Below are 71169 nucleotides of genomic sequence, written 5' to 3'. Positions count from 1 at the left end.
CACATATGTCGGACAGACAAAAAGACAGTTAGGAACGAGACTTAAAGAACATAAAAATAATATTAAATTAGACTCTGCTAGACATTCGGTTGTCACAGAACACATTCTAAACGAACAACATACATTTGACTGGGACAATATTAAAATTATGAATCACGAAAAGAACTACCATAAAAGACTAATATCTGAAATGATCCACATTAAAGAACAGAAAAATGGAATTAATTTAAATACAGACACCGAATTGTTAGACAGTAGTTATTTTGACATACTTAAAAAATTTGCTGAATCATAATTTAGAAAAAACATTGGTAATAAATAAATACATCACGCTCTCTATTTTGACATTTGGTATTCAGACTTCGCAACACACACTTGAAATATCGGGGAAAAGGACTTGTTAAAACGATAATGTAAGTTGAAAGATTTTTTAATTTTCTCTGACATTGATTTAATTCGCGTATTATATCCGTAGCATGCTCAAATGTCGCATAACTTGGCATCTCAGACCAATCGCCTTGCATATCTATTGGTCAACAGCGAAGAATCGTTTCAATTTTATATTTTAATATTTAACTAACTTTGTATTTTTAACATATAACTTTGTATTTTAATATTTAACTTTTATGTATTGATAAAGACTGTAGTGCAGTCGAAACGTTTACAATTTATATCGATTCTGTAACGGAATGTTAATTTAATTATTTAACTATTAATAAAAATTTTTACACCTTATTTATTTGCTCGTTCAGTTGGCCTACTATATATGATTTGTTTAATCTAAATAATATTATTTTTTTTACAATTTATTTTACATTAATTTTTTGCATCTAGCCAAATGACTTTTATGCATATATTAGCTACATACAAGGTGTGATAAAAAAATAAAATGACTTTTCATTTTTATAAAAAAATATTCATTTATTCATCAAAAATTATGTTATCCCCTTCAAAATAATCCCCCTCTGATACAATGCACTTGTGCCAGCGCTTTTTCCAGTCGTCAAAACATTTCTGAAATGCACTTTTGGGTATTGCCTTGAGCTCCTCCAGCGATGCAGCCTTAATCTCCTCAATCGTCGCAAATCGTTGTTCTTTCATAGGCCTTTTCAATTGGGGGAAGTGGAAAAAGGGGGCCAAGTCTGATGAATACGGTGGCTGAGGCATGATGATAGTATTGTTTTTGGCCAAAAAACTACTCACTAGTAACGACAAATTTTGCTGACACACGCGTCATACCCAAAACATCCGTTAAAATTGATTGGCATGAGCCAAACAATATGTTAAGATAATCAGCTATTTCTCTAATCGTGATTCAACGATTTTTCAACACAATTTCTTTCACTTCCTGAACATTTTCGTTGGTTTTTGACGTGCTGGGGCGTCCAGAGCGAGGTTCATCGTTAACATTTTCTCGGCCCTCTTGGAATAACTTATACCATTTATAAACATTTTTTTTGCTCAAAGTTGACTCACCGTACGCCACTGTCAACATTTCAAGAGTTTTTGAACACTTAATACCATTTTTTACACAAAAATTAATACAAACTCTCTGCTCCATTATTTTTAACAGCAAAAAATCGCCGAGCACGCAAACACGAGTCTAACCTTTATGCCTCTCACATAAAAACAACACATGCTATATAATCAACACTGTGAACATATGATCGTGACGAGTGTACCAACACAACCAAACAAACATTTTGACATTAAAGTGTACAGAGCGCGCGATATTCAAAAAGTCACCTTACTTTTTGATCACACCTCGTATTATTATAATGTTAAAATTTCATATAATTTATTATTATAGCAGGATATTATATTATATATATCATTAAATATATCTATGATAATATAAGTACCTGAAAATATTATACATATTATTTTTTTATTAATGATTTTAATTTAAGAAAAAATGTGCAATTTTTTTCTAATTATAATAAGTACTGTGCAATTTTATTTTTTATAATTATTGAATACTGTGCATTATTATATCGGTTTTTATAAGTTAACGGTTTTTATAAGAAAAATTACTTTATAATTTAATTTAAGATAAAATGTAATATTTATAATTTTATAATTAATAATTATAACTTTTGTTTATTTCAATTCTTATTATAATTTATTAATTGTATTATTGTTAATGAATACTGGTAAGGTTTTTGGCAGTTTTCCTTACCCTTGCAATAAATGTTGGTATTCTTTGAAATTTCTGCCAAATTAAAGATTTTTATTTTATTTATGTAAAAAGTGTTTTATGATATCATCCTTTTCCTCTTCCTTTTTATCCTTTATTATAATTTATATATATTAAATAAATAAATTTTAAATATTTTTAAAAATATATAAGTATACATTTAATTTTTTTTAATATGTTAAAAAATTTTTTTAAATATTTTTGATGTAACCGGGTAACGGTGCCTCTTTTCTCTAGTACGATATACTTCACTGTGGCCGCGTGCTCGCGCATGCGCGTACAGCCGGTCCCTATGTTGTGTGCCTCGGGAGAGACACCAGGAGGTCGCGCCAAATTGGGATGGGAATCCGGGGCGTCAGGACTTGTCGGGTGTTTGTAGAAAATGCACTGCACTTTTCTTATTAAAAATCTTTATTCAACTTTAACCACTTGGCCTTTATTTATTTCACCAATATTACACTGAAGCTTTGCCGGGAGTGTGGCATTGACTTTCTATCACTCCGCGTATCGCGCACAACTGCGAGTCAATGCTAAGTGCGCGCGCGGTTAGCGAGATCGTGGTTAGAGCAATTGTTTGTGTCTGCGACTCAGCGAGTTGTCGCGTCTCTACTCTCTTTTTATATCGTTGTTTTTTTTGGAGTTTTCCCCGATCGGAAGGGGTGCCTGGCAACAGGTTTCCCCGGTCGAGAATCTAGGTGCAAGCGAAGCAGATTCAAAGTCCTTCTGCTTTGCTTGCACGTTGACCAATTTCTGTTCCGCGTATATCTCGCATTGTATGCGTTTTTTAACGCGGTCATTATCTGTCGTAATTCTGATTTCGCGTATACCTCGCATCGTATGCGTTTTTTAACGCGGTCATTATCTGTCGTAATTGCGGATGTAATACGAATACTCATTTCTTAATATTAGTTACCTTTTAATAGTTATATCTATATCTTTGGGGGATATAACACCTAATCGGAACACTGCTTTAGTGGTGTTTGAGCTTGTGCTCCACAGCCAAAATAGAAGACTAGTGTGACATCCCACCTATTTTAAAATTTCTCTCTCAGTATAATTATTGCACGCTATTCATATTCTCATAGGAATAAGACTATTAACAATCATTATATCTTATTAATTGCTCTAATCTGACTATTTTAGTATTAATAGTTACAATCGCCAGATCTGGGGTTCTCCGCCTAGGAACCAAACATCTCTATCTAGTCCTAACCACGCGACCAATCAGGCACCATCTAGGGACAGCACGTAACTAGCGGAACTAACCAGATATTCCTTTACAGGAGCACTTATTGATACATCTATCACAATAACGTTAAACAATAAATAATAGGTATGATAAATATTAATATAATCAGGCACAAGGTATAAGGATTAAAAATGTTAATCCACTCTCTCCTAAAGTAAATTACAATACAACGCGATGTATTATTAATTCCAAAACAACCTATTCTTTAGTCAGATTTACAGAATCCTACTCACATCAAATTTATATAACTAAAAGAGAAATACTAATTCTTTCAGAATTCATACCTAAAACGAAACACGATTCTGTAAGTACGACTAAGAATTATCCGAGTACACATTTGAATATGTAAGCCTTTCAATATTGCATTAATGAATTATGGATCCATAAATAATTATAGACCTTTTTATTAACTATAAATATCATATATTATAAATAAAGTATGCCATAATTGATTGATCAATATGCGTAAAAAGACCAAACAAGGAGCAATAAATGCACCACTAAATATAAGTATTCGTAGAGATCGACTTGGCGACACGATGGCTTGTAATTTGACCTTTTTTTTTTTTTTTTTTTTTTTTATAGTGAGGAAATTTGCTTTAACCAACAAACCGTACCGACTGGGTCCTGAGGGAGGACCCAGAAGGCGTGTGGGGGATTCTCCACCTCTGAAGGAGGTGGCCTGACCCAAACCTAAAACCTCACTGAAACCCTTGCCTTGACGGGTATTGTCCACCGGGAACCGCTTTCGCATAAACTTCCAGTGGACACCCTCGGCCATGACCCCTTTCGGGGCTCTTCCCCCTGGAAGAAGGTGGTGTCTCTTCCAGGAAACACTCTTCCCGTGCCACTCTCCCTACCTGGGAGAGGGCAGCAAGAGGGAGCCGGGTTCCAAACCCCCTCTCATCGTCCCAGGGACAGCGTGCAATGAGATTGGAGCCCTCACTCCTCACTCGTGCCGTCCCCGACGGAAGCGGTGAAAACCGCCCGACATTAAACACAAGACGTCACATGGACATCACCAGACTGAGACGTCACAAGGACATCACAAAACTAGAACACGGTGCACAAAACATGTACACAACTACAAGCGTGACCAGACTGAGTAAGGGCCACAGGCCCAGCCCACAATGGGCTAACATATAAAGCACAGAGGCTGAACCACATAGAGTGGATGAAGAGATGGTAATTCACCCACAACAAAAGACAACAGGGTTGACTAGCAACAACATTAAAAACCACAGACAGAGAGCGTAACCGAACCTGCCAGTTCCGATTAAGGAACAAATTGCAGGCCGCAGCTCCCATAATCCACAGTGTGCGAGGACAAAGACTAAGACAGAGAGCGTAACCGGACCTGCTTGCCTCCCGCAAAGAAGGACGAGTGCAGGCCGCAGCTCCCATAACCACACTAGACGTAACTAACGTATAGACATTGAGGAGGTCGAGGGAACCGCGGGGTCACCTAGCGGCGCCCCCGGCGATCCCTCGCCCTCCGAAACACGCATCGCCTCCGGGGACCCACCCACAGGGGAGGGCTCCTCGGGGCGCCGACGACCCTGGGGGGAGGAACGCACACCAGTCCTCCATAACCCCTTGGGGGGAACAATCCTCCTCGCACAAGCGCCAGAGCCGGCTCTGTGCTGCGAGGGCCTACCAGCCCCTTCACATGCGAGACAGAGGGGCGGCGCCACGCATTTGGCAGCCAAATGCCCCCTCTGACCGCAGCGATAACAACAGTCGCTGTGATCAGCCTCAGACCCGCACCTATTCGCCGTGTGGCCAAAGGCATGACACCTAAAGCACTGCAAGGGGCGGCGGGCAAGTGACGTAACCGTCAGCTCCCACCACCCCCCACCCAACGCGATGCTCCCGGCCTTAATTAGCCTGCGCGCGGCCCCGGCCGGACAACGGACCCACAGTGTCCCAACGTCAGAATTGGGGAACAATCGGATGTCCCCCATCTGTATCTCACCCGCGCTGCATCCAGTCACAGACACGACTTCCGCCAGAATGTCCTCCTTTGATATGAAGGCCATCAACCCTCTCAGCCGGACTTCTTCCATACGGGAGGGGCGGCCCACCTTGACTCCGTCCTGAGTGGGAAAGTCCACTCCCCGGAGCTTGGACGCTAACTCGTCTGCCAGCCTTGAAGAGTCCCCTCCACGGATGGACAGAAGGATGCTCCCCGTCGCCCCCCGGCGAAGACGCATCGAGTGAATGCCCAATTTGGGCAACTCCACCCGCTGCCTCGCTTCACGAAGAACCGAGGCGTAGGTCTTCTCGCGATCCTCCTCCCTCGACCCAACCGTCAGCGAAACAACCGACGACAAAGGGAGAGAGGGAGGCACATGTTTCTTCCTCCCTCCGCGAGCCGGAGTGTGCGCCGCACCACCACCTGAAGCAGGCCCTGAACGACGACGACGACGCCGACGACCGCCACCACCAGCCACAGCCCCACGCCCGGAGGCATCCGCCGAAACCTCCGCAGAAGCGGAAGCAGCAGAGCCCCCAGGAGCGGGAAACCGTATCGGAGCAACCGCACCACCAACACCTCGCTGCACGGGCGCACGCATGGGCGTCGCTCCAAAGGGAGCGGGCCCAGCCCGCCCCGCAAGCTCTGACCTCAACGAGGCCACGACAATTGACGCAATGTCGCCCCTCAAGTCGTTAATACGACGATCAATAAGGGACGACACCGCCGCCACCGTAACCGGACAATCATCGTGCTGCTCGTCAGCAGCCAGCAATGGGGATCCGCCAGCCTGGTCCGGAGAGGGACGGTCCCGCCGCGTCCTCTTCCTCTTCTTCCCGGTATCCGGGAAGTATCGGGCCTCCACTTCGGGCAATACAGCCCGAAGAGAAGCCAGTTCTTGTCTCGTGCTCTCAAGTTGCCTCTCAAGAGCCGAGATCCTGGTCCTCAGACCCTGGTTTGCGCTACGAAGCGCGTCCATACCAGGGTCGGCATCTGTAGAGGCCCTTACCGCCAACTCCTCGAGCACACCACCCAGCTTCATCGAGGAAGTCCGAAGCTCCCTGGCAAAGAGATCCTCAATGCCATGGACCCCGGCCAACCTCTCCACTTGGGCAGTGAAGACCCCCGCAAGCTTCTCCAGCTCAGGAGCGGTCTTACCCCTGAGCCCCGTCCTGAATGCCTCGTCCGAAGGCGCATTCTCTCGCCCGACCGCAGTGAGCACTGGATCCAAAGATGGATCCAAGACCCTCCGCAGATCCGCGAGGAGGAGCTCCCTACGCGTAGCCTCGTTCAGCCGTTCTTTGGCTTCCGCGAGACCAGCATAGTCGCCCGTAGTCTTAGGGCGACCCCTACCGCGCGCGCCGCGCTTACCTGCTTGATCAGCAGCACTCTCCTTAGGAGGGTACTGCTTTCTGCCTGTGAGGATCCTTACGTCATGGACCCTCCACGTCGGATCCCTCTCCTCTGCCTCGTCCTCCGAAAACGGCGAAGGGAGCGACACGAAGGTGAGGTCTCCCCCAGCTTCCTCGTCGTCGCTTGCCCCACGCATCTTCTCCGGAGACGGGAACGGTCTCTCACCGCTGTCCTCAGGCTCGTCCGAGCATTCCTCACTCCCGATGACCGGAGACGGAGAATCCACGGTTCCGCACGCGGGACACTTTTGGACAAAGTCCCAGCGTACCCGCGAACACCAACACTTAACGGTGTGCTTCTCGCTGTGTTCGAGGAGCACACGGTACTCCTCCAACACATGACACCTGGAATCGACCCGTGCAAGTAGTCTCCTGACATACTTGGGATCGATTCCATCGTCCCGAACCATAAGGCCCTCATGAGCCCTACGGATCCTCCTAGTGTCCTTCGGCACTGTCGCTTCCTTATCTGTAGCCCCAGCCGGCAAAGCCACAGACGACCTGTCGTGTGATGACGACATGAGGGGAGCCAGGCCTACACCCCCCCCACGCCGGTTCCCAGTATCCGACCCTGGGAAGTCGTCTCTTTTCTTCGATGTCATCCCATCTGAAAAAGAAAAAGTGGTTTTTTCTGTCGGGGGTTTTCCTTCCCCTTAGGAGGTTGCCTTACTCAGCTAACGAGGCCTCCCCCCCGGGTGTTATCTTCGGTGTTTTCCTTCACCTAGTGCAGTGGACAAGTCCTTTTTAGGGCCTGCACGCCCATCACTCCCCGTTCATCCATCACCATACACTCCAGCTCGGGTACCTCGGGATTGCGACACCCGTACACTGCAGGGATGAGTCCGCAGTGCCCCTGAGGGATTGTAATTTGACCTCAGTATGACCCCCCCCCCTTTTTTTTTTTTTTTTTTTTTTTTTTTACTCTGGGGAAACCTCATGGTACCATTCACCTCCGGGTAGAGGTGAGGGTTATGTGGGACTCCCTGCCCCGCCTGGCCGGCCCGCGCCTCCGCCTGGCCGGTCCGCCGTAGCGGGCCGGAGAGTCGGGATCGGCGAGCCGGAGAGCCGGGACAGGACCTACCGCACTAAAACCCCAGAGAATGTCCTTCACGGGCGTTATACAGGGGACGGCCAGGATGCTGGTATCCCATGCCGACTGGCCGCCCCCCCCGCCTTATCCCTCCTTGGGAGGATGCCGCGGAAGGCGACACCCTCTCCCCGTCATTGTACGGGTACCTCGCGGTTGCGGCGCAGGGCGACATCGACCCCACGCCGCGCCCTCTCAAAGAGTTTGAGGGGCGAAGCCATGGCTCGAGAACTCCCGCTCGAGCCATCGCCCCTCGCCCCCCCCCCCAGTGTCGCAACTCCCGGACTCCCAAAAGGGTAGTCCGATTCGGCGGTTCACTGAGGGGGCCCTCATCAGGAGGTTCCTCTCAGAAGGAGAGAAACCCCCTTCCGTGGACGGTGTTGCCCTCCCACCGGTGCCTTATGGCTCCCGGTGAGAGGGCCCCACACGTCACGTCTCCGTCCTTGAAAGGGGCCCAGGCGCCCCGGACGGGAGGGCAATGCCCGCCCGCCAAGGACACGTGGCCCCCCCTCATTCTTGGCCCCCACGGTTGCGACCTTCCTCCGCCCCGTTAAGGGTCAGAGTTCACCCGCGACCGGTGAGGCCCCTCCTTCACGGAGGGCGTGGGGGGGGGGAGCGCCTAAGCGCTCCCATGTCCCCCCCCGACACCCTCATCCGGCGTCAATTATCGACGCCGGTATGTGGCGGGCCCCCCCACACCCACCGCCGCGACCAGCCGCACCCGTGGGCGCGACAGCCAACGACGGAGGGGGGCGGGACGGCACGCCCCCTTCTTTCGACCTTGCCGGAGGTGCCGTAAGGCACCTCGGCAGTATGACCCCCCTGCCGCATTCCTGAACTTTAGGAAAGAAACCAATGCCCTACGCCGAACCAAAGATTTAGAAAGCGAAATATTATCTTTATCATTATAAGCTACAACTCAAACTATCAAAAGCTAGCCCTTGAATCCTTTACAGAATAACGTTGCACGCTTTTTTAACAATAAAACCTCTCAATTATTATCATAATGAATACCTAAGGAATTACAATCTCCACATTTTGTAATGGCTTCTAGGGCACGCAATTTAAACCTTTAGTACAAATTATAATGATAAATATTAACATTTTATAAATAAGCAATGCAGAAACTATTGTAAAGATTCCCATTCGACTATTAAGAATTATAATTGTACTGCGCCAACGAATCATCTTCGCTGATGGACCATCCTCTTCGCCCCCTCTTCGATGACGCAAACCGAATTCCTACGAAACCATAAACCTGTCAAAATCTAAGCACGCCTGGTCCTCCGAAGTGTATATAAACCGCGGATTTTGCGTCCTGCGGGCACTTCGTGTCAACTTCTAGAATAGAAAAGAGGAACAATAATTGGATTGGTTGACAAAGCATTTTTATTATCGCACCCAATTTTCCATACCAAGAACATAAACCTGATAATTGATATATTAATTAATAATGGCTACTCTACTAAATTAATTTTTCAAACCATAAACCATCGTTTAAAATTACTGATCAATAAAAACAACAACACTAACAATAGTATTTCTACTCTAAAATCACCTAATTCATATTTTACCATTCCATATCTACCAACTATATCTGAACAATTTAAAAATATCACAAAGAATCTTAATACAAAAATCTCTTACTTCAGTTTAAATAAGTTAAGCAAACACATTAAAGTGCATAAAGATAAAGTTCCAATTTTTTCCAATACCAATGTTGTTTATAGAATTGAATGTGCTGACTGTAATGCATCATATGTGGGCCAAACGGGACGTAAATTAAGTACTAGGATTTCGGAACATAAACTTGACATTAATAAAAATACAATAAATAAATCTGTTATAACTAACCATAGGCTCGATTTCAACTACGAATTTAAATGGAATGAAGTAAAAATTTTTGATAAAGAAAGTTTCCTCGGAAAAAGATTAATCTCCGAGATGATTTACATTAAAAGACAAACAAATAGTTTGAACTTGCAAACGGACACAGAATGTTTACCTGACACATATTTAGACAGTATTGACAAACTACCGAAACTCTGAAAATAGATACACAAATATAATAAGTTAACACCGCTCATTTTTCACCTTTCGATCACTTTGTCTGTGACATTATAAGTGTGCGGACCTCAAGAATCGATGTTCCTCCTACACTACTGCTTTTACGGTGCAATCTAATCATATGTAAGTCTACAAACTTCTTAATTTTCGTACAACCTATTAAGCTTAAATAAATCAATAAATATCGAATAATATTATAGAATTCAAATCATTATGTGTCTATAATCAAATCATTATGGGTCTAATAACCGGAGTAGAAACACAATTTAAGATTTTTAACCATCACATTATTACTATGTTGGAGGACTATCGCTTTTCTGCATTTTTACATCATGTTCTCTTTTTTTCTTACGATAATAATTGTTAATCATTATTGTATATAAATGCGTTACATACTTTATGACGTTTTTTACTATACTTGATTTATATATTACCGTTATGACACTGTTTATTATTTGTTAAATTCAGAATTTAATCAGCGTTAATAATGGTCAAAATATTGACCGAAACGTTCGCTTTATATTTGTATTTAAAGAGTACTAATATATAATTCTTTTTTGTCACCTTTTATTGTAATTTATTAGTAAACATTATATTAAAGAATACTATTTTTATATATGACTTTCTGTTTAACATAATTTGAATTTTTTTATTTTTACTGCTCTTAACAGCCTTTTATCAAATTTATTAGAATTTAATAAGAGCCTTGACTTACTACGATTTAATTCTAGAATAGAGCATTTCGTATTACTATTTTCCAAAGTCTACACTTAGCCGATTACAGTTAATCTAGTTTTCGTGTCAACTTGTACTTAGATCCTTCTACGATTCCTATGTTAGTTATCATTCTAGTTAACTCATCTCATAGTCTAAATTCGTAAACTCTAATTGTACGATTATAAGTCACAGACTTAGAAATTGTTCATAAATAAAGGAATAAAGAACTAAGAATAACATAAAATCAGTGCACGTCTGTTCTTCCAACTCCATCCTGAGACCGAGGTCCCCAGGAGAACTACAGCCTAGGCATAGTCACCAGGAACAATGGAGTAGATTTTCATCTCCGTGTGGAATCAAGTGAGAACTAATCTTTTTTAACCCTCAATCCAACTTTATAATTTTCTAATAACTAATTAATTAATACAATAAGGATGAACATACCCTTGTAGATGGCCAATCGGAAACGCAACCTTGTACGTAAGAAAAAGCGTACACGCCCTTCATTAATTAAGAAATATAGATCAATCGCGACTACTTTAATTCAAATTCTCAAGAGAGATTATTCGGAGATAAACAATTACCCGAGTCTCAAGAGGTAATCTCTCCTGACCTACCTCAAAGTTCCGGATCAATTGACAATTTTCAATATAAAATAGAATCTTTATTACTAATCACCTTTGAGGAGATTTATAACATAATTAACGAATTAGTAGAATCGACTAAGAATTCCTATCAAGACTTTACACCTTTCAAAGAATATAATTTTCCTGCTGTCTCCCTACCAGAATTAGTAAGCTCAGGACCGCTAGAGTCTCACTTTGAAATCGACGACTATCCGACGTATCTAAATCTTTAGTAATCTCAACTTGTAATTATTTACCGGTTATTCTAAATGTTCAAATCCTTGATAATAGAATATTACTTTATTTTAGTAACAATATATTTTAATTTCCTATCTTATAGCTTAAGGGTCGACAGGTCGACCGGCCAAACTCCGAATTGATGTTGGAGACCTCGCGCGGTGACAACGCGAAACTCCGATTTTAGTGTTGCCAACGCCGAGAAACCAATTCTCGGGTTTTATGTAGTGGTGCATGTCTGTACACGTATATACACCATTGCATTGCTCACGCGGACGCATCGTAGAGAGACAAGAACCGATAATCACGTGTTCTCCTTGTTCCTCTACCGTGCCGGTATACGCAAGATGCCGCCTGAAAATGTTTTCTAGCCTTCCAGTAGCAGAAGGCAGTAGCATAGCAAGGCTAATAAGTACCTACATTTTATAAATTTTATATATGCTTATGCACATATGTGCGTATATATATATATATATATATATATATATATACATAATATAAGGGATATGTTGATTATTCTTGATTTCTTTTTGATTATTGATGCTATATTGTATCATTTGCTCCAAATACTTATAACGTGAAAGAACGTTGAGTAATGTATAATCAATGCATAAGGATGTTCAGTATATCATCCAGTAAATTAGAGTTCAAATATATCAATATCAATTTTTTTATAATATATATATATATATATATATATTAGAATATAGAAAAATGATAAAAAAATATATTTCGACAATTGAAAAATTTTTTAATATATTGAAAATATTTTTACTACATACACTATATATAAGTGTAAAATAATTCAGAAAATAAATTTAAAAATAAATTTAATAAAAATCTACATACCAGCTGTGTGCATGTGTGCAATTGATTTATTACTTGAAATTTATTTACGGAATTATTTTGCATTTATATATTTATAGTGTGTGTAGTTGTAAAATGATTAAAATATTTTCAATATCAAATTAAGTTTATCGCCTATATAAAAAATATATTTCTATGATTTTCTATATTCTAATATATTATAAAAAAATTGATATTGATATATTTGAACTCAAGTTTTTTACGTGATTAAATATTCTTGCATTGAGCCATCATACGTTACTCGTAAGTTCTTTCACGTCATAAGTGCTTATGTAGCAGAGAGAAAGAAATGAGAGTTATACAATTACATTTTGAATTATATAATTACATTTTGAAATTTATATATATATATATATATATATATATATATATTAATTTCAATATACATATATATATATATTATTATTTATCTATTACATACGATACGCCTTTTATTCAAATAATAGAAAAAATAATAGAAAAAAACAAAGAATGAATAAAATTTATTTATTTTATTTTTATTTGTTTTTATAAAATTTTGTTGTGTACTCGTATATTTGAATATATAGATATAGATATATGAGAAAGGAAGAACCGGAAACAAAAGATTTAATCACGGTTAGCCGCAGAACTTATTTATTTGCGAATACACGATCGGAGTAATAGGAGCTTATAAACGGAGCATCCGCTCGCTACGCGCCTGTCCTGGTCTCTGCGACAGCGGGAAACGGTGATTCGGCAAAAGCCAGGCTTTCGCCGATATTCGGGATAAGCTAAACGATAACGCCGAGAGGTGTCACGATTAGGCTCATTTACCTCGCGGCGCGCAACTCTCCATATGCATCTTAAATACATATCAGCTCTTCCCCCTGTGAAATTGAACTGAGTGTGTTAACAATTTTATCGTAACTTCGCAGCACAATTTTACTTAAAACTAGCATAGAATTTTCCTTGCATACACTTTAAATTTGCGATAAATATATGCCGTATCTATCAGGCGGTTTTCTATATCGTTGAGTTTGGTCCTCATTGTTTTCGTTTGTATTTTATTCCAAACTTATTTTTGATTTACGCGTGCGTGTGTCGTCGGCTCGTGCAGCTTTCCCTTCCTCGGATTCCGTTGTCTCGGGATTTTCGGAGTAGCAACTCGAGCTGGCAGGGTCAGAGTTTTCGTGCACAGTTCTCGCTTGCTCGCTATCGCTTGGAGTTAGAACATCCCGTGCTACCTCAACTGGACCATAATGGTCAGCCTCACCAAGGTTATTCGCCTCATCCATCGGGGCACTAATTTGCTCTCCTATTTTCCTTATTTGCTCTGAGTGACGTTTCCAAATTTTTCCGTTGTCTAGTTTAATTGAGTAATGTAATTTCCCTAGCTTAGCTAATACTCTCCCAAATCGCCATTTTATGTTTTTGTTTAGATATTCTCGCACGGCGATTCTTTCGCCCTCTCTAAAATTTCTTACATTTATGATATTTTCCATTTCAATTTCTTTATTAGTTTTCGGGAACATTAAGTCCAATCTGCTTCTTAATTTACGGTTATACATGGCTTCCGCCGGAGATTTATTTAATTCTGAATGAGGTGTTACTCTATATTGAAATAAAAACTTCTGTAGATTGGTTTTAATGTTGCTATTACTAATATTTAATTTCCGTAATGACTGTTTCAACGTTTGTACGAAACGTTCCGCTAGACCATTTGTAGCAGGATGGTAGGGTGCTGTGCGCTTATGATATATTCCGTTCATTTTAAGAAAATTTTTGAATTCCGTTGCAATAAATGTTCGCCCGTTGTCCGACACTAGGACTCGTGGCAATCCAAATTTTGCGAAAATTTCTCTACATTTTTCTATCGTATTTTGAACGGACATGTTTTTTACAATGTGCACTTCAGGCCATTTTGTGTGCGCGTCAACCAATACTAGAAAAGTGTGGCCCATAAACGGGCCCGCGAAATCTATATGTACGCGCTCAAAAGGTTCTGACACCGCTTCCCAGACGTGTTTAACTTTGATTCTTGGGTTATTTAAAAACGTGACACATGCTTTACAATTTTTAGTTACTTCTTCTATTTCTTTGTCTATTTTTGGCCACCAACAAAAATTTCGACTAAATTGTTTCATTCTGACCGTTCCAAAGAAATGCCCTGCGTGCAATTCTTTTAACACTCTACTTCTTAGGCTTTTCGGGATAGCTATTCTCTCTTTTCTAAACACGATACCATCCTGCAACGCAAACTCGCCATCACTATAACCCAGCAGGACTAAACTTTTGCCTTTTATCAAGGTTTGTCGAATTTTTAATAACAACGAATCTTTATCGGTTTCTTCTCTAATACTTTTCGCAGTTACCGGTAATGTTTCTACATTTTCAATTTGAAATACATCAATTACATCGTACTTTCCTTCACTTTTTTCTTGTATGGGCAATCGAGAGAAACCGTCTGCATTACCATGATCTACGGATTTACGATACTTGATATCAAAATTAAAAGCCTGCAAAAATACGGCATAGTGCTGCATGCGCAGTGCACTGTATGCCGGAAGGCCTTTTTGCGGGTTTAAAATCTGTGCCAACGGTTTATTATCCGTTAAGAGTGTAAAATGATTTCCATACAAGAATTGGTGGAATTTTTTTATACCAAATACAATTGCAAAAGCTTCCTTATCAATCTGCGCGTATTTCTTTTGCGTCTCATTTAGTGTGTTTGACGCGTACTGAATTACGCGTTCTGTACCATCGGGGTACATGTGTGAAAGGACTGCACCTATTCCGTACGGGCTGGCATCCACCGCGAGTATCAATGGCAACTTTGGGTTAAAAGACACTAAAACTTTTTCGCTTCCGAATTCTACTTTAATTTTATTGAAAGCAGTCTCACATTCTTTTGACCATTTAAATTTTACGTCTTTCTTTAGCAGATTATTTAACGGATACATTTTATCACTTAAATGTTCGATGAAGCGTCCGTAATAATTTACCAATCCAATAAAAGCGCGAAGTTGCGTCAAATTAGTTGGCCTTGGCATCTTTTGGACTGCTTCAATTTTTTTAGGTTCTTTTAAAATTCCATTTTTACTTATTATATATCCGCAATAGAATATTTAATCTTTAAGGAAAGCGCATTTCTCTACATTTATGCGAATATTATATTCTAATAATCATTGTTAAAACAAGTTCTAATCTCTCGAAGTGTTGTTTTATGTCTTTACCGGCAATTCTAATATCATCTAAAAATACAGCCACCCCGGGTATTCCGCACAGTATGCTTTCCATTGTTCTTTGCCATATCGCGGGTGCAGATGCCACTCCGTACATTAATCGGTTGCATTTAAATAAAACCTTTATGTGTACTTAACGTTAAAATCTCTCTATCAGATTCCGCGACCGGTAACTGCAAGTATGCTTGTTTGAGATTTATTTTTGAAAAAAATTGTGCCTCCCGACATAGATGCGAATAATTCTTCCATTGTGGGCAAGGGGTGCTCATCTATAATTAAAGACGGATTGACTGTTATGCTGTAGTCACCGCAAATTCTAACTCCGCCATTTTTTTTTTAAACCGGTACGATGGGCGTTGCCCAATTCGAAGACTCGACTTTTTCTAAGATGCCTGCTTTTACCATATTTTCTAATTCTTTTTCGACTTTTTCTAATATTTTAAAAGGTACCGCACGATTTTTAATAAATACAGGCTTTACATTTGGTTTTAATTTTAAATGGGCTTGGAATTTATTAATATTGGCAAATTCGTCACTTAATACGTTTCTATATTTTTCTAATAAATTAGCCAACCGTTCTTGCCCGGACGCGTCGAGAGTCTGCACGTCTTCTATTTCTAAGAGACTATTTTTAATTTTCTTTAACGTTTTCAACTGATAAATCCACTCTCGGCCCAACAATGGATCTCGATCGTATTTAACCACATACATATTTAATATTTTACTTTTATTTATATCCTTGACTTTTACTTTAATGAATCCGAGAAACACGAAATTTTTCTTACAATATGAGCGTAGTTTCAAACACGTGTTATATACTTTTAAATTTGGAAACGTTTCTCTTCGCCATATATCGCTCACCAATGTGACCGCTGAGCCGCAATCTACGTCGAATTTCACTCTCTTGTTTTCTATTTGGAGCGGCACCGTGAACTTTTTCCTGTGATCGAGATGCTCTCCGTCATCCACACGGAACACCTCTTCTAGCAGGTGAGCCTGCCCTTTCTTCTTACATACTTTTTGGAGATGCCAAAAACTTCCGCATTCTCTACATTTCGTATTCCGAAGAAGGGTACAGCTTGGCGCCAAATGAGCCTGACCACACCTATAACAGACAATATCATTAAATTTCGAGTTCAAACGCTTATTATTTGAATATTTATTATGTTTGACAAGATTGGAATGCTTCGAAGTCGCTGCGTCCTTCCTCGACCCTTGTTGTTGATTGCCTCTGTTTCCATTACGATCGTCACGGACTTTCATCTTCTTCTGTTTTGCTCCTGCTCCAATGTAGTCAACGGTCGTTTCCGATAGATTTTCTTCTTTTAGTTTATTGACGCCCTTTTCCGCCAATTCCATTCCGCATGCGATTTTTAATGCGGAGTCCTTCGTGAGATTCGCCGTCTCCAACAACCTCGATTGAATCCGATGATTCCTTAAGCCGAATACAAATTGATTCCGTAGTTCCACTGGTAAATATTCTCCAAATTTGCAGTGAAGCGATAATTTCTGGAGAGCCGCCATGTATTTCTGGACAGTCTCCTCTGTGCGTTGCATACGCTTCCGATAAATATATATTTCGGCTATCTCCAGTGGTTCGGGCGCGTAAAATTTTTTTAACTTTCCAATTAATGTCTCATACGTTTGAGTATAATCGATAGGATCCAATCGATCGCACAAAATCCCGAACGGTTCTACGCCTATAAAATGTAATAAGTAAGCAACACGTTCTGCGTCTTCCGAGATTTGAAACACTCGAAAGGCACCTTCAAGTCGCTGCAGCCAACGAATTAACGGCTGCCGCTGCGGATCGAAAACATCGACTTGCAATGTATTTGTGATTGCTACCTTTGCCGGTGGATTTTGCCCCGATACCGGGCTTTGCGTACCTGAGCCTGAACTCGTCGTCGGCATCTTTTCTTAATTTCCTCCTGCTCGGCAAATCGCTTTCTCTGTTGCGTAGTTTCTTGAACACCGTCGCCCATTCGGCTCTGGCAAAACTCTCGCCACGAATTCCACGTGGCTGATTTCCACTACGCCTACTAAGATCCCATCCTCGTCGCCAGCTGTTGTGTACTCGTATATTTGAATATATAGATATAGATATATGAGAAAGGAAGAACCGGAAACGAAGGATTTAATCACGGTTAGCCACAAAACTTATTTATTTGCGAATACACGATCGGAGTAATCGGAGCTTAAAATCGGAGCATCCGCTCGCTACGCGCCTGTCCTGGTCTCTGCGACAGCGGGAAACGGTGATTCGGCAAAAGCCAGGCTTTCGCCGATATTCGGGATAAGCTAAACGATAACGCCGAGAGGTGTCACGATTAGGCTCATTTACCTCGCGGCGCGCAACTCTCCATACGCATCTTAAATACATATCAAATTTTTATTCAAAATAATATATTAGCAAAATCATTTATTATTGCGACTTGTAATCATAATATTACGCTAATCGATGTACAGCATTCATCTTTATAAGATTTCCATGTGTTACTACCTCGCAATACTATTATAAATAAATGTGAAATTTAATTTGCATTACTTTTATATTTTCATATATAATGAGCAGATGTAAAATATTTCTCATTCGTGTGCGTAATATATTGGTTTTTGTAATTATACTTTTGCATTTTTACACATATCAAATGCAAGAGAAACAAAGATAGAATGATACTCTCTCTTTGTCAAGCTGTCAGTATGATACCACGAAAAATTTCCCCATGAGTATAGATCTGGTGAGATTTGTTCATCCCAGATATTACATAAAAAGAAGTTACGTAGCTTCGTGAAATATTTTTTAATATATTCTTTATATAATAAAGCAAGTCGGCAGAGTCGAATTTTGCATTATTGCTCTTAAAAATTTATAATAAATTAAATACGATCTTGTGGCTAACCCAACCTTACCCGCTACTAGCTGCGCATCTCCCCAAGTTATATTATGAATTTTATATTCATCTTTTTTCCAAAAAATCAATCTTTGCCGCCCTGCGGACAATTTTACTGATTAAGAATATCGTAAATTTAATAAGATTTATTAAGTATTTTGGCTAATATCTGGGATGAACGAATCCGTAATTCCCGGCCGGCCAATAGGCGTCTCCACCATGTCGCCTGTCGACCCTTAAATAGAAAATATGATTTCGAATTAATTTTGATTTTCCTAGACGCTATCATACGTTCCTATGAAACATTCCCTATTCCTAAAATTCCCCAGATCCGAAAAGTCAGTTCCAGCTTTCGGCGCACCCAGGGTATAGTCGGTGCATGCAGATTGCCCTAAATCAGTGCTCGGAATTAGTTGCTCTTTTCGAGCCGATTTCGCGAGCGACGGGGTGGATCTCCCCACTACCGTCGAGGCTCGACGGCGGAGCAGTGTTGTTAGACGGGCTAGGTTTTTTCGCGCATGCGCGTATTACCGTGACGTAACCATGACGACTACAGTAACGTATGATGTTTGCGCGCGCAACTATGGACCAAGACCCTGGACCACGGAGTTTTGGCGGAATCGCAGGAAACAGATAAATTGAACGTACGTAAAAATAAATAAATTATTACAATATATGTAATATAAAAGTGTATTATTATAATTTATGTATATTAAAATTAATCAATAATTCAAATTATAAATTGTATAAATAAAAACTAAACTCGTAATTTACGTATGTTATAACATAGGTACACGTATATGTATATATTTTATAATTTCATTATTTGTTTATTGTATGTTTATATTTAACATTTTTAATTAAATTTATTACATTTATAATAAAAATTATACGATTCATTAATTATTTTAAAAAATTTTCAATAATTTAAGAAAAATTAAACAGAGGGGGAAATCAGGACCCCATTTCATGCGAGTGACTACTTCATTAATACCATCGACATATAGAATGGACTGAGCATCGCGATGGGTAAGCGCGCGCCTGCTTTAGAGTGAGAAGTACTACATCTGAGGCCTATGTTTGTCTCTCTTTTTGCAGGGCCGACTAAAAAAATTGCGGACCATGTGCATTTTTCTATGAAATGTGTAGTCAATAGATTTTTTTAGAATTTATTTTAAAATTTGTTTTAATATATTTAATATATTTATAAATAAACAATAAATTTGCTTTAATTTATATTATATTTATATTAATATTTTATTAATTATAAAGTTTTATAAATAGATATATGTTTACAAATTTTATTATAAATATTATTATTATTTACACACTATACTAATGTTATAAATAATAAAAAAATTATATTGTTGATATATAGAAAATTTTATTTATTTACATTTATAAAAAATTACAATACTACACATTATTATAAAATATAATATGATATATGCCACTTACAGGATATTGTTATAATTATATGTATAAAACAAAATTTTATTATATAATATTTATAGTTACATGTATTTCTTATATTTCTTATATAAAAATAATAACACTTATCAACAGAAATTATTTAATATTTTGTTTGTAAATTACCTTTTCAAACATGTATGTTCCTTGTTGCAGTATTGTGTACTTTCTATGCTCTCTTCTATGCTCTCAGAGTTGCTACGATCAGTGATTTCTCCATTTTTCTGTAAATTTATAGATGGGACTGCATCAGATTTGACATATTTTCTTTCCCCAACAATACTTTTTGTGAAATCCTGTTCATTAAAATGTTTTGAACACACTCTTGCATTTGGACTAATCTGCTTGATGTTTAATGCAGATAACCACAATTTCTTTATGTGTTCTATTTCTGGAACTCTGAAAATAATGATAATGTATTACTAGCTTTATATTGTATAATTCAATTATTATTATATTACAAAATATTTAAAATAATGTTCTAAATATCTCTTATTTGTAAAACGCATAATCTAACCTAACTTTTTATAATTTTACTTTATACAATTTTTATTACATACTATTACATATCTTAATTTTATTATATAATATATAATTTTAATATATATTTAACAAAACTATGCAAGTTACGTATATATAATATAATTATATACAGCTTTAAAACAATATGTTTAAAGAATGTGTTACAATAATGTCCTATAAAAAATACTTTTAATGTACTTACTTATGCATCTGTATATCCTTTTTATTTTTATCATACGTAATTTTGCACACAAAACACCTTAAAACCATTTTTTAATTTTTAAAGATAAAGATAAACGTTTCACGTTATTCCAAAGCGAGTAGGCGAAGGTAAGGTGTCAAAAATTTAATGCTATGTTACTGCTAGAATTCTGGAGGGGGACGAAATAACAAATCAGAAGCTTGCAAGAGAGACAAACATAGGCCTCAGATGTAGTACCTCTCACTCTAAAGCAGGCGCGCGTTTACATATCGCAATGCTCAGTCCATTCTATATGTCGATGATTAATACTACATTCAATGCGCATGCGCGAAAAAACCTAGCCCGTCTAACAACACTGCGGCGAAGTCGTCGTTACTCCGGGCAACGCTATATCTCAGGAGCGTCGCTAAACATGTTAAGTTGTACCTTCCGCCAAATCGTCATTATTATTACATAATTTATATTTTTGTTAAATAATAACTAAATATTAAGTTAATATTAAGTTAATATTCAGTTATTATTTAACAAAAATATAAATTATGTAATAATAATGACGATTTGGCGGAAGGTACAACTTAACATGTTTAGCGACGCTCCTGAGATATAGCGTTGCTCGGAGTAACGACGACTCCGCCGTCGAGCCTCGACGGTAGTGGGGAGATCTACCCCGTCGCTCGCGAAATCGGCTCGAAAAGAGCAACTAATTCCGAGCACTGCCCTAAATGAATAGAGAGCTAACCCTTTCTTCCTAGATCTAGAATAATAGAGGAAAGAAGGTCACTCGGACGTGACACTAGACTAAACTAGACTGATACCATTGGTACTGATACCATTGGACTGATACCATTGGACGTGACACTAGACTAAACTAGACTGATACCATTGGTACTTTAGTGGTGTTTGAGCTTGTGCTCCGCAGCCAAAATAGAAGACTAGACTAGATTGATACCATTATTAGTATTGTATACTATTGTTATAAAATATATTTTTACTTATTAACAATAAACGGAGTGTGTTGATTTGCCCGATGTCTACTGGTAGTAAATCGGCGGGTAGTGGGATAAACAACCAAATTACACCAATACCCCCACATAAGAACCAACTGTGAATACCAGCCATAGTGTGTGTGACATATTACAAAATTAGATAAATATATATAAGATATTAAATAATAGTAGATATATATTATTATAAATTAAATCAAAAAGTGCAAATTATTTTTTAATTAATATTAATATTTTTAAATTTAGTTAGTATTGTTCTGTATATTTTGTAAAACCATGCGATTTTGTTTAACATTTCCTATTTTGCAATTGTTAACATTGTTGGCAAATCTCGATGATTTTAATGTCTTGTTATAACATTCATCTAACAGTGATATATTTAGTAACATTCAGTTTTCGAATTGCCTTTCAAAGAACCTAAGTAGCAAGCTGACATTATTAAATGTCAAAATGACGTCATTTTGATGTTTAATGACATCAGCTTGCTACCTGAGAAGGCATAAGCAAATGAGTCAATTTAGAATTTCAATATGGTACATGATCACAAGAGCGTGTTCCATATAGAAATTCAAAATTGACTCATTTGCTTATATCTTCTTTGAGAGGCAATTCAAAACTTACATGTTAGTAAATATATCACTGTTAGATGAAGATCATATTTCATATAGAAATTCGAAATAAACTCATTTTGCTTATGCCTTTTTTGACTGGCAATTCAAAAGTGCTAAAATAAAATTATCAAGATTTGCTAAGGATTTATTAATATTTTTCGTTTTTGTCATCCTGACAGCTTCTTCATTCTTCAAATGTACAGATCCAGCTAAGTCAACTAAATTCTAATTTCCTATAGATACTGCTTCTTTTGTATTATGTGTGCCAATCAATTGTATTTTTGTTACTGAATGTGATCATGATGATCTAAAGAGTAAATTACACATAAATAAATGTTACATTTCCTAATATTATATTTTTACCTAAGAGAGAAGCTAAAAATGCTATTTTGTGCTTTGTAGTTTTTTGCTGCAACTTAATCTACAATGCGAATATAACTTACCACTCATTTGATGAAGTAGCAGCAACAGTACAATTAGATTGTATCAAAATCGATTAAAATCAAAATTATTTTCTAATTGCTTCTTCTAATACCATCAAGCGTTGTTCTAATATATTAACAGTATCATGTAATGATTGTACTTGATTACAGAGTGTTTCTACTGTTTTACTGGATTGACTAGACGAATGCACATAGGCCGATACCTGATCTTGTGGAAGTAACACATTTGCTATATAATGTTTTTCAGGAGATTTAATGTTTCTTTTATAGATTACTTCAGGTTCAATTTTTTTCCTTGGTATCTTGACTATGGATTGTGCATTACAATGATTTCCATCTGATTCTAAATCCAGTTCTTCTAATGTTTTTAATAAATACTGAAATAACAATTAACTCATATAATTAACATATTTTTTTTCTGAAAATGCACACTATTGTTATAGTCTATAACTTTATATCATATTAGCATATCACTTTCTTACTTCTTTTTGATACTCTTTTCCTTTGTCATTGTTTGTAAATAATTTTTCATCTATAATGTCAAATTTCTCTTTGCTGGAAGAAGGTATTAATTGTCTAGGAATCTTGATAGGTTTATCATTTTTGCAGAAATTAGATTTCCATATTAGGACCTGTCGATCTGTGCCACCAGAAGCAAAAAAATCACCATCTTGTGAGAATGTTATTGATGTTATGTTACCAACATGTCCCTTCAAAGTATAAATTGGTCGACCCTCTAATAAATCTAAAACCTAAATATTTCTCTTATTTTTTTCACAATAGAAATAAAAACAGTTTATTAAAATCGTTATACATATAAAGTCAAAATCTTAAATTACCTTTATTGTAGAATCATTAGAAGCTGTTAACATAAAGTTACCCTTTGGATGAAACTTGATCATATTTACAGACCCTTTATGAGCAGCATAATGCTGATATAAAGAATCTGTTCGTAAATCGTATAGTTTAATGCATGCATCTATATTGGATGATCCAACAGCTGAACTGCTTGGATGAAACTCTACATATGTAGCAGGTCCTGGCAAAAGCAAAATTTTTATTCGATATTCAGAATGCAAAATTATGATATATCTGACAAACCTTTTATTTCATTAAAAGTCTTGACACATTGTCCAGAAATAATGTCCCATACTTTTATTGTCTTATCATCACTACAAGATACTAAAAGTTTACCATCAGGAGAAAATTTAGCACATCGAACCCAATTTGTATGTCCACCAAATGACATGAGAAATCTTCTATGACATACCATCCATAACTTTATACTTTTATCATCTGATCCAGTAAGCAACTAGAAACAATCAAATATTATAGCAAAAGCAACAAATTGAATAATTAATTAGGATAAAATTTACCTTTTCTTCATCCGGACTAAATTGTACCGATCTCACAGCAGAACTGTGAGCTTTAAAGTCTAGTGATTGCCCTGTAATTTTAGGAACCCATATTCGCACAGATCTATCCTTTGAAGCACTAGCTATAATTTCTCCAGATGGTGCATAGCATACATCCAAAACACCATCTTTATGAGCTATAAATCTATAAGCTCGTACTGATTCTGTCAAATTCCATACTAACAATGTTTTATCCAGACTACTTGACACAAGTTGAGTAGTATTCAGATTAAAGCATAAAGCTGTAACTTTATCTTTGTGACCTTTAAAGTGTCTTTCAAATGTAGGGTCACAGTTAGTTGTCACCATTGTTCCTAAAAATATAAGAAAATTTTTCAAAAGAAATACACTCAGAAGATAAATAAAATATAAAAATACATAAAATAAAAATATGCACAACACACATATAAATATTAGATTTTATATATATATATTATAAATTTCTTGTTTTTAACTTATGAATTTTATATTTACGACTTATGAATTTTATTTTACGTAAATAATTTAATATTTATACATAGAATATATATACATGGATATAATTATAATTCTTTAGTAGTAATTCTGTAGAAGTATATCTTTAAGACACATTTAATTTTAAAATAAAAAAAAAATATTAAATAAAAAATTAATGAAAACATAATTCCTATAATATCTATTAAATGAAAGAATTAAATGTGTTAGATTATGTCTGAATTGAAATGTTTGATTAATAATTTTTGACATTTTTTATTTGATATATATATGTTGTATAAAAATATATATCGAATAAAAAATTATTGATAAATAGAATTTCCTCCAGGTCTTATTTCGATTAGATGTATAAAATAGTTAAATCTAGAATTTAAGAAATATATGTAAATGAATTTATACCAGATAATTTCATCGAAAATATCGACACACAATTTTTCAACTTACATTAAACGCAGTTTTCATTGACGCTAGAAACCAGCGTCAAACAGAGACCACGTGACTAAATTTGTCGCTTGTCTAAAGGTGCAATTTCATGGACGCTAGAAACCAGCGTCAAATTAAAATCACTAAACTTTCTCTAGATTCGGCGTCAAGAAAATATAAGGTTTGTTCGCGTTGCATGCCCCAACTTGCTCCTTTTTACTTCAATGCGCTCGTATTGGTCCAATTTGAGGAGTGCACCAATACAAGCGCATTGGAGTAAAAAGGAGCATGTTGGGGCATGCGACGCGAACAAACCTATAGTGGGGAATAAAGTTCAGACCGTTTCAGCACAGGGGATCGATTGTCTATTTGTGTCGATTTTTCTCACTTTTTGCACATTTATTGCACGTGAAGAAATACACGCGATTGGCTATGAGCAAGATGAAAATACGATATCCCTAGATTCACGGGAGCACAAACCATAGTGAACATTTCGTAAAGCGTATATGCATGCATATATGTTTCAGTGATACCTTTATCTTTATAACCTCTGCAGTTTGAACGGTGTGAATAAGAATGAATGTTACAGAGAAACAAAAAGAAATTATGTTAAATTTTATGAATAAACATTCGGATTTCGGTCGGGGGCGGATACATTTTTGAACATGCTTGAATAAAATTGACGCGGCGTGTTATGAGAATTGATCGATATAAAACAATACATTAATAAAAAAGTAGTGTTTAAAAATCTTTTATTATAAAGTTAAGAAATGTACTGTGATAATCTTAATTATTAATTTATTATAAGATTATGAAATGTACTAATTTTATGTGATACAATTTATGTGATAAATATATATATAAATATATATATATATATATATATATCCTATTCAAAATACCATCACACAATATTTCTTAATTCGTACTTCTTCTGCTTGCATTATATTTATATCATTAAATGGTATCGGCACTTCTCCTTCTTCCTCCAAATATATTTCATTTAATGGAATTCTCCATTTATAAGCAATGTTATGTAAAACACAACATGCATTTACAATTAGAGCTGTAAAGAATAGATTTAAAAAATACCTTTTCTTATCTCAATTATGCACTATAATTATTTACATACCAGCAAATTCTGGTGTATAATGTAATGTCCTCTCTTTTAATACGTATTTTAATCGCGCTCTACTCTACATAACATATAATGCAGTAGGATATACGACACATTTTGACATTATTCGACACAATAATTCTTGTCGAATAATCTCACGTGAAATATTTCGTGTTTTCACTATAGTGAAAATTAGCCAATCAAGTGAATGCTCACTTTTGTCATTTTCACTAGGTTTTGAGATACACAATCGACCCCCAGATGTATAACCAGTAGCGGCACTTCGTGTCGGTTCTTTTGATGTCAGTGTCCGAAATCATGTGACATGTCGCCATGTTCTTGATAGTAATAGCGCGCTTATATTTAAATTGTGAGAAAGAAAGGCAACTATATATAAACAATTATTTTTATAATTGTGCAGACAATTATTGTATAAATAACCACAATGTATATTTTCTTGAAATACATATTATATATGTAACATTAAAGTAACGCAAATAATCATATAAACATAAAAAAAGAAGAAATTTAACAAGTAATAATATTAAAATATACCTATGTGTTATTTAATAAATTATTTTTTTATTATGTTTGTGTATTATTTAATGAATTATTTATATTAAACAAGTAACATATTTATTATTGCCATTTTATTTATAAACATATTGATGTACATTTAGATTATTTACAATTGAAATGTATATAATGTGTAAAATTACGATAAATTCGTGATCAATGATTCCAATTTTTTGTTATACTCTTCAAAAATACGAAATCTCAAATTTTAGATGTATATAAAAATTGATAATAAATAAATGTATATAACAATTCTATGTAATTTACAATTGGTTATAAAAGACTAATTTGTTTTATATTATCAGATGTATTATTGTTTATCTGTTTAATGTACTTAAATTGATTTCTGTCTTGTTATTATGAATACGTATGAATACTTATAAGATAAGCTCTATTTTGTGGATAGGTATGTGTTGAATAATTGAACAGAAATTCAGTCACCTAGAAAACAATATTAATTATAAAATAAAACACTTTTTATTAATATTTTTAATATTATAATGTTTAGAAAAAACAAAAATTAGACATTTTCTGCATCTTTAACACACACATATATATATATATATATATATATATATATATATATGTAGCATATGACATATTAGATAACAAAATGTAATTATAATTATATAACAACATATCGCATATTAATAAAGGTTAAACAAAATAATCTGAAACTAAAACTAAAAATTAATTTTTATAAAAACAAATATTAATTATAATAAATTTCTTTCTTGAGTTTTAAAGCGCTTGTTGGCAAATTTTAATGCAAAATAAAGACGAACTCTGGCATACAATGAGAGAAAATATTTTGTTGGAAAGTTTGTACATGGGTGAGGACGAGGAACTGTTTCTAAAAGAATAATCATTTTATAAAGAACGGATTCATTTAAAATAAGTGTACGTAAATTCTCAAAAAAAATATTATCTAAATTTTCTACGTAGGTCAGAAATAATTGATTCGGAACGCATAAGCTGCCGTATATATTTTCTTCCGTAGATTTTAATGCTTTAAATAATGTATAATATCTATTATCATTAAAATTGTCAATATCTTTGGCAAAAGTCTCACATGTATCACAGGAATGTTTTTTTAGACTCTTTGACATAAGGTAACCACAAATGTAATAAAATGCATTAGCTTCAACAATGTCTTTTTGTCGATAATCATGGTCATCAATTTGAATAGGTGAAATATTTTTTTGCAATGATGTATTTTGTACAAAAGATTCCTGTTCAAACTGAGCTATTCTAGTCACCATATCTATTTGCAATTCCTCAACATCTAAGGTACAATTTCCTGTCTCAATAACTAAACAATGTTTTGTAGCAAATAATTTTCTAAAAGAATAATAAAATTGCACTGGAGTTGGGTTAAATGCATTGCCCGATAAATTTCTAATATATCCGAAGGTATGTTCGAGTATATCTTGGTTGATACGCCGCATTAATAAAAATCTAAATCCTGATCAAATTTCCTGCAAGTATTCCCACATTTTATTTAAGCTATTTATGTTTTGATTTCAGTATCTAAATACATTAACTTTTTTTGTAATGTCTTTACCATCTTTTGTAAAAACTTTTAGGCTGCAAAAATATGTTTGTAATAATTTTAACAATTCTATTTGTTCTTCTGAGGCTACAAACGCGTTTCTACTTGATTTCTTTCCTTTTACATATGATGAATTAAAAATATCAAAAGCAGCATCTAATTTTTCAATATATTCTGATGTATCTTTAGCAGTTTCCAGAAAATGTCCAAGAGCAATCATTGAATTTGTAGAGATATGATGTGATGTTCTCTCTGTATTTCGAAATATGCGATCTTTATTTACATCGTGACCCGGTCACTCTTTGATTTTCATTTTGTATACGTCGTCGCCAGCTCGCTCGAAAAGAGAGTTTAGTGCGAGCACAGCTACGACCGCGTCAAGTTCGGAGCACAAATAAAGCCTGAATAAATTCAACATACGAAGTATAATTTCTATCGATCTTTTCCTTCACTATAATCACGGATTCCAACTCCGAAATCTAACAGGTTATGGGCCCAGGCCCCGTGTATGTAAGTGAAGACAATTTAAAGAAAGAAATTACAGAAAAAGTTGAGTGGCAGTGCCGTGAAATTAAATTAAGATGCAAAGCAGTATACAGCATATCGAAAAGCTAGTGGACGGCAACTACGAAGTATGGAAAATGCAAATGAAGAGCATTTTAGTATACAATGACTTATGGGAATATGCCAGTGGAAAATTAGTGAAGCCAGAGGATGCACAAGGTAAAACGGCTTGGATAACAAAGGATGAGAAGGCGCTCGCACTCATTACATTAAGCATATCAAAGGCAGAGCTTGGTCATATAAGAAAGGCGGTCACATCTAAACAAGCATGGGAGGAATTAGCAAAAGTTCATAACTCTCGAGGCCCAGTAAGAAAGGCGGTTTTGTACAGGCAGCTGTACAATTTGAAGAAGGATCCCTCCGAATCAATGTCGCAGTACATAAACAATTTCCAGGAAAAGATAAATCTGTTGGAGGATGCAGAGATAGCAATTCCGTCGGAGCTGCAGTCAATTATGCTTCTGAGCAGTTTGCCCGAGGATTACGAAAATTTCTGCGTGGCAATAGAATCGAGGGATCAAATTCCAACGGTCGATTTGATCAAAGGAAAACTGATAGAAGAAGAAGCAAGGCGACAAGGACAAGAGATCAGAGAAAGCGGAGCAACAACAGCACTTGTGTCACGGAACGGTTACATGAAGGGATCACCTGTACACACAAACAAATACCCGGTGAAGAGCGAGCAGGACAGGAGAAAGTTTAACGGAAACTGCTTCAATTGTGGTAAATATGGACATCCAGCCTCTCGCTGCCGTCTTCCGAAGAGAGAAGGAGGTAAGGCCAAAAACGCTGAAAATATTAAAGACAATGAAGGAGAAGATTCCCTGATCGCGATTTCGGCGTTAACCTGTTCGGCGGAAAAGAATGAATGGTATTTAGATAGCGGCGCGACGTCACATATGTGTAATAATCGCCGTGTGTTCGAAACGTTGTCTGACGGGCCGACGAGTAAAATAAGTACAGCCGGTAAAGAGAGTATAGTTTCGCAGGGATCAGGAATCGTACGTATAAATGTAATGTTGCAAGAAAAAATAAAATCAATAAAGTTAGCAAATGTATTGTTTGTGCCCGAATTGAGGAGCAATCTATTATCGGTTCCCGCAATAACCGAGAAAAATTACGAAGTAATATTCACGGAGGATAAAGCGCGTATCACTAAGCCGAATAAATCATTAGTTTGTATCGCGACTAAAAGAAATAATATGTATATAGTTAAACAAGCGGCGGACCACGAGGCTTTCAGTGTCCAGGATAAACACGAGTTAAATTTCAAGTTATGGCATGAAAGATATGGCCATTTAAATTACAACGACTTAAAAGAATTAGCCCACAAGAAAAGAGTTTATGGATTAGACATGTCACTGAAGACCTCAAGGTTACCGTGCGAAATATGCGATCGAGCAAAGATACACACGTTGCCCTTTGCAGAGGGCACTCGAGCCAAATCAACGCTAGAACTCGTGCACACAGATATCTGCAGACCTATGGATGTAAGGTCAAATGGGGGAGCGCGTTATTTTGCAACTTTCATCGATGACAAGACGCGGTATATAGAAGTCGTATTTTTGAAGTCGCGTAGTGATATCTCAAAGGAATTTAAAAAATATCAATTGCGTGTCGAAAGAGAAACTGGCCGAAAGATAATAAAATTACGAAGCGACAATGCAAAAGAATACGTAAGTAAAGAATTTGATGAATTTTTAGAAAGTCAGGGTATTAAGAGACAACTATCGGTCGCATACACGCCGCAGCAAAACGGCGTCGCGGAGCGCGCGAATAGAACAATTGTCGAAATGGCGCGCGCAATGTTAATAAACGCAAACGTACCCAAGAGCTTGTGGGCCGAAGCGGTCAACACGGCAGTATTTCTGCGGAATAGATGCCCTTCAAAAGCAAATAATGGTTAAACTTCGTATGAGTTATGGTTCGATAAGAAACCAAACGTTAAGTACTTAAGAATTTTTGGTTCCCACGCTACATTTTTAAGAAAAGGGTCAGGTATTTCGAAATTCGATTCGAAAGGCGAAACAGCCACCCTAGTAGGTTATTCTAGCGAGGCAAAAGCATATAGATTATGGATCCCTGGTACCACAAAAATTATTAAGAGTAGAGACGTTCGTTTCATTGAAGAAATTAATAAAAATACAACGGAATTTATAGATATAAATTTGTTATCAAACCCAGACCATGAAAAGGAGGAAGAAACATCAAATAGCGTAGATGACGAGGAACTAGAAATTGAAAAAGAGAAAAATGAACCGGAAAACTTAAGAGATAGCTTAGATTCACGCGAAAATATGAGTGATTCGTTGAAGACGCATGAATTAACACCCGACGAAGCTAAAAGGGGTCGAGGTAGGCCTAAAATAATGCGAACAGGTACTCCGGGGCGTCCCAAGAAACGGTACCATGTAGCGAACGTAGCATTAAATACTTTAGATAATGATCCGGAAACAATAGAGGACGTGTGGGAGAGGCCAGATAAAGAAAGATGGTTAGATGCGATGAAAAACGAATACAGTTCACTATTAGAATGCAATACATGGGATTTAGTAGATAGAACAACAGACATGAGAGTAATTTCGTCTAAATGGGTTTTTCATATAAAAAAATTTCAAAATGGGGAAATAGATAGATACAAGGCGAGACTAGTCGCGCGCGGATGCGAACAAAGATTTGGCGTTGATTACATGAAAGTATACGCTCCAGTCGCTCGAATACAAACAATTAGAACTCTATTAGCGTTAAGCGTAGAAATGGATTACCATGTACATCAAATGGATGTAACAACAGCATACATTCAAGGCGACTTGCTAGAAACGGTGTACATGGAACAGCCCGAAATGTTTATCAATAATAAAAATAAGGTATGTCGTCTACGTCGTCCTATTTATGGATTAAAACAATCTGGCCGCGCTTGGCAACATAAGCTTAGCCAAAAACTTAAACAAATTGGACTAGATGAATCTAGAGTAGAACCTTGCGTTTATACGGGAAAAATTGATAACTATAACGTAATAATCGTCGTTTACGTGGACGATCTACTTTTAGCCACTAAATCGATAAATATTATGCGTAAACTTAAGTTAGAATTAAGCGAACATTTTAAAATGAAAGATCTGGGGCCTGCAAGCGAGATCCTCGGGATTCAAATAAAAAGGGAAGGAGACACAGGTGCAATAAAAATCTCACAAAGAAAATATATACATGAAATAATCGAGCGTTTCGGAATAAACCTATGTAAACCTGCGTCTACTCCTCTACCCTCGGGTATAAAGTTGTCGAAAGAAATGGAGGCGACAAGTTTTGAAAACAAAACAGAAATGGAAAACAAACCGTACAGAGAATTGATCGGTAGCCTTCTCTATTTGGCAAACACTACGAGGCTCGATATTTCGTTTGCAGTAAGCGCCCTGAGTAGATATAATGTAAATCCCGGACCACAACACTGGAAATGCGCGAAGCAAATCGTCCGTTATTTGAAACAAACGGATAATTATATAATCTTATATACCGAAAAACGGGGAAACCGTTGCGCGCATTTACGGACGCGGATTGGGCCGGTGATCAAGATGATCGCAAATTTTGTTCGGGGGGTGTACACATATTGGCCGACGGACCGATAAGCTGGTTTTCCAAGAAACAAGGATCGGTTGCGGTTTCAACAATGGAAGCTGAATACATGGCTCTCTCGGAAACCACAAAGGAAACAATACACTTACGAAGACTGGTCAGGGAAATGTACGGAAATCAGTATGTACACAAACCGACGGACATATTATGCGATAATCAGAGCGCGATTATACTTAGTAAAGAGAATATGCTTCACCAAAGAAGTAAACACATTGAGATAAGATACCACTTTTCTAGAGATGCCCAAATTCAAGGATTGATTAACGTAGAATTCGTTCCTACAGACAAGAACGTTGAAGACATTTTAACAAAATCTTTGGTGAAGGATAAGCATATAAATTGCGTGCAGTCATTAAATTTAATAAACTAATATATATATGAACGCATTTCGAAAGGGGGAGTGTAGAGATATGATGTGATGTTCTCTCTGTATTTCGAAATATGCGATCTTTATTTACATCGTGACCCGGTCACTCTTTGATTTTCATTTTGTATACGTCGTCGCCAGCTCGCTCAAAAAGAGAGTTTAGTGCGAGCACAGCTACGACCGCGTCAAATTCGGAGCACAAATAAAGCCTGAATAAATTCAACATACGAAGTATAATTTCTATCGATCTTTTCCTTCACTATAATCACGGATTCCAACTCCGAAATCTAACAGAATTAATAGCAGAAGCTACAGAAAAACTTAACACTTGAGCAGCGTATTTTACTTTCATTCGCTGAAAATTATTGGGATGAATGTGTGTGTCCTGAATCAATTTAGGTACTAATCTGTTTATGTTTTTTTTGTCTATTTCAAATAATTTTTCAATATATTTCCATGAGAGAATTTTATCTCCTGATTTAATGACATTAGTTAACAAATTATTTCTAGCTGCTTTAATGAGATGTGGTGGATCAAAGAAGTAAAATATTTTTTGCTCATTTACTATGTAATAAGAAGTTTCTTCCGTTACACCCAATTTTTTAGCTGTTTTTTGATAATCCGTACCCATATCTGTAACTTGTGCAATAACTGTTAGATTTATATTTTGAAGCTTTGTAACACATTCAATAGTAATCTTTTGTAATTCATCTGCATTCATAGTAGAATTAAGGAAAAAATAACCAAGTGGTTGCTTAAATTTATTTGTCAAACCTCTGACCATAATTACCACTGCATTACATGCAGTTAAGAAACTTTTAGTGTAACCTGTATCATGAAATCCAATGACTTCGTCTCTATTAATTATATAAAATAAATTTGCTTTTAATGACATTGTATCAATGCTGATGCAGCAGTATTTATCTAAATAATACATTTAAATTTTCAGTTTTAACTTTAAGTCTTTCAAATATAATGTCATGTAAACCTGGAGAAATTATAAGTTCTTCTATTGAGCGTTCAAGTGTTCTTTTCGATGGTAAAATAAAAGTATTACTTAATAATCTATATGCTTTAGGCCCTTTAAAATACAAATTTAAACAAAACATTTTAAATTCTTTCGTATATCTTTTACCGTGTTTTTTGTGATTAAGATTATCTGCTTGAGCTTTCATAAAATCAGCTATGGGTTTTGGATAAAATTTATACAAAAGTTTTTGAAAATCACTGAATGTCTTCTATACTCTTATTTTTTTCCTTATATTTTAATTTTGCGCGTTTTGCTCTTTTTTCAGCAGCATCACACTTTCTTTTAAGAGCTTGTTTTCTTGAAGTATTATTCAATAATTTTAATTCCATTTGAGTAGCTTTGTGTTCATTTGTACATGCCGGATCATTAGTTGACACAGTCTCATTGTCAGTGAAATTGATGTTTACATCTGAAATTACAAATAAACATGAAACAACTTTGAAAGAAATCTAACTAAATCCAGATTGAGCACATTTTTTTGATTGAAAATATCCTACCTGTCATATCGGTTGTCGAACACATGGTCACAGCACTTAATACATTTGCTTCTACATTGCTTATTGTAGAATGTTTTGTTGAAGTTTCTACTAAAATATTTTTTTAATTTAGAATGTAGTAATACTAATATATTAAATAATCAGTTAACTTATAAGTATAAATCTAATAATATACACTTAATAGAAAATATTATTTACTATTGATTTCATTTTGTGTAGATGTAGTATCTTCTTTATTCGTATCATCATTGTTAAAAATTGCACACGGAACTGCATGTGGTTGAAGTCGATTCTTTAAATCGTTCAAAAACATATAAGATAGAAAATGTTTTGAGCAAACTCTATAATTATTATATAACTTTTTTGGTGCAATATCTTTTTTTATTCCGTATGCTTGTAGCCACAATTGTGCTCTAAAATAAATGTTATTGTAATTTTAGAAACAATTAAATTTTATATATACGTATATAGGAAATTGTCAAACAATTAATACCTTTCTGGATGAGATGGAAAGCGAAAAAAGCTCAAGTGACGACTGGAGCCGGAATTTTCATTGCAATCTTGCATTGCGCACGTGAAACCACCAACAACTACGCGACGTTCCATTATTATAACAATGTTTTTTAAAAATATTTTCAAACCTGAAACTTAACATAGTCCTTTAATTAACTTGAATTCATTAATAGAATATATTTATTTTGATAAACATAACCACCACTTACTGTGTTTACAACTCACTGTACGCCATATTGTGGATAGTAATCCAACGCATGCGCCGTAGCATTTCTCCGACGCTATTTTTCTTGAGTGACGCTACTGGTTATACATATACTGTGGTTTCAGCATTTTCAGCGTGCCGCAAATTCAACAATAATTGTAATTAACAATAAACGAAGAAGAAGAAAAAATTGTTCTTTTTGAACATTATTCACCTGCCTCACACGTTCTGTCATCCATGCACGATATTTCTGTCTGTAAGCCATTATATTCTCAATTTTATCGGCGGTTCACGACGCGCATATTTTGCCACTACTTCTCCCTTCATTAGACAAGCGACAGATTTAGTCACGTGATCTCCGTTTGACGCTGGTTTCTAGCGTCAATGAAAACTGCGCTTAATGGAGAAATCAGCGTCAAATTAAAATCACTAGACTTTCTCTAGATTCGGCGTCAAGAAAATATAGTGGAAAATAAAGTTCAGACCGTTTCAGCTTTTTCAGCATACCGCGAATTCACCAGTAATTGTAATTAACAATGAACAAAAAACAAGAAAGAGTTGTTCTTTTTGAACATTATTCACCTGTCTCGCACGTTCTATCATTCATACACGATATTTCTGCCTGTAAAGGTCGTGGCACATAAAAAAATGTAAGCAGTAAACAGTAGAACTTAAGCGAATCGACTAATCCTTAGAACATATAGATATGGAAGGGAAATAGGAGCGCAAAACTGTGTGCAAGTTGGATGCGAGAGAGAACCACGTTTTTAAAGAAAGAGAAGGGTAGATTGTTACCTCCATTCGCAATGCGCAAACGCGAATTAGCGAAAGCACCAATTACATTTCCAGTTTCAAACGGCGCAGTGAGCGTGACGTCATCTACATTTGCGCATTGCGAGCATAGATTAAAAGCTATCTTTCTCTCTCGCACCCAACTTGGACACAGATTTTTACCATGGAGAACAATAGCAATTCCCCTTCCAGGTTGCGACCGTCTCTCCGTCCTCTCTCGTCAAACGAGAGAGAGAGTGCGAGAGAGACTGCTGCGCAACCTCGTCGTGCCGCTCTCCGTTCCCTCAATACTTGCTCGGTATCACTGATAGCTCGGTATCGTATCTTTTGGGCGCCAGGTGCGGTCAGGCCGCACCACTCAACAATATTTCGGCAAATAATCAGCGGTCTCGGCGTGATCAGTCCCGTTAGATCTCCGTGTTTCTCTCGATGTGTGGTGGCGGGCCCCTCAGGGGAATCATTCTTGTCGAGGGATGTAGGTGCCTTTTCCTCCCTGTTTTGGACTGCTCCTGTTCGTCCCATCGAGGCTGTAACGAGTTTATTTGCAGTATCCCTTCCTTATTTTCTCGGTACCGCGTATATTTTATTGTTCTTAATACTCACCGGGCCGGTCGCTCAGTCTCCGCTCCTCCCCTTTCGAAGTCGTTCCTCCGTCGTCTGCCCAGGTCCTCTTCTCCCTAAAACAATGGCCGTTCTCCTGGCCTACCACCTCGATCCCGATACAGAGTACGGGCAAGCTAGCGAAAAGGTCGCTGCTCACCCGCACAAAACACAAAATTGTACAGCGCTCTCAGACGCTTCCCGGCCGAGCGTGTCCGCCCTTGTGACGGGCTCAATAAGACCACGTCACAAGGTATATATGTTTTAAGGACTAATCATGATCGAGCAGTAAGGCAGCCATTTTGAAACTTAAGCAGCTCTGTGAATTCCGTATGGATGAAATTCTTAAGTCTTAAGTATAAAGCGGGAAACACACACTCTTGCATAAGCGCATAAGCATATGTGTGACGTTCCGCCATTGGTCAAAACCCAAAATTTTTCGCTTTTACATCATTTCTTGCGAGAACCTATATAATTAACTATTTTGAGAATGATTTAATTTAGAATTAGACGTTTTTATTATTTATCGTTAGTAATACCGACATAGGGAATCTTCTAGTTGTAACTAGTCTAGGGACTAGCAACGCGACCAATCCAACACAATAAGCATATATCTATAAATTACTAGACGTCGCCATCTCTTACAATCCTAACGGTATAAACGATAAATGCGAAATATAATCAATGTGTGCAAACCTATTAATCAATGTGTGAACTCTATAATCGACATGTTTGAAATTGAGTAATCTTATTTATGGAATAGTTAAAATGACGAATCGTCTGAATAAATATTTTAATCACACAATGGTGAATGAATTATAAAATTTATAAATTCTAATGACCGACTATTTGTCATAAAATATTCCATAAAATCTTTTCTTTAAATTATAAGATAACGAAAACGATGCGCCTCAATTGTAATTATATTTATGGAACCTTACTATTGATTCTTGCAACTTAGTATCAGAGATGTTATTCTCCTTTTTTTCAATATATTTACATAAATAAGGATTCCATGAATATAACATTTCACCGTAACTATATAAGAATATACCGCGTTCTGAAATCATAACTATATAATTTAGCAATCATAACTTCATTTTATTATTGTACAAAAAAATGATCTCGTATGCGTGATGCGAGTATTGATATACGAAATGCTCCTAATTGTATTGTCTCGCCAAACCGTGATGTGACGGGGAAATTCACGTAACATATGCAATCAAATTTAGTTCTCAGGATTGAGATTTATTGTTGCGGTGCCGAGTAGATCGATGTACAGTATTCGTGCGTTCGCTCGCCGGTTGTTGTGAATGTCTTATTTGTTATTAGCGCGACAGTTGGAACAGAAGTGTTTTCACGGACACATCGATGGAGATCATCGAGGCTCATTTTCCCACTCGTCCGTGTTTTCTGAATACGCCGAATTTCGCCGAAATGAGACGAGAAAGAAAGCAGTGAGATCACCGCGATCGGTGTCCGGCGCAAATCACATCGGTCGTGTATCGAACATCCTGCCCCCCTTGAAGGACATGCCTTCAACACGTGAATTATTATTCGCAATCCAACTAGAAACATGTGATATCCTAAATTGAAATATAAATAAAGGGTAAATAGTAATATAAATAGAACTTGAAAATGACATTATCGCACATCACAATTTACAATAAAAATTGTTTTGTCAAATTATCCCAATAAATTATTACATTCATTAGCTCGCGATCGATCTACTCGCGGTCAAAATTGATCAAATAAATCATAATTTAAATTTTACAATGTGTAACACGCGTTTTAATCGGCAGGTGCCTCGTCTATCGGAAGGATAGCTAGTTTCGTTAGCGGCCTTGTTAATTGACCCTTCGCGGTCCTTAGTGTGGCCGTCCTTGCAATACCGTCAGGGCCCGGATGTTGCACCCTGCCTATTAACCACTGCAGCGGCCCCAAGCCTGGTTGCTGCACCATGGCGAGCTGACCGATTTTCAATTGCTGGCCCCTGCTAGCCCTCCATTTTTGTCGCTCGATTAAAGTATGTAAATATTCGGCGCTCCAATGCTTCCAAAAGTGTTGCCGAAGCTGTTCTACGCGTTGCCATCGCAGCAGTCGGCCCGGATTCTCTTTCGTAAAATCTGCAACTGGGAAACTGTTTAGTGCTGCACCAATCAAGAAATGTCCCGGCGTAATACAATGCAGATCGTTTGGATCTTCGCTTAACGGGGTCAACGGTCGCGAATTTAAAACCGCTTCTATCTCGCATAACACGGTTTGTATCTCTTCATATGTGAGATTCGCGTTACCTACTATTTGGTTAATATGAAATTTCGCCGACTTCACGGCCGCCTCCCACAGGCCCCCGACATGTGGAGCGTGGGACGGTATGAAATGCCAATTGATTTCATTATCTCGCATAAAACGCCGTATCGCAAACTGCGTGTCGTCGTCGTTGATCAAGTCATACAGCTCCTTAATATGTTAGCGCGCGCCGACAAACGTAGTGCCGTTATCTGAATATACACACGCCGGCTTGCCTCTACGCGATATAAAGCGTTTAAAGGCGCCAAGGAACGCTTCCGATGTTAAATCGGTTACAATCTCGAGGTGTACGGCCCTGGTCGAGAAACAAACGAACACCGACATATACGCCTTGTGTAATTTGGCATTGCGTCTCTTGCCCTCTTTCAAGAGTATGAGTCCGGCATAATCTACGCCGCTGTGTGTGAACGGTTTCGAAGCCGTCACGCGTTGCACGGGCAAATCTGCCATTAATGCTTGCGATACAGCCGGCTTACACCTGAAGCAGGTTACGCAATTGTGAATTGTTTTTCGGACAGCCGAACAGAGGCCAAAATCGTCGACGCACCGCATGCATTGTGGCCTGTAGGCCTGAATACAAATTTTTTACATGCTCTCGCTGTATGATTAAGGTTGTCAATCGGTGACTCTTCGGCAATAGCACGGGATGTCACGCGTCATATGGCAATGCTGCATTGCTTATTCGACCCCTCACTCTAATGATCTCGTGTTCATCCATAAACGGAGTCAATGACAGAATCCGACTTCCGCCGTCAACGCTCCGACCCTCGGTCAACTGTTTATGTTCCCTTGGAAAGGCATGCCTCTGTACACACCTCACCGCGACTCGCAGAGCGGCTGTTATTTCGTGATGCGAAATAAACGTTGTCTGATATTTGATCGTACGCGAACGCGCTGCTCTCAGGCAGTAAGCGATGATTCGCAATGCCCTGTCTAAATTGGAATGTTTGTCCAACAAGTTTAGTACGATCGATTGTTGTATGGATATCACCGCTGCGGTTACCCTTTTTTGTTCCGGTAACTCGCCCGACAAGTCGACACATAATTTGGCCGGCCAATGTTTCTCAGTTAACTGCAAGAATGCAGGTCCGTTCCACCAAATTGTCGATTGCATTAAGCCCGCCAGGTCGACGCCGCGCGATAATATGTCCGCAGGATTGTGAGCGGACGGCACGTGCCGCCAGCTCGATCTCCTGGTAAGGCGCTGAATTTCGCCGACGCGATTGGCCACGAAAGCGTTCCATTTGCGCGACGACGACGATATCTATTGTATTGTGATTGTGGAATCCGTCCATAAAATCATCTCTGAGTTCGATAAATCAACCGATGCGCGCATCTTCTCGATTAAATGGGATAGCAATAACGCGGCATTCAATTCTAGCCGCGGTAATGAAACTGCTTTAATTGGTGCTATTCGCGATTTGGAAATTAAAAGTTCCACCCGGTATCCGTCGAAATCGCGCGTTCTTATGTATACGCACGCGCCGTACGCACGCTCGCTCGCGTCACAAAAGCCGTGTACCTGTGATTCGCGCGCGTCCACCCGAAATCCGACAAAACGCGACACACGCAATTCGCAAAAGCGCGTCAATTGTTGTTTTACGTCCAGCCATCGCTGATGCAAATCTTGCGGCAACGACTCGTTCCACCCGACGTGAGTCTGCCACGTATCTTGCATGATCATTTTTGCCACAACCGTCAGTGGCCCTAATAATCCCAAAGGGTCGAAGAGACTCGCGATTTCCGACAAGATCGTCCGCTTCGTTATGCTACCCGTCGGTGCGCCGCAATTGTATCCAAAGCGAAATCCGTCGCTGGACGGATCCCATGCGACTCCCAATATTTTCGAGTCCGCTTCATCGCCTAATGACACCTCCGCACTCGTTGTGTCACTAATGCCCTGTAACAATTCTCGGCAATTCGATGACCATTTGCCAAGCTCAAACTGTCCGCGCCTTAATAAGGCTATCACTTCGTCACGAATGCGCCCTGCCTCGGACAATGTATTGGCGCCGGCGAGCAAGTCATCCACATAAAAATCCCGAAGAACGCATTGTGCCCCCGCAGGATAGTCGAGGGCATGTTTTTGTGCCAAATGTTGAAGGCATCTCGTCGCGAGAAATGGCGCTGAGCCCGTGCCGTAAGTAACGGTAAGCAACTCATAAGTACCGACCGGCGAATTCGAGTTCTCGCGCCACAATATTCGTTGCAGATGTAGCTGTGACTCATGAATAAGTATCTGTCGATACATTTTAACTATGTCTGCAGTAAAGACGTACGCGAACGTGCGGAAACGAGTGAGAATTGATATCAAATCCTGCTGAACCGTAGGACCTATCATCAAGGCGTCATTCAAAGAAATTCCCGACGTGGTTTTGCACGATGCGTCAAAAACCACACGTAACTTCGCATTCCGGCCGATCCCCTTAAACACCCTATGATGAGGCAGATAAACGGATTCCTTATCGACCGCATGTGCGGGTACGAGTCGCATGTGTCCCAAGGCTAAATACTCGCGCAAAAATTGAACGTATAAAGTCCTCATACTTGAGTCACGATGAAGTCGCTTCTCAAGACCGAGGAATCGCTTCATTGCTATTTCGCGCAAGCCTCCCAGCTTTTGCAAGACATCGTTTTCGATGGGCAGCGTCACGATGTATCTGCCCTTGTTATTGGTTGACACGTTGTTTATGAAATGGGTTTCACATGCGCGCTCGTCCTTGGTATAATAATTCGAATCGCCTAACTCCTCGATCCGCCAAAACCGTTTGATTTGCTCGTAAAGTTTTAAATTGCTAATTGGATACGTGAAACGAGTGCAGCCCAGTCTCCGGTCGCGATGCACCGACGCGTGCGCGTCCGCCCACAATCCACCCCAAACGTGTTTTTTAAAAGATTGGATATCCGGAAGTCGCCTGGATCTGCCCCACGCACAACAATCGCCAAAATAGATCGGCGCCTATTAACAAGTCGACGTCAGACGACACGTTGAATCGCGGATCCGCCAACTCGACGCCGGAAGGCAATTTGAATGTTTCACGTTTAATAGTGTTTAATGGAAGCTTGTCCTTTATGATTTGCTCCGCCACGATGCACTCGATCTCAGCCGCGAATGAATTGAATCGCGATTGCAGTTTGATGTCTACGGTTTCGTTTGAAATGGATGTGTCGCCGTATATGCCCGACACCGAGAAATTTACGGATTGCGGTTTTAAATCCAACAATCTTACATATTTGGTTGTCACGAAATTCACCTGTGACCCTGAATCTAACAGGGCACGGCATGTCTTGCGAGCACCGTTCGCATCGTATATGTAAACGATCGCTGTCGAGAGTAACACCTCCGTATCGCCTCACTCGACCGCGCTATGAGTCGCGACGGCCGATCGCCCGTCCGCGACCGGCGACGAGTCGGTCGGCGTCGACGGCGCGCTCGCGTTACTTATCTCTTTCTCATTCTTGGATATATGCAATAACGTGTTATGTTTTAAGTTGCACGTTCTGCAACTGCCAGAAAGGCATTTGCAAATGCCACGTAGCAACCAGGTTGCTACGTGATTTTGGCTGCGTAAGCAGTTGAGGCACATTCTCCTGCTACGCATTTCCGCGATTCGCTGGCTGATCGGCAGTTTTAGGAATTCCCTACAAAAGTAGATCAAATGCTCGCCGGCGCAATAGTTGCACTTGCCCCTCTCGATAGTCGTGTGCAATGCTTGACGTCTGACGTTAGAACGCGATTGTGACCGAGAGTCGGAGCGAACGGACGAGATTGAACCCCTTCTCGCGGATTCCTCCAGAATCTGACTGCGATGCAAAAGAAAAGTAATTAGCTCCTTAAATGTGGGCAATTCAGAGCCCTGCAACGAAGCATGCCACTCACGCGACGTGATTGTGTCTAATTTAGACGTTATAATATGAATAAGCAAGGCATCCCATTTATCGGCATTACAATTTAATGCCGTTAACGCGCAAATATGTATCGATGCCCCGTCAGCTAATTGCCGAAGGTCGATCGCGTTTTCTTTTGTTTGAACTGGCAATTCGAATATTGCCCGCACATGAGTCTGTACAATCACGCGTTTGTTATCGTATCGCTCCTTTAAAAGGCTCCACGCAAGGTCATAATTCCCAATTCGCATCGGAATATGCCAGATATATTCCTGCAATATTCCAAATAAAATGTTTAGATGTTCCATGAATGTTCCAACAAATATTCTTGGAATCTCTAATTGGCACAACGTAAAACATTCCTGGAATATTTTTTATGGAATGTGTTGGGAATATTTATATAGAATGTGTTGGGTATATTTATTGTATTGTTCTAGGGATAAAAATAATTTTATAAAAATATTATTTTTAGAAATTGTTAATTTTATTCTGTTGTATTTCAACACGTAAAAATATGAAATATTTATATCTAAAGTAAACGTAAAATATGAACGTTTTGTTTTAATATATTATAGTAACATATACGTATGTATATAAATTATAATAAACAAACTGAAATATTTAATAAACTTAAATAAACTTAAAAAACTTGAAAATTTTTTTACTGAAATTAAGATAAAATTATTTGTTTCCTTTAGCTTGTGCTCGTTGTCTTCGTGTTTCAGCCTTAATTAACCAATAGCCAAATTTAATTTTAATATCTTTTTCTGTTGAATTTCATTCATCAGCACTAGTTGCTGCGTCTAGAATAGAATTAATATATTTATTATTGTAACAAAAATAATTAGTAGATTAATAATTTTGATTCAATCTTATTTACCAAGAAGTGCTCGATAAATATTAGTAAGAGTCTTCTTAAATGATTTTTTGGAATTTGGCTTCGTATTTTCCAATCTTCCAACCCACACCAACTGTGTTGCACATTTGTTTGTGACTATAGTGGCCATCATTCTGGAACACATTTCAGACAAACTTGTGCCTCCTTGTCCTTTCAGAATGTTTACCTATTATAAACAAAAAATTATAAATTATGTGTTATGAGAATACACATAATTATGTACAAATCTAATTATATATACATACAAATATATATATAAATACAAAAAATACACCAATTTCTTTAAAACTTTTAATGAATAATGAAGTACTTCAGATTAAAAATTGCGATTAACTTAACTAGAGCTTTAAAATGTTTCTCTTCTTGTAGCATTTTGTTCACGTTTAACAGAGTTTCGACTGACGTTGCTGGTATGTTTAATGTTTTGAGAATAGAATCGCTACTAGAAGGAACTATTTTATCATTGCCTGATTTTAATGTATTTAAAACGGATTTTATTTCTCTTTGATTATTTTCAATCCGTATCATCCATCTTACAAGATAAGTTTTAAACTGATCTGAAATAAAGAAATAATTATCTTAAAAATATTAAAATTTAGAAGAAACATTATAGAAGAGCGTTTAAAATATTAATAATATGTACTTGAGATTTTTTTGTACTATATATCTAGAAACATTGTACTTCTTAAAAATAATGCAGAATGTAGTAAAATTATTACAATACAATCAATAAGATGCTTGATTTTTCTTTTTTTTTGTCGAATATAAGTTGATGTAAACGCTCTAGGTTCTTTTTCTTCATTATTAGTATTATTTATATTATTATTTGTATGATTAAAATCGCCTAATTTATCGTCCATTACAGAATCTTGCGATTCCTATTACAACAAGATTATATATAGATAGAGTTCTTTATGTACAGAAAATAAAACCTTAAAGACAATTTCTTACATCCGATATAATTGGCGTAGCATTTCTGTCATTCTCACATTGTTGAGAAGTTATTGCTATTTTGATTCTAGTTTTGAGACTTTCGCGGCCATTGGAATTATCAATGCAAAAGGTTTCCGGATGGATGCCGCGTGGTTTAACAGCATAATGCCGACGTTTCGCAAACGTTGCAGTTTGCATCTTCAGGGCTGAGAGCTCCGATATTGAGCTTTCTTGGGTTGTGTATATTATGGGAGGTTTTTCATCTACAGAAAAGTATTCCGTAATGACGCCGCCTAGTGGTGTGAGTGTATATTAAGGGCAGTGTGCCAAATAGGGTTTGTTTGATAACCTTTGTCGCGGTTGAGGTTGTCGGGATGTTTCAGAATTTCTAGGGCTTCACGATGTTTTCTAGCAAAATAGCTTTGCGAGGGGGCTAGTCTGGTTGCTTTGTCGTATTGTACCGAGTGTCTCGTCTCCATCCAATGTTCTGCCAAGGCTGATTGACTAAAATGGCAGTACCTGGCACTCCGTTGGTGTTCCTTAATTCGTGTACTGATCTTTCTCTCAGTTTCTCCTATGTACACTTTTCCGCAGGAGCAAGGAATCCTGTATACACCTGGTGTTTCTAAGTGTGGTCTCCGGTCCTTGGGATTAGGAAGTAGTTGCGCAATCTTATTTTGAGGTTTGGAAATTACTTTGATATTGTGTTTACCCAGGATCCTGCTAATGCGTTCTGTTGTACCCTGAAGATACGGAAGGATCGTCCATTTTTTATCTTGTTTATCTTCTTCTTCTTTTTCACTTGTTGCACTCATATTTGTAGAACTGGAGATTTTATTTTTCAGCCTTTCAGTTGTTCGATGGATGTCTTTGGTGTTGTACCCATTCTTGGTTAAGACTTGGTTGAGATGTTCTAATTCTTTATTCAGGGAAGTTGGTTCAGAAATTGTTAAGACTCTGTATATTAATGAACTAATGACAGAATTCTTCTGAGCCGGATGATAATGAGAGGTGGCATGGAGGTAACGATCCGTATGTGTTGGTTTTTGATAAACCCGATGACCTAAGGTGCCGTCTTCGTTCTTTTTAACTAACACGTCTAAAAAGGGAAGCTAATTATTCTGTTCTATTTCCATTGTGAACTGAATACTGCGGTGCTGAGAATTTAGAAAGTCTAGAAATTGAAGGAGCATTTCTCTGCCATGACTCCAGATGACAAAGGTGTCATCAACATATCAAAACCATGTAGAGGGTTTGAGAGGTGCGTTTTTCAAAACTTTATTTTCAAAATGTTCCATAAAAATGTTTGCAACGATAGGTAAAATGGGGGATCCCATTGCTGCTCCGGAGGTTTGTTCATAGAACTCTCCAAAGTTCACGTATAGTGTGAGTCGCGGTAAAACCAGCGCGGATACCGTCAAAACCGAATCTCCTCTCAGTGGTGAGATTCGGAAAGCCACCCGACAGTTAGCGGATCCCGTCTTTTTTCCGCCAACTCCGAACACAGCAACCGACGCGGGAGATCGAGGCAATCTAAGACGCTGAGCGAGATTTTCTGAGATCAAGGAAGCCTCCGAACCTTGATCGATTAGTGCGCGCGCGGTTACGAAAGCACCCCATCGGTCGGTTACGCGGACGCGAGCGGTCGCCAAGAGTACGGTCGCCGGGTATTCGGACTGCCCGTTCGCGATATGGGCATTTTTCACGACAGTAGCACTAGCGGGATATGCATCATGCAACGATGTGTGGTGCCGAGCCTCACAGACCGAACAATTCTTTTTAGAAGCACATTCGGATACCTTGTGTCGACCGAGGCAGTTCGAACAAAAATTATTTGTGTCGACGTGCGATTTCCGTTCCGCGGCAGACTTTCTTTTATACTCGTCGCACAGCATTATAAAATGATCCCTTTGGCAAAGAGAACATCGACCTCACTTGTTGTCTTGCTTGCTGTTTAGCTTGCGAGTGTGGTGGCTGCGAGTGGACTTCGTAGCCTCGTTAGTTTGTTTGTTAGCGATTCCATCTAGCTTGATTGGCTGGAGCGACTCTAACGTGTGTAGTTGTCGATCTAGGAATTGCTCAAGAGCCTCGTACGTCGGCGGTTCCGTAGTGTCTCTAATGGAGTTTTCCCACTCGCGACGCGTACCCGGATCGAGAAGTTCGACAGTTAAATATACTAGCAAATCTTCAGTGTTGACGATTGGCCGACCGATACTTTTCAACGAACTAACAGTTGCTTTTACACCGTGAAAAATTCGGCGAAGTTCCACAGCTGATTCGCCTTTTATTTTTCGGATGCTGAAGAATTTGGCAAGATACGCGCGCACGAGCAACCTTTTTTTTTCATAATACGCAGTCAGAATTTTTCAGGCGCAATCGTAATTTTCCTCGATACTTGCAAAATCGCGTATAAGTAATTCAGCTTCGCCCTTCAAACAAGTACGTAAATAATGAAGCTTTTCTACCTGTTTTGCAGAAGTATCTCTACCGATGATTGCCTGGAACAGATCGCAGAATGCGGGCCACTCTTCATACTTTCCCGAGAAGTGAGGCAGTTGGATCCGAGGCAGAGTGGTGGGGGATGATGTCCGGGAATCGTCGTTTTCAGCGACAGCTACCGAAGTCTTCTTCGCTAAGGAGTCTTCTAGCTCGAGAAGGGCGAATCGTTGTTGAATATAGATGTCCTCTACTTGACCCAGGAAATCCTGTGTTATGTATTCATGTTTCCTCGCCTCGTTTCAATGCTTCGCACGAATGATTTCGTGCTGCTCCTCTACTTTCTCCCATTTGGAATCTAGCAGCTTGAGCGTGGTAGCTACAAGCCCTTTATTGATTTTAGCAGAACCAGTTTTTTTTTTAAATTGTCATATGTGCGAGCAATGCGTTACAAGAGCTCTTGCTGCGAAAGAATTAACGTTTCCATACTTTTTCACAGATCACTCTCAAGACGCACTCTAGCGATGATTTTCACGTTCACTACACACTCTGCAGAGATGCCGGGTTGAAATAGAATATCTGACTCGAAGGACCAAAAATGTTCTTGCACTTAGCGGACGCGAAGGTGACGCGGGAAAAGCGGGTGTCGCAGGAATTTCGTAAAATAACTTCTCTTTGCAATAAATCTATCTTTGACTTTAGTTTAACGGCACAGTGTATTTTCCAACCATCAATGTATTTACAAGTCTATTTACAACGGAATATAAGTCGTATCGCGATCTATACTTATATCTCCACATTAAGACGAGAACAAGCGAGCAGAAGTTAGCGCTAGAGACTAATCCAGTAATCGAACTTTTGATAAATATCGCGAATCGCGAGCGACGGAACTTGAGGTAAAGCGAGCGACTTTGCCTTTGCGACGTATCGAATTTGAAAAACTGTGAGACCACACTATCTTCGCGAGAGCTCCGAATCAAGTGACAGCGCGCGCTCTTTTTCGGGAGAGCTTTTTTTCTTATTGCTCCTTTGGGATGTTCCAGAAGGTTCGATTTGTTTTCGCAGCTAAAAGGTCGAGACAACCGTTCGCGCGATATTTTGCATTTTCATTGTTTTTATTATTACTCGCACTCTTGTATCGTGTCTTGTTTCGATAGGTGCGATCGCGGTTTTTCGCTCTACGCGATTTGCGAGAGCGCTCGACTCAGCGCTTTGTAATTCGCGCGCGCGAGGCTCGCCGTGCGCCTTCGCTGCGGCGCGATTATTTGAATTACTTCGCATATAATTTAGTTAGATTTTAAACATCCCGCCCGTCTCGTATCGTGCAGCGTACAAAAGAATGCGGTGACGGCGATCTATGTATCGAACGATGTGTGCGAAATCATGGTAGGCCCATGGAGAGCTGGGCTATGCGTGTTTACGTGTAATCACGTGCTGACAGCGTGCTTCGCTACTGTGAGCGTACGCCGGTCGCGCTGTTGATCCGAAAGTATTCTAATTCATTCGGAATTCGGCCGCGGCAGTGACAACAGTGAAGTATTCTGTGAATTAAATGCAGTAACACGAGAATAAACATAGTTTTAATTAATTTGCGTTGTGATTAATTTGTAAGTAGACCGCACGAATCAACCGGATCTTTTAATAAACGGAACCGTGAAGTGAGTGCTCATTTGGATTTAAGTAAGGATTGGTTATCTGAGCGGCTATCCACGTGGAGGTTCTCTTTGTTGATCAGCTCGTGCGGCGGACGAACAAGTCAATCACAATTTCCGCGACAACGCAGGTATTCTTAAAGCTAGTACTTTCACGCCCCCTTTTCTTTTGCAGGGATGCTATTTACATATACACATATACAGAAAAGAAAAATCCGTACGGTCTCGTCCGAGAGTTTATGCGGGCGTTTCATTGCTCTTTTCGGTATGAGAGACAGGTAGGAGGATTAATTTAGTGATCGGTCGCTTAAACTCGGACAAAGCCGTACGGACGTCAACGACGCGGATTTGTTTATCAGCGCCAGGGTACGCGCGAATTATTCGGGCTAAAGGCCACTTAGTAGGCGGTGTATTCTCGTTTCTAATGAGACACAGTCGCCCGATATTGAAGTCGGTCTCCCTTTTCCACCATTTCGGGAGATGGGCTAATGAGTGGATATATTCTTTTGCCCAACGATCCCAAAAATGGTCTCTCATTCTCTGTAGGGTTTGCCAGCGCGTTAGACGGTTAACAGGTTCGTCGATTAGAGACGGTTCAGGTATAGCCGTTAAAGCTGAACCCACGAGGAAGTGACCGGGAGAGAGAGCGGTGATGTCGCCGGGGTCGTCCGAGAGAGCCTGAAGAGGCCTTGAATTGAGGCACGCCTCGATTTGAGCCAGCAACGTACTCATCTCCTCGAAGGTCAGAGTGTGATTCCCCAGTACTCGCCTCAGGTGGTGCTTCAGTGATTTGACCGCCGCCTCCCAAATCCCACCGAAGTGAGGGGCTAAAGGCGGGTTAAATCGCCAGTGGATTCCGTCGCTGGCTAATTGCTCGCGGATCCGACGGTGCTCGAGATTGTTAGCTGTGAACAAAGCACGAAGCTGTTTGTCAGCCCCTACAAAATTAGTACCGCAATCGCTCCGCAGGGTACTGCACATGCCTCGCCGAGAAACAAAGCGGCGCAGCGCAGCTAGGAAGGCCTCTGAGGAGTAGTCGGAGACTACTTCTAGGTGCACTGCTCTCGTGGAGAGACAAACGAACACCGCAATAAAGGCCTTGTATGAACGATGTCCTCGACCTTTTGTTGTTCGCAGTTGTATCGGCCCAGCGTAATCGACGCCGGAATGTAGGAAATGTCTCGAGGGAGTTACCCGTTCTCGAGGGAGGCTACCCATTAACTGCTGTGGTGTTGCCGCCCGCCATCGAACGCAAGTGACGCAGCTAAGAATCTGCTCTTTTACTACAGATCGCCCTCGGGGAATCCAATACCGTTGTCGAAGGACGGCCAAAGTCAGTTGAACTCCACCATGCAGATTTCGTCGATGATCCGCATTTACAATCAGCCGAGTTAGATGTGAGTAGCTAGGCAGGATCACCGTATGTTTTTCATCGAGTGAGAGTGCTGCGTGATCCAGTCGGCCGCCAACTCGGAAGATTCCTTGAGGATCTATAAAGGGATTTAGACGGATAAGTGAATTTGATTTTGGTAGGCTTTGACCTTGCCTAATCAATTTTAATTCTGATTTGTATTTTTCAGACTGCATTTGTCGAATCCAAAGCAGGCGGGCGTCATCCAGCTCAGTTATTGACAGAGGTGCGTCGGCAGAGTGGACCGTGACGACATCAGTCTCACTCGGTCTTCGGAAACGAAGCCATCGGAGGCACCACGCTGTCACTCGCAGCAGTCGATTAAGGGTTGAGAAGCGCAGGAGCTCCTCGGCTTCGCCATTGCACGGCTATTCAACCGTTCCAACGTGGCCCTTGCTCTTGTCTCCGGAAGATCCTCCTCCTCCCGGGGTTCAGGAGTCATTGGCCAAGCGGAAGGCTCCATCCTCAGCCAGCGTGGTCCTTGCCACCAGAGCGGATGGGCCATAAGTTCACATGGGAATATTCCACGTGAAGCACAGTCTGCCGGATTGTCAGTGCCCGGTACATAGTGCCATAGCCCTTCAGGCACCGTTGTCTGAATATCAGACACGCGATTGGCTACGTAGGTCTTTCATCTTGTGGGGTGTCCCCGTATCCACTCCAGGGCAACTTTGGAGTCAGACCACAAGTGCAGCGGGACCTGTTGCAAGCCAAGCGTGTCCTGGATGTGTCTGGCAAGTCGAGCGAGTAAGGTGGCCGCGCAAAGTTCCAAGCGAGGTAATGTTACAGTCTTCAAGGGAGAGACCTTGGTTTTGGCTACAATGAGAACAATATTGAACGTATTTTTTGTTTTAGTTTGGAGATAAACAACGGCTGCGTAAGCTCGTTCCGACGCGTCGGCGAAACCGTGCAGTTCCGCGCCATTCCAGGAAGCGCTTGGAGCGACGGCGCGAGGGACTCGGATCTTCTTCAACAGAGGCAGCTGTTCCTGGAATTCGAGCCATCGTTGGGTCGAAGCTTCGTCCAGAGGCGTATCCCAATCGAGGCCTTGAAGCCAAGTAGATTGGAAAGTGATCTTGGCACTGACAATGGCTGGAGCCAACCACCCGAGGGGATCAAATAACTTGGCCGTGAGCAACAGCACAGATCGCTTGGTTATCGTCGGCACGAAGATAGCTTTGGTGGAGAAGGAAAATTCATCTGTGCTGGGATGCCATTGTAACCCAAGGGTGGCGAGTGTTTCGTGGGCTTGCCAAGCTTGAGATTCACGTTTCATCTGATGTTCATAGGGAACATCAGCCAGAATTGACGGATGATTAGCAGCCCATTTTCAAAGTGGGAATCCGCCCGCCGTGCAGATCTCGGTTAGTTGCCGTTGCAGCTCTTGCGTCGCAGAAATAGTCTCTTTGCCAGAGAGAATATTGTTTATGTAGACGTCGTGACGTAGCGTTTTTGCACCTTGAGAATAACGCGCTTCCTCGTCGTCGGCGAGCTGCTTGATGGTGCGCAGCGCTGGGTACGGCGCGCAAGCTAAATCGTAAGTAACGGTATTTAAGCGGTATTCCTTAAAATCCTCCTGTTGAGTATATTGCCAAATAATCCGTTGTAGATCGCGATCGCTAGGGTGAACCAAAATTTGGCGGTACATTTTTTCTACGTCTGAAGCTAAGACGTATCGATGTAATATCCACCGGATATTAATACCAATATCTATTAACGGACTTATTTCTTTATGATGTTTGTTCTGTTTTCTTTCAGCAAAACTTTCATCAGTTCTTAAATTAGATGAATGATCCAAAAATATAACACGTCTCTTTTTCCATTGGCCTTTTTGAACACACTTTTCACATCCATAATAGCCGCCATGATCTTTAATACCTTTCAAAAAAGCTCTAGCTGATGCATCACAAATAAAACTTCTAACAAATACTGTATACTTTGTATCATTAATAATAATACCATTTTCCATAAGATCTTTTAATTCTGGAACAAAATCTTTCACAAACAATTTTAAATCTGGTTTTTCTTTCCCGCAATATACAGCACATACAATCGGTGTAAAATTAAATTCTTCAATAAGACATAATATTGGCCACAACTGTATACGACTACTTTTAAATAAGGGAAGTCCATCAACATTAAATTTTAGCCAAATTATTGATGATGATGCAGATCTTATTTTTAATTGTTTTTGTAGCATATCCTTTAAGTTAAAATTATAATATTGACCATCCTTCATAGTTTCAATAGATATATTATTTGATTTTCCAAAAATACTTCTCGGATCTGTAGGTAAATTTGGATGGACTTTATTAAGAATTTTTAAAAGTTGTTGAAAACTAATTATGCTAATATTGTTTCCACTGCCCACATTTTGAGATTATTTTGCAAGTAAACATTAATATTTTCATTGCATTTGTAATCAGTTACTCTTTCATTGATAAGCTTATTACTAGTCTGAAAATTTTCATCACGAGATATAAAATTTATGAGACTAAACTTATCAATTAATTCATTGCTACTATAATTAACAGAACTATTAAAAATTTCATTACATATTTGTTCATTCTGCTCATTATCACTTCTTGATACAGAAAAGCTATCTATGTTAACTGATATGTCATTTTGTGTAATTCGTTTCTTAACATTATTGTTATTGCATGCTTGAGAATGTTTATATAAGATGTTAAAATTTATATTTTTTTGATCTTCTGTAAAAAAAATATCAATTTTTTGCTTTTTAGATACTTGATTTTCTGTTTCAATGTGGCATACTGTTTTGTCTGCTGCATCACGTAAAATGCGATAAAATTGTCTCTTGCTCTTTGCAGCAGATAATTGGTCCATTGTACTTTGTACATTGTTGTCAGCCAAGAAAGTATCAAACCTTGTATAAAATAAAATGTTTTAAATATAAAAGTGAATTCTGTTTTAACAGCTAAACACACACGCGGGACACATACATATATATACACTGTTATATCCCCCAAAGATATACAATAGATATAACTATTAAAAGGTAACTAGTATTAAGAAATGAGTACTCGTATTACATCCGCAATTACGACAGACACTGACCGCGTTAAAAAACGCATACGATGCGAGGTATACGCGGAATCAGAATTACGACAGATAATGACCGCGTTAAAAACGCATACAATGCGAGATATACGCGGAACAGAAATTGGTCAACGTGCAAGCAAAGCAGAAGGACTTTGAATCTGCTTCGCTTGCACCTAGATTCTCGACCGGGGAAACCTGTTGCCAGGCACCCCTTCCAATCGGGAAAACTCCAAAAAACAACATTATAAAAAGAGAGTAGAGACGCGCCAACTCGCTCAGTCGCAGACACAAACAATCGCTCTAAACACGATCTCGCTAACCGCGCGAGCACTTAGCATCGACTCGCAGTTGTGCGCGATACGCGGAGTGATAGAAAGTCAGTGCCGCACACCCGGTAAAGCTTCAGTGTAGTATTGGTGAAATAAATAAAGGCCAAGTGGTTAAATTTGAATAAAGATTTTTAATAAGAAAAGTGCAGTGCATTTTCTTCAAACACCCGAACAAGTCCTGACGCCCCGGATTCCCATCCCAATTTGGCGCGACCCCCTGGTGTCTCTCCCGAGGCACACAACAACACATACATCTCATATAATATATATAATTATTTTTTACCTGAGGTTTGTGTTTGGAATATTTTTATTTTGATCCATATTTTTCTTTTTAGTTGATTTTCTTTAAAGCAAAATTTTATTCTCTGAAAATAAAAAAATTAGATATATATAAATTATTCCTAAAATATAAAATAAAAAAATTCAATTGCAATATATTAATAAAATGAAGTATTAAATAGATAATAAATATTTTTACGACTGTGTATTAAAGACATAATAATTAATTATAAATTCAATTAATTTAAGGATATTCAATTTGTCAACATCAAATTCAAAGTAAAATATACTCTTTAAATAGAATTGCTGGAAAATTAATCCTCAATTAATTCGACATATACAATTAGCTATTATAATTAATTATAATCGCCTGTATGACATTTCTATAATTTTTAATGTATTTATTGCTACATCATAACGTGTTATTGCACTGTATTTTGACCTTTTAAAATATATATAGGCACAGAGACACGTATATATATAACAAATAATATAACAACATCGTTGTTAACAATTACAAAATCACATGTCGTCATTGTCTAATTATGATTAAGATGCCTTTATCTTATTTGTTTTCACAGTGAAAATATTAATATTTATACAAACACACACGTGTCAAGAAATGTCACGAGACGTCCAAAACATTCTCGGAACGTCCGTTGGACATCTATTGAATGTACGTGTTGCTATCGTCATTCTATCTTTGTTTGAAATTAAGTGCTACTAAATAGACTAACATTTTTACAAAGAAACGAAATTAGACGAAAATATGTCATAAATATATATATATATATATACTTATAGATAAGTATTGTAGATAAATAGCTGAGCTAACTTTTTATATAACCTTACTTTTGTATATAGGTTGTGCATGTTCTACATAAAAAAAAAGAATATATGGAAAATAATTTTACATAAATATAGTATACTTACCGTAATAAAAATATTTTAGTAATGCACAGTTTTGTAGCAAACAAATATACATATATAATAACTGTTGCAGATTATGCCACAAGTTGTCTTCGTGATACACCGGGCGGGCAATGCTATACAACGATAGGATAGGTTAGGTTTTACTTGGTGATTGCAGCGCTTGCGAGCATTGTTGACTCAGCGGCGTTAACTTACATATGTTCTCCGAACGAATAAATACTTTTGTTTTTTTTTATTTTTATTATTCACCGAAAATTAAATACGATATCAACACACACATTTTTTTAAACATTGCATTAGCATTTATAAATTGAATTATAAAAAAGCTTTCATAATACCCAGGCAACACTTACATTCAAGAGATGTCGAAAGAACATTCCGAGAATGTGCCTGGGACGTCTCGTAACATTTCTCGACACGTGTGTTCATACCATTATAATTAACATTCTATGGATAATCCCGTTAACATAATAATAGAACGTCTCTTAAAAAATATACATGAAATATTCAGTGAACATGTCATTCAGTGAACAAAATTATTCACAAATATAGCAAGTCACAAATATATTCCACTGATGTTACAAGTATAGCCCTATATGAATGTTCCTTAAGCTTATCATAGTTAACGTTCTATGAATAATCCCGTTAACATAATAATAGAACGTCTCTTAAAGAATATACATGGAATATTCAGGGAACAGATTTGTGGATATACATTTCGAAAAAATGGATATACATTTCGAAAAAATATCTATTCCATGAATGTTCATTTTGTACATTCCCATTATCATATTTATAGCATCTTTGTAGAATGTTCTGGGACTCTCCCATGCCAATTGGGTGGTTGCTACGTGATTTTGGCTGCGTAAGCAGTTGAGGCACATTCTCCTGCTACGCATTTCCGCGATTCGCTGGCTGATCGGCAGTTTTAGGAATTCCCTACAAAAGTAGATCAAATGCTCGCCGGCGCAATAGTTGCACTTGCCCCTCTCGATAGTCGTGTGCAATGCTTGACGTCTGACGTTAGAACGCGATTGTGACCGAGAGTCGGAGCGAACGGACGAGATTGAACCCCTTCTCGCGGATTCCTCCAGAATCTGACTGCGATGCAAAAGAAAAGTAATTAGCTCCTTAAATGTGGGCAATTCAGAGCCCTGCAACGAAGCATGCCACTCACGCGACGTGATTGTGTCTAATTTAGACGTTATAATATGAATAAGCAAGGCATCCCATTTATCGGCATTACAATTTAATGCCGTTAACGCGCAAATATGTATCGATGCCCCGTCAGCTAATTGCCGAAGGTCGATCGCGTTTTCTTTTGTTTGAACTGGCAATTCGAATATTGCCCGCACATGAGTCTGTACAATCACGCGTTTGTTATCGTATCGCTCCTTTAAAAGGCTCCACGCAAGGTCATAATTGTTTCCAGAAATCTCTAACGGTTTCACAATGTCAAGTGCCTTGTCCGTTAACGCTGCCCGTAAATATTGAAACCGTTGAACATCGCTCAACGACGTGTTATTGTGAATTATTGTTATGATGGTATCTCGAAACGGAAACCAATCTTCGTACCTTCCCAAAAAAGTTGGCAAATTAATTTTTGGCAAGCGTACATGAGATATAGCCTCGCTCTCGACTTTTGTTGAACTCTGCGTGGAACCTCTCCGCGCGCTGGACTGATTGTCGCATTGTAAAAGTTGGCGAAATCTCGCGCATAATGCATAAAATGATTCTTCGAACGCGATTCTATCGTTTGCCTTTTCCGCGTCGATCATTTCAATTTGTGTTTGTATTTTACAATAATCTTCCCAGAACGATTCTAGACGGACTTGACGGATTTCTACCTGCGCTCGGGTATCGTCGGTTAGTGCGACTATATTGTTTAAAAAAGTCTCCATGCGCGTGCATGAGCCCTTAACAATTCCGCGTCGTCGTTTATAATCGGCTAAATTGGATGATGCACGAAGCGTCTCTGCGCTGGACGAGCCCGCCGCTGAGCTATGATCGAGAGGCATAATTTCGAAATCGCGTAATCCAAACTTGAATACGTTAACGATTGATTGGTGCAGATAAACAGACTTACCAGCCACGTCGTCATCTTACTTGCGCCAATGTGCCACGTTACTGCTCGGGATGCTGCTCCGAATCCGGAATCGTCCTCAGCGATCCGCAATTATGTACCGCACTGCAACCCGACGCCCGGCAGCATGCGCCTTATTCACTTCCTTTTGAATGGCCAAATTGTCTGCCTTGTAGACGAACGAACGTCCTCATGTCCGCTGCTGCTTCGCTTCGACCTTATCAGTCGTCGCTTGTGTACACCGCTTCCCCAGAATAATATATCCGGCTCGAAGGACCAACGAATGTACGAAAAAATGATCTCGTATGCGTGATGCAAGTATTGATATACGGAATGCTCCTAATTGTATTGTCTCGCCAAACCGTGATGTGACGGGGAAATCCACGTAACATATGCAATCAAATTTAGTTCTCAGGATCGAGATTTATTGTTGCGGTGCCGAGTAGATCGATGTACAGTATTCGTGCGTTCGCTCGCCGGTTGTTGTGAATGTCTTATTTGTTATTAGCGCGACAGTTGGAACAGAAGTGTTTTCACGGACATATCGATGGAGATCATCGAGGCTCATTTCCCCACTCGTCCGTGTTTTCGGAATACGCCGAATTTCGCCGAAATGAGACGAGAAAGAAAGCAGTGAGATTACCGCGATCGGATCATCCGGCGCAAATTACATCGGTCGTGTATCAAACATTAATATTAAAATTGCAACAACTAAAATATAGCAGAGAATTATATAGAGAACGATTTTAGAAACGTATAGAAGCTAGCAAGCGAACAAATAGAACCCCAATGTGCGGCTACCGCTTGATCTTTCTTTGTCTGCCGGACCGCCCCTGATCTTGATACGATAAGCAACCCCGCGTCTTTCGGGATGCTAACACCTGCACGTCGCGAGCCTCGAGAATCAACAAATCATAGACTTTTACGAGTTATTCTCTCTTAGATTTTCACGTCGTCTATCACCAAATATGGTCATGATAGACTCTTTTGACCATATTTGGTCATAAGAAGAGCTCAATCGTTGCCTTCTCAGGACCCCCAAACCACCCCTTCTTTTATAAGAAAATTTATTATGATATCTTCCTGGAAAAGCGTTTTCGTGGGAATCCTCCCACCCAAAAATTTGCACGCGACACCAAGATTTTTCGGTTTTGAGGGGTATATAAATTCTAGAAAATCTGGCCGGACGACGGCATTTCATCATAATCGCGGGACCGCATTTCATCATAGAAAGTAACAGTGTACATTTTAAATTGTCGCTAGCCAAGAAGTGCAGCAACAATTTCGTACCATCCTAACATCATCATAACGATCTATAACGCGAATCTCGGAACATATAATTTTGTCAACGACACCTAATCGCTGTAACCCCGCGTAAATTTGTAATTTAGTACATTGTTCAAGTCACGGGTTAGCCGTCAAACTCGCTGACTTCTTAATTTTTAATCACGCACAATTTGTAACCGGATTAAAAGACCGGAATAAAGAACTTCAGAGCATCGTACGACCGAGCGTTTGATTTCGCCATAAGCACCCCACGACCGAGGTCCTTGCGAGGGAGCAAAGCTGGCCAAACACATCACAGGTCTACGAAGAGTTTGTCGTCTTAAAGGTAGGACTCTGTTAACCACACAGATCATCCGACATTCCGACATTACATGAAAATTTGAACGAGTTTCGAAGGTCGCGTAGATTTCTTTTAATCATTATCCAATCACCTTCCAAATATCCTATCAATAAGAAAATACATAAATGATAGATAATCGATTCTAGCATAAAGACAGAACTCCTGTTATTATTCTAATAATCCCCTTCATTCTCATTCTCATATTTCCATTCCCCCGAGCACTGAATAACGCACCAAAAATCATTCTCCCACCTCTATCTCCTAAAAATTCCATTGTCTATGTCGCGCGCCTTGCCGCAATGATATAGCTTCTTCCTCTATCTCCTAAAATTCCATTGTCTATGTCGCGCACCTTGTCGCAATGATATAGCTTCTTCCTCTACCCTCCCGTTCATAATAGAACGATACCAGGAGTCAATAATTTAACAAATGTTATGAGTTCTTTAGTAAATGGGATTCGATTCAATTAACGCGATTCCCCCCGGTACATTCTCTTTATTAGTATCCTCATATTAAATTGATAACCACTTCCTTAATATCCCATAACGTATTATAAATGAGAACATTAAAACAAAGGATCAAAAATCATAAGAAGCGCAAGTATAGAGCAGGTAAGAAGGCTCGTGCTAAACGTACCGCATCTACTCTACGTTGTGTCGGGCGACGGTCAACAGATAATAAACCTCGCGTCAAATCGTGTGAAAAAGTTACCTTTTCTCCGGAAACTATAAAAAGATTGAAGACTTCATCTATTCAGCTAAATCTTGACAATAAGCTCGTAGCGAACAAAGGAACTCCCCCTTATATTGAGATCGAACCCTTAATCAACCAACCTCTTAATTCCCTTGAATTCACGATTCCTGAACTAACAAGTTCAATCGATTCTTTAATAGAAGAAACACTTAATTATTTTGATCTCGGACCCAACTTCCAAGAGTTATCACCAATCTCAGACAAAGGAATTCCCCTTGACTCCAGAATAGAATCCTTGCCAAAAGAATCATCATTATTTACAGAACTTTGCGATTTAATGTCGGAAATAGAGGAGAAATCTCTCAGGATCTAATAAAATTCTTACAATTAGAAGAACAGTGTCCGGATATTTCATTTAAAATCAATCAATACGCTAGTTATTTGAATATTTGAATCATTTCTTAAATATCATCAGAATTTACTATTGAAGAAAATCGGAAATTAATTAACGAAGAAATTCATACGATAATAAGTATAATTATCGCCCTACTAACAGACGTTTTAGAGGGAAACATCGATCTAGACCAACTTCTCGTCTGTTTAGATAACATTCCTGATCCATTACACACGATAAACGCGAGACTTCATGAAAACCGATAATTGTGTAATGTAAAAGTCTGTATTACTATTTTTAAATGACTCGAGAGTTAAACGTTAGTTTCTTTCCTTTGGATCCTCGTCTGGAAACTTCTCGAATGTTCTCTGTACGTCAAGTAACCGACGTTTAAGACTAAATTTTAAAGGCGAATTGGATGCCACAGGAGCCCGTACGCACTGCAAAAGGTTCTCGCCAGGATTGGAGCGTTGTTAGGTGAAATTCAATGGACACTGATTTTAGTAATAAAGATTTAATAACGATCGGAATGCTTCTACAATTTGACACTTCTCGAAAGTACTCTCATGCGCACGATTTACTAACACGTCTGCTCGTTCGCACTTCTCAAAGGAGAGTCGTTCTCCTCGACTTCAAATCTAACGGCCTCCGCCCCGCGGTCGCGCTCGCATGCGCGCGCATATCTTTTGGCCACCCTATATGCTACGGTGGCAGCACCGCACGGGTGTCGGAAACGACGCTAACGCCGGACATTGCGTATCGCGGTAATTATTTACGCGCCGCTTACAGTAATTTAAATAATTGGACCCCATGAGGGATTCTCAAGACCTTAGATTTGAGAGTTATATTATATTTTTGCTATTGAATCTACTAATTAACAACTATTTAAACGGGGAAATTACAGTCGACCAATTGATAAATTCATTAGATAGTTTAAAAAGAATTGCTAGTAGAAATCCTTTTTTCACTAGTAACTAGAATTCCCCATCCCCAACGTCCCGATACTTGGTCCCTAGTTCCACAGTATAGTCCGTGCTCTCGGCGTCCCTGAGGTATAGCCGGTGTAAGCAGGTTGCCTCATAAAAAATAGAGAGCGCCCCTTTCTTTCTAGCCTAGGAATAGAGAGAGTAGGAAAGTCACTAGGACGTGACATATGCATAAGAAATTCGATTGGTTGAATTTCTTATGCATACGTTCATAGGCCAATCAGGATTCTTATGTTTACGCTTATGCGCCTATGCAAAAGTGTGTGCTCCCCGCTTTACTGCTTACGTTTTTTTATGTGCCACGGTCTTAAGCCATAGCCATTATATTCTCAATTTTATCAGCGGTTCACGACGCGCATATTTTGCCACTACTCCCTTCATTCATAGATATATAATAGATTGCGCGTTCCGTGAGAGGAACTGAAGCCAAAACTAGAAAAAGAGAGCAATATGTGAAGTCGTTGTGTCTTTCTCTAACAGGCGAGTTAATGGATATGGAAAGAGAGGGAGAACTATGGCCTGCTATGCGTCTCCCCTCTGTACTCCTTCTCACTCTCTGTGATGTGCGAGGGAGAGAGCACGACTTTTGGACTATCTCTGTCCTTTAATACTTTAGTTCGTGCTTCAGCTGGCCTCTAAAGCGGGGAGCACACACTCTTGCATAGGCGCATAAGCGTAAACATGAGAATCTTGATTGGTCTATAAACATATGCATAAGAAATTCAACCAATCAAATTTCTTATGCATATGCTTATGCGCTTATGCAAGAGTGTGTGTTCCCTGCTTTAGAATGCGCATCTATTATATATATATCTATGTCTCCATTAAACAAGCGACAAATTTATAGCGTTTTCGATTGGGATGCACTGGCTGCACTGAGTGTCAGGCGCGTTTTCGATTGGCAGTGCCAATGCGCACTTGGCTAGTGTTGCGCGTTCGTTTGAACGCACGACACTCGCATAGTGCGCACTCAATGCGCATTAAGTGACACGAGATATTTTGACAGTGCCAGTTTAGTGCACTGGATGCATACAAGCAGTAGGGCATTCTTTTGAACAATAAAGGTGCAATTTTACGTGTCGCTAAAACAAGTAATTAAAACGACAAATTTGTTGCTCGGAATCCAGCATCAACAATTTTGTAGTTTGAATCAGTTCAACTACAAAGCATTTACTGCTTAAACGCTTAACTTTCAATTCTGTCGCGCTGCCTATCCTTTTCATGTACAAAAATGATCGCTGTTTAATTCAGCGACAAAAGTTGTTACATGATCATTTTGTCGCTCAAACTATCGGTTTCAGCGGCTTGTGAAAAGGCACCTTAACGAACAAAAATTCGACAAAATGAGCAATTCGGATTTGGCTCTCTTTAATATTTTTGAGACATTTTTGGAATCTTCTAGTTCAAGCGAGGAACAAGAAATAATTACAACTCTTTGAACTAAAAGAATTCCAAAAACTGTAAATTATGTAGCATGTGTAAAAAAAAATGGATAACACCGTAACTATTATATCTTTTTATATAAACATTGAACCTATACCCTTTTTTAAAATATAATTAATGTACTTAATGTAAATAATAGCGATCTAGTCAACTCGAGTGGCACTGAAAATTTCGGCATGTTCTTTTTTACCTGCACTATTCAGTGCAACCCATGGAACTTGTCTAGTGTTTGTGTGAACTAAGTGCGCACTAACTTTTTTTCAATTGAAAACGCTATTAGTCACGTAATCTCCGTTTGACGCTGGTTTCTAGCGTCAGTAAGGTCAAATACACGGCACTCTTAATCGGGTTTAATAACATCTATTGTTGTAAAATTGGTCAATCACAGCCATTCCTCTGAGGAATGGAACGGCTGTGATTGGCCAGTCTTACAACTACGGATGTTATTAAACCCGATTAAGGATGCCGTGTATTTGATCTTTGTGATTGGCCAGTTTTACAACTGTGGATGTTATTAAACCCGATTAAGGGTGCCGTGTATTTGACTTTATTGAGTACGTTTACACGGCACCCTTAATCGGGTTTAATAACGTCCGTAGTTGTAAGACTGGCCAATCACAGCCGTTCCATTCTTCAGGGGAATGGCTGTGATTGACCAATTTTACAACTATAGATGTTATTAAACCCGATTAAGGGTGCCGTGTAATTGACCTTAATAAAAACTGCGCTTTAAGGTGCAATTTCATGGATGCTAGAAATCAGCGTCAAATTAAAATCACGAATAAAATCAGTTGAAACGGTCTGAACTTTATTTCCCACTATATTTTCTTGACAGTTCTGTGAAGTTAGCCTACCAAAATTAGATTTTCGAAGTTTCAATAATTGGAATTCAATAGTTGGTCTTTTATTGATCATTGTTGGTAATATTTTAGCTTTTGTTGGTTATTAGTTTGATTGTTATTAAAAAAATAAATATCAATGAGAAGTTAGCTTACCTAAATATATAATTTTAACCTTTAGTCCCGACGGTTCTTTTCGGCACCTTTAATCCCGACTCATGGGTCGTTTGCGTCTTTGCGTTATTTGGATCAGTAAAAACGCTTTAAAAAATCTGAAGAATATCATGGAGTTTCTTGCAATCTTCAACTTGAAGTCCCAATCATAATATTTTTTTTTTTTAGGTAGGGGATATGGCGCGTTCCGTACCCGTTTTCAAAAATTACAGCACTTTAAAATTTCGTTTAGGTCGCAAACGATCCATGAGTCGGGACTAAGGGTTAATAGATTTTAATTAATTATACGTCAAATCGATAGAAAATCGATTGTTGGTCTCAATTATGTTTTTAGAAATGATTGTTGATCGATTATTTACTAATTATAACAATAGTATATTGTGTATCAAGTGCGGAAAGTTGACAATTGTTCACTCGTGTGGGGTGGTCGCACTCGCCTTCGGCTCGTGCGTCCATCCCCCGCACTCGTGACCAATTGTCAATCCGCACTTGATACACATACTATTTTGTATTGCAAGTGCAGGCAAAGTGACTGTTTCGGCGCGTTTTCTGTGCGCGAGGCAGCCGATCGCACGCCGCCATCTTGCCGTGGCACGGTGGGGGAATAACCGGTTTCAATACATTTCCTACGGCTTGAGCCGTATACAATGACTTTTAACGCGGCTCAGCCGTAGATAATGGCTTTGAAACCGACTTATTCACTCACCGTGTCGCCGCTAGATGGCGGCGGGGGAAATCAGCCGTTTTCGGCACAGAAAACATGCACCGAAAGTGCCACATTGCCTGCACGTGTAATACAAAATAATTATTTTTCAATTGCTCACATATACTGCGCATGCGCATATATACTGCGCATGCTGTTTCCAACCATTAAGTTAGCTCTCTACAAATATATTATTCTGCGATCAGAGAAATGTACAATTAGATGAAACAGGTATTTTATACAAAAACGTTTAAATTGACACATTTATAATTAGTCTTAGTGTATTTATTAGGATTTTAAGTAATTGTACTAACGATATAAACTTTGTTTGAGAAAATAATATATAAAAAATATATATATAATTATATACAGGGTGTCCCATAATTCGCGAACCACCGCAAATGGGCAGATAGAGCGTGTTAAACTGAATAGAAGAGTTCTGTATCATTTTGCGATATTCACAATAATTATTGAGTTATTAACTAAAATATCTAAACGAATGAGCGGGTAGAAAGTGGTAGGCCGGACTCGGTGTGCATGTACCGCTTAGTATCAAAAGTATCATCTTACTTTTCGGCGCCACTACATTGGTCGCCGCTCGCTGCATGACGCCGCCTCTCGATCAAATAATGCTTTCTACATGCTTATTCGTTTAGATATTTTAATAAATAACTCAATAATTATTGCGAATATCGCAAAATAATACAGAACTTTTCTATTCAGTTTAACACGTTCTATCTGCCCATTCGCGGTGGTTCGCGAATTATGGGACACCGTGTATATATATAAATAATATATTTGTAGAGAGCTAACTTAATGGTTGGAAATAGCATGCGCAGTATATATGCGCATGCGCAGTATATGTGAGCAATTAAAAAATAATTATTTTGTTATAATTAGTAAATAATCGACCAACAATCATTTCTAAAGATATAATTGGGACCAACAATCGATTTGACGTATAATTAATTAAAATCTATTAAAATTGTATATTTAGGTAGGCTAACTTTACATTGATATTTATTTTTTTAATAACAATCCAACTAATAACCAACAAAAACTAAAATATGACTAACAATGATCAATAAAAGATCAACTATTGATTCCAATTATTGAAACTTCGAAAATCTAATTTTGGTAGGCTAACTTCACAGAACTTTTCTTGACGCCGAATCTAGAGAAAGTCTAGTAATTTTAATTTGATGAAAAAAAGTTATATAATAAATAATTTTTATATATCTTATATATTTATATATATGTATAATTATATACACATATATGTTTATTTATTTATTTATTTTGTTTTAAAAACCTTTTAAAGCTGATTTTATTGTACTTGCTCTTTTTCGTCAATATACTAACATTTAATCAATATATTGTAATATTGGTTCTTGTACGAGAAGTATATTTTAATTGATTTTATAATCTTCTATGAAACCATATCTTATATAAAACTAATTAGTGTGAATCTTTTATTCTTAATAAAATAAAATATTTCTTGGCTGCTTCCGCGACAAAATCAAAATTAAACTATTATTTCCCAGATGTTGAAAACATTATATAGACGCATTTCCCAAATAATTTCATATCAATTAAAGTAAAAAGAAGATTTTTTAAAAGTTATGTCTGCTAACTATTTGCTCTCAATTAATTTTTTCTGATTATAAATAAATTATAAGTTTCTAAATTATGCAAACATATTCCTAAATTTGCTCTAATAATTCCCAAACGATAGCAGTAATAAAAAATAAAAAATAAAAAATAAAAAATTTGTCCAATCAATATCCACTAAGCGTACTTTAAACTTGATTTCCAAGTGAAATAATTATTTTTCAAACGTTAAAACTAATACAGACGTGTTTCTCAAATAATTTTACGTTAATTAAAGAAAAAGAAATGTTTTTTTGAATTATTGTCTGCTAACTATACGCTCAATCTATTTTAATTAATAATAAATGAACAATTATTTAAACTACGAGAATCTGTTCCTAAATGTGCCTAAACAATTCCAAAGCGATTGGTATAACTGATAATAAGGAAATATAAAATTTGTCTGCTAAATAGATGGAGGTGTAAGCAGGTTACCCCGCAAAAAATAGAGAGCGCCCTCTTTTCTCTCTAGCCTAGGCGTAGGAAGAGAGAAGAACCGTTGTCCGGACGTGACATAGTACGAAATGGGATTCGCTCATTTCGTCGGGAGTAACGGAATGAGCCAATAGGCTTACTACACCTGTTGTAGATCCGGCCTTGATCGGATTTAAGAACATCTATAGTTGTAAAACTGGCCAATTACAGCCATTCCCTTGAAGAATGGAATGGCTGTGATTGACCGTCTTACAACTATGGATGTTATTAAACCCGATTAATAGCGTTTTCGATTGGGGTGCACTGGCTGCACTGAATGTCAGGCGCGTGTTCGATTGGTAGTGCCAATGCGCACTTGGCTAGTGTTGCGTGTTCGTTTGAACGCACAACACTCGCATAGTGCGCACTCAGTGCGCACTAAGTGGCACGAGATATTTTGACGGTGCCAGTTCAGTGCACTGGATGCATGCAAGCAGTAGGGCATTCTTTTGAACGAAAATTCGACATAATGAGCAATTCGGATTTGGCTCTCTTTAATATTTTGGAGACATTTTTGGAATCTTCTTCTAGTTCAAGAAGAAATAATTACAACTCTTCGAACTAGAAGAATAATTCCAAAAACTAAATTGTGTAGAATGTGTGAAAAAAATGGATAATGACACCGTAAGTGTTATATCTTTTTATATAAACATCGAACCTATACCCTTTTTTAAAATATAATTAATGTACTTAATGTAATAGCATTTTTATACTGAATAATAATAATTTTTATATTTGTCATACGTGATATTCTTGATCATCTTCTATATTTAATTACATATAATAAAAATCATTACTTAACTGAACACAAGATGTCGAGGTTACTTTTTCGTTCTTTCCGGAATCTAGTCAACTCAAGTGGCACTGAAAATTTCGGCGTGTTCTTTTTCACCTGCACTATTCAATGCAACCCATGGAACTTGTCCAGTGTTCGTGTGAACTGAGTGCGCACTGGTGCGCACTAACTTTTTCCCAATCGAAAACGCTATAAGATTCTTAAGCAGGGAACACACGCTCTTGCATAAGCGCATAAGCATATGTATAAGAAATTTGATTGGTTGAATTTCTTATGCATATGTTTATAGACCAATCAAGATTCTCATGTTTACGCTTATGCGCCTATGCAAGAGTGTGTGCTCCCCGCTTTATGCTTACGCTTATGCGCCTATGCAAAAGTATGTGCTCCCCGCTTTAGCCTGCTGAGCATTTCTGATTGGCCGTTGCTTGTGGTACACCCTTTATACTTTATATTTACATCATGGCCAGGGGGTCGATTGTGTAATTTTTTCTAAAGTAAAAATGTGAAAAGTGAAAAATTTCTTCCAATCACACATCGATTTTATCTTAAAATCAATGCGTGATTGGTGGAAATTTTTCACTTTTCACGTTTTTACTTTAGAAAAAGTTACACAATCGACCCCCAGAATTTCGAAATGACTGCTTTCAGTGAATTTAGAATTTAGTCAGTGCTTTCTCAAGCTCCACTGAGCTTTCCTGAGCTTCTCTAAAGAGAGGCAAGATATTAAAATTTACGTAAGGTGGAAATCAATGATGATCGACTTTTTAGAAGCCGAATATGCTGCAACACTCTATCACATAAGTAAAATCGTATCGGATGGTAAGTTTAAATTTTATGCTTACGTTTGCGTATATTTATAATCTGAATTTTTGATCATTGTCTCTCTTATGGCTAATTTCTTCCAATATACTCTAGCCTCTCTACTGTATACATTAATCAATGTAGATATGAAAGTAAGATATGATAATTCTGTTTTTAGACAGCATCTTTTTTTTTATTGTTTAAATGAACAAATCTGAGCACTATATTATATATTGTAAGTTATTTCTAATCAGGCAACAGAATTTATTGAAAAAATATTTAAATTGATCAAATGCTCAATATATATTCTATCATCAAACAATATACAGTGAATAATATCCTACTTATTTACAGACTTCTATTTTGATTTACATATACAATAGCCTTTAATGTATGTGCATGTGTGTGTTTCAATATATATTCACTATGAAATTTATGATTTATGTTTTTTGATCTTTGTTTAGATGGCTTATGTGAGGAAACCATAGACGGAGTACCAATACGAAAATTATTTGTCGATAATTTGGCTGAAAGAGTTTGTGTCATTTTCATTTTTCTTAATTCTTGTGCAATATATTTTAGTGATGTACTATTCAATTGTTTAAACTTTGTTACAGACAACTTTTAAAGATTTACGCAACTGCTTCTCTGTATATGGACATATTGAAAGTTGTTACTTACGTAGAAATCAAGGGAAAAAAAATTATGCGTTTGTTACATTCAGCAAAGTAGAAGATGCGATGGCGTAAGTTTGAAAAAGCAATTACTAGCAAATAATGTTAATGTTTAATTAAAATACAATAATTTTTTATAACAAATTGTAGAGCTATGCAAGATGGAAGTAAGAAACAAATAAGAGTACACAATAGAGACTTGAGAGTGATGGCTGCGGATTCCTGGCATCAACCTGATAGTATAGACCAAAAATTATATAATATAGGGAGAATATCGAACAAATCTTCTGAGAAAAAGTCTACTAATGAACAATACCATCAATATTTGCAAAATGATACTGAAAATGTGTCCATTCATATATTAAATGATGATTGTTTGAGCCATATTTTTTCATTTTTACCAATTATTGACAAAGTTCGCATAGAAAGGGGCAAGTATTTAATTCATATTCATATTAATGCTTTATACATCTAGCATGTTGCATTTATTACTTTTGTTTTTTGCGAGATAAACTGATACATTATTTATACATTGTTATTATTTTTACAGTTTGTAAACACTGGAGAGATTTAAGTCTAGATTCTTGGAAGGATGTAAAAACACTAGATCTTTCACCTTCTACATGGGGATTTATAAAAACTCATACTATTCGTACAGCAATACTTCGTAAAATATTATTAAAATGCGGCAAATTTCTAACAGAAATAAATTTATCTGATACAAGCCATTTTTTAAGACAAAGTACATTGACCATAATTGGAAAACTTTGTCCAAAGCTTACAAGTATCGATGTTACTGCATTAACGGTTTGTGCATCAGGCATTAGTACATTAGCAAATAATTGTAAAAATATAACTAGGTTTAGCTTAGGACCTTCAACATATGGCTGTGATAATGAATTAAAAAATCTCTTCAAAGTGAATAAAAACTTAGAATATCTTTCCATAAGCAAAAATAATATTGCAGGCAAATCTTTATCATTTTTGCCAGCACAAACTTTACATACACTTAAATTAGAGAGATGCGAAAATATTCAAGATAATCATTTTTCCGCAGTAAGTCAAAACTTTTTAATTTATTAAAATTGCTATTAATAAGTACATACATATGTATACATATATAAGACACATATTGTCGTTATCATGTGCAGGCATTGAAAAGATTCGAAAATTTGAAACATCTTGCAATATGTAACTGTTCTGAAATACGTATACTCACATTGCAAACTATCGGTGAACATTGTAAAGGTCTAGAAGAGTTAGAGATTGGAGAAGGAAATTTCTATTTCACACAAATATTGGATGTGTTGTATTTAACTCAGCTTGTCAATCTGAAAGTCTTGAAATTTGTATACAGTTGTTTAGTGACAGACACATTTCTTATTAATTTGGCACAACAATGTCAACAACTTATCTCTATAGACATTACAGGTAATTCACGATTATTATATATATATATATTTGTCAACTTTATAATAATGTGTTATTTATCCAACAGGTTGCAACGATGTGACTGATACTGGATTAGAAGCTATTGCTACATTATCAAAATTGGAAAAATTAATCATCAATTATTTAAATAAAATTACTGATAATGGATTGGAACGTATTTGCGGCTTAAAAGAGTTGGAATGTCGAAAATGTATGTACATTACTGATCAGAGTATGTCAATGTTTATCAAAGCTTCACCTTGCCTACAATTACTGGATATTTCTGGATGTCATAATATCACCAATGACACTCTTGATGCTGCTAAAGACGCCTGCAACACTCGAGCTGATAATATAATGTTGAAGATGATTATTGGAGGAACATCAATTTTCTCTATAAAAGAAGAAGATGAAGCACAACCGTCTCCGCTTTTGCAAATAGTTAACGTGGATTTATGTGACAATGACACTAATACATTAAGAAGTACGGATGAAGATATGTTTGATGATTTATCTATTGATAATATTGATAGATCTTGGTTTGATGAAGATTCAGATTTCGAATATAATTCTCCGATTGAGTCTGACGCTGAGATTTAAAAATTTGGTATACTTATTTTCTATGAATAATTATATTATCAACTATACTATTAATAATTTTTAATATATAATGTTGCATAATGATATTTTATTTTATATTATAAATGTTATTTTATTATATGAATAAAAAGAGAAGTATAAAAAAGAAGAGACACATTGTCGGCTTTACTGATGTGTAATTTATCCATCCAAATATTTTTCTGCATAATCTGTTGTGTGAGAAGATTTCACGCATGGTATAGCCTGCAAAACGAGTACTAAAATGTAATCGAACGATTAAAAAAATCAACGATTTTTATCTTTTCAACATTTATAACAAACATAAATTATAAATAGATTTATAGGAAACTTCAATATAATATACGAAAACTATTTGTTAAAAAAATAATGATTAAGTAGTAAACATATATATATATATATATACATAAGTAAAAAGAAGAACATGCTTGACGATTTCAAAACCTCAGATTTGGTCAAAACATTTAATTTTCTATCGATAAATTACCGCAGATTTCTAATCGCCTATACTCTCGCTTTTACAATTGTCCTTTTGGATTTTAGAGTGATGTGAGATTGCAGAAGCCATTAGTGTCTACTCTTTCGTTGTCCACCTTTTTATTATTAAATTTTTTTGAATTATGATCAGGAGTCGATAAAAGTTCCCTACTGTTAAATTGTTAATCTTAAGTAGCTATCATATACATGTGAGTCATATTATAAATTATCATAAAAAGCAAATACTTAAGGGGATGCCGGATGATGTTTTTACCGACCGAATGCGAGAATATTTAGTTTTTTTTATATAACATTTTATTGACTATACTGATCAATAAATCCTTTTCCACGATTAAAGTACTTATAAAAACGGACCGCGCTAGCTATGTTTGCATATATAAATCGTATAAAAATCAAAAATTACAGTTTTGTTATCGGCTGCTTTGTGTCAGTTCGTAATAATACTTATTTAATAAAAAAAGTTCTGGGGGTCGATTGTGTATCTCAAAACCTAGTGAAAATGACAAAAGTGAGCATTCAGTTGATTGGCTAATTTTCACTATAGTGAAAACACGAAATATTTCACGTGAGATTATTCGACAAGAATTATTGTGTCGAATAATGTCAAAA

The 71169-nt window shown here is 37.9% G+C and overlaps 7 protein-coding genes and 1 long non-coding RNA gene across 12 annotated transcripts in view; 1 reads left to right on the top strand and 7 right to left on the bottom strand.

Moving 5' to 3' along the window:
• Positions 1-21970: 21970 nt before the first annotated feature.
• Positions 21971-25191, bottom strand: Poc1 (Proteome of centrioles 1). 2 transcript variants are annotated; one of them, XM_029313998.2, is made up of 7 exons: positions 25117-25191; positions 24160-24512; positions 23885-24095; positions 23623-23822; positions 23266-23535; positions 22784-23160; positions 21971-22647 (listed from the first exon to the last, which is right to left on the bottom strand). In XM_029313998.2, the coding sequence occupies exons 2-6, from the start codon at positions 24505-24507 to the stop codon at positions 22849-22851; spliced, it is 1341 nt and encodes a 446-aa protein (XP_029169831.1). In that variant the 5' UTR covers positions 24508-24512; positions 25117-25191; the 3' UTR covers positions 21971-22647; positions 22784-22848. The 2 variants fall into 2 exon arrangements, with proteins under 2 accessions (XP_029169831.1, XP_029169830.1); XM_029313997.1 differs by lacking the exon at positions 25117-25191 and adding an exon at positions 25072-25110.
• An 8828-nt stretch (positions 25192-34019) lies between these two features.
• On the bottom strand, positions 34020-35545 carry LOC114939635 (uncharacterized). Its single transcript, XM_029313999.2, has 5 exons — positions 35154-35545; positions 34925-35078; positions 34630-34844; positions 34432-34521; positions 34020-34343 (listed from the first exon to the last, which is right to left on the bottom strand). The coding sequence occupies exons 2-5, from the start codon at positions 35035-35037 to the stop codon at positions 34129-34131; spliced, it is 633 nt and encodes a 210-aa protein (XP_029169832.1). The 5' UTR covers positions 35038-35078; positions 35154-35545; the 3' UTR covers positions 34020-34128.
• A 2787-nt stretch (positions 35546-38332) lies between these two features.
• Positions 38333-45385, bottom strand: LOC146724324 (uncharacterized). Its single transcript, XM_085480022.1, has 8 exons — positions 44920-45385; positions 44589-44863; positions 43702-43803; positions 42209-43011; positions 40374-41772; positions 39667-40115; positions 39164-39329; positions 38333-39001 (listed from the first exon to the last, which is right to left on the bottom strand). Exons 1-8 carry the CDS (start codon positions 45383-45385, stop codon positions 38333-38335), a joined length of 4329 nt encoding a protein of 1442 aa, XP_085336148.1.
• Positions 45386-46936: 1551 nt separating this feature from the next.
• On the bottom strand, positions 46937-50574 carry LOC114939631 (uncharacterized). The gene is made up of 3 exons (XM_029313991.2): positions 50436-50574; positions 49169-50148; positions 46937-47275 (listed from the first exon to the last, which is right to left on the bottom strand). The coding sequence occupies exons 1-3, from the start codon at positions 50572-50574 to the stop codon at positions 46937-46939; spliced, it is 1458 nt and encodes a 485-aa protein (XP_029169824.2).
• A 126-nt stretch (positions 50575-50700) lies between these two features.
• LOC146724323 (uncharacterized) lies at positions 50701-51345 on the bottom strand. Its single transcript, XM_085480021.1, has one exon. The coding sequence runs from the start codon at positions 51343-51345 to the stop codon at positions 50701-50703; it is 645 nt and encodes a 214-aa protein (XP_085336147.1).
• Positions 51346-51399: 54 nt separating this feature from the next.
• On the bottom strand, positions 51400-56774 carry LOC146724322 (uncharacterized). Its single transcript, XM_085480020.1, has 3 exons — positions 56760-56774; positions 55451-56715; positions 51400-51688 (listed from the first exon to the last, which is right to left on the bottom strand). Exons 1-3 carry the CDS (start codon positions 56772-56774, stop codon positions 51400-51402), a joined length of 1569 nt encoding a protein of 522 aa, XP_085336146.1.
• A 10197-nt stretch (positions 56775-66971) lies between these two features.
• LOC114939633 (putative RNA-binding protein EEED8.10) lies at positions 66972-70192 on the top strand. 4 transcript variants are annotated; one of them, XM_029313994.2, is made up of 8 exons: positions 66972-67032; positions 67139-67357; positions 67804-67874; positions 67957-68084; positions 68164-68444; positions 68564-69069; positions 69165-69444; positions 69512-70192. In XM_029313994.2, exons 2-8 carry the CDS (start codon positions 67288-67290, stop codon positions 70042-70044), a joined length of 1869 nt encoding a protein of 622 aa, XP_029169827.2. In that variant the 5' UTR covers positions 66972-67032; positions 67139-67287; the 3' UTR covers positions 70045-70192. The 4 variants fall into 4 exon arrangements, with proteins under 4 accessions (XP_029169827.2, XP_085336138.1, XP_029169829.2 ...); XM_085480012.1 differs by having other exon boundaries at positions 66999-67047; XM_029313996.2 differs by having other exon boundaries at positions 67001-67017; positions 67187-67357.
• Positions 68757-71169, bottom strand: part of LOC146724321 (uncharacterized) — a 3660-nt gene continuing 1247 nt past the window's right edge. Inside the window, exons 1-2 of the long non-coding RNA XR_014924112.1 lie at positions 70550-71169; positions 68757-70287 (exon numbers count right to left, since the gene is read on the bottom strand). The exon at positions 70550-71169 is cut by the window's right edge and continues 1247 nt beyond it. This is a non-coding gene — a long non-coding RNA (uncharacterized LOC146724321). The remainder of the gene's footprint in view (positions 70288-70549) is intronic.

Source organism: Nylanderia fulva, unplaced genomic scaffold (genome assembly GCF_048542155.1).
Source record: "Nylanderia fulva isolate GAGA-0341 unplaced genomic scaffold, ASM4854215v1 Scaffold138, whole genome shotgun sequence".
Lineage (NCBI taxonomy): Eukaryota > Metazoa > Arthropoda > Insecta > Hymenoptera > Formicidae > Nylanderia > Nylanderia fulva.
Note: the sequence above shows the minus strand (reverse complement) of the source record. Positions and strands in the feature narration are given on the sequence as shown.

What these genes read in the sequence shown, in the direction of transcription:
- Poc1 (XM_029313997.1), bottom strand. An exon ending in TTAGTCCGGATGAAGAAAAG is followed by an intron (nt 24,096 to 24,159) that starts GTAAATTTTATC and finishes GATTGTTTCTAG; the next exon opens with TTGCTTACTGGATCAGATGA. An exon ending in GACTTTTAATGAAATAAAAG is followed by an intron (nt 23,823 to 23,884) that starts GTTTGTCAGATA and finishes TGCTTTTGCCAG; the next exon opens with GACCTGCTACATATGTAGAG.
- LOC114939633 (XM_029313994.2), top strand. Translation starts at nt 67,288, where the DNA reads ATGATGATCGACTTTTTAGAAGCCGAATATGCTGCAACACTCTATCAC. An exon ending in TCGATAATTTGGCTGAAAGA is followed by an intron (nt 67,875 to 67,956) that starts GTTTGTGTCATT and finishes ACTTTGTTACAG; the next exon opens with ACAACTTTTAAAGATTTACG. An exon ending in AAGATAATCATTTTTCCGCA is followed by an intron (nt 69,070 to 69,164) that starts GTAAGTCAAAAC and finishes TATCATGTGCAG; the next exon opens with GCATTGAAAAGATTCGAAAA.
- LOC146724324 (XM_085480022.1), bottom strand. Translation starts at nt 45,385, where the DNA reads ATGAGTGCAACAAGTGAAAAAGAAGAAGAAGATAAACAAGATAAAAAA. An exon ending in GTGCAACACAGTTGGTGTGG is followed by an intron (nt 43,012 to 43,701) that starts GTTGGAAGATTG and finishes GGAATATTGCAG; the next exon opens with GAATATATCTGGCATATTCC. An exon ending in GCTCTGCGAGTCGCGGTGAG is followed by an intron (nt 39,330 to 39,666) that starts GTGTGTACAGAG and finishes AACCTGCTTCAG; the next exon opens with GTGTAAGCCGGCTGTATCGC.
- LOC114939631 (XM_029313991.2), bottom strand. Translation starts at nt 50,574, where the DNA reads ATGGCCCATCCGCTCTGGTGGCAAGGACCACGCTGGCTGAGGATGGAG. An exon ending in GTTGGAACGGTTGAATAGCC is followed by an intron (nt 50,149 to 50,435) that starts GTGCAATGGCGA and finishes ATCCCTTTATAG; the next exon opens with ATCCTCAAGGAATCTTCCGA. An exon ending in ACCATTTTTGGGATCGTTGG is followed by an intron (nt 47,276 to 49,168) that starts GCAAAAGAATAT and finishes TACATAACACAG; the next exon opens with GATTTCCTGGGTCAAGTAGA.
- LOC146724322 (XM_085480020.1), bottom strand. An exon ending in ATAAATATGATAATGGGAAT is followed by an intron (nt 51,689 to 55,450) that starts GTACAAAATGAA and finishes GGTTCACCCTAG; the next exon opens with CGATCGCGATCTACAACGGA.
- LOC146724323 (XM_085480021.1), bottom strand. Translation starts at nt 51,345, where the DNA reads ATGAAACGTGAATCTCAAGCTTGGCAAGCCCACGAAACACTCGCCACC.
- LOC114939635 (XM_029313999.2), bottom strand. Translation starts at nt 35,037, where the DNA reads ATGGAACGTCGCGTAGTTGTTGGTGGTTTCACGTGCGCAATGCAAGAT. An exon ending in TTTCCATCTCATCCAGAAAG is followed by an intron (nt 34,845 to 34,924) that starts GTATTAATTGTT and finishes CATTTATTTTAG; the next exon opens with AGCACAATTGTGGCTACAAG. An exon ending in TACACAAAATGAAATCAATA is followed by an intron (nt 34,522 to 34,629) that starts GTAAATAATATT and finishes AAAATATTTTAG; the next exon opens with TAGAAACTTCAACAAAACAT.